We start from the raw sequence: 72,089 nt of genomic DNA, 5'->3' as shown, positions 1-72,089 counted from the left end.
AGGAAATTGAGAAAGTCTTCAGTCAAAGTCTTCAAACAGATATGAACAAGCACTCAACACATAAATAAGGAAATGGAAGGGTTGAGGAAATGGAACCAGGTAGCTTGGTGAAGACAATGATTTGGTAGACCAGTTCCAACTGCTGTGACAGTTGTACGTCTGGTTAGGACGGCTAGGTATTTAAACATGAGCACACACAGTCCCGGACACCCAGTCCTGAACACGCAGTTCAGAACACTCAGTCCTCACCATATTACCCTTGAGCTAAGGTCACACAGACCTCACCCAATCACTCGTGGTAAGTCTTCAGGTGACTTTCGAACCTTCACAAACTCAGTCACTTGGTGATCCACAATTCCTCTTGGATGCTCTAGACCATGATGCCTAACCGTCTGGAAGATGCATAGTCTTCAAAGGTAACAAGCGTCGGATCCACGTAGGATCAATCTCTTTAGTGATGCTCAATCACTTGGGGTTTGTAGGTGTTTGGGTTTGGGTTTTCCTCACTTGATGATTTTCACTCAAAGTCCTCAGAGGATGGGATGCTCTCAAATGATAAGTGTCAGTTTCTCTCGGAGCAGCCAACCAGCTAGTGGTTGTAGGGGGCGGCTATTTATAGCCTAGGGAGCAGCCCGACATGATAAGACATAAATGTCCTTCAATGATATGACCGTTAGGTGGGTAGATATTTTGGGACAGCTGGCGAATAGCACATCAACGGTCGGAAATTTGATTATCAAATTCCTCAGGGCTATCATGTTCCTCACTGTGTAGGCAATCCGCACTGGCGAATTCCTAACTCCTCAGTCAGAACAAATTCCTCAGAGACCAGAAGAACTTCGTCTCTGTCATTGAAGAATATGACTGAACTGTATGAGATTTCCAATGGCTTCACTCGAAGGGATTGGTAGGTGTAGGATTTTGAGTTGAGCATCACATGGAAATTTTTCCTTAGTATTTCCTTGACCCCCTTTAACAGTACAGTGTTTCCTATGACTCAAGAAAGAGAAAATGAAACTACGAAAACAAAAGTCTTCACGCTTCATGTTCCTCAAATGAATACCAAGTTTTCAAGATCACACCAATTTCTTCACTTTCAATGTCTTCAGAAAGTCTTCAGAAATCCAAAGTCTTCAGTCGAAGAACTTCATTTTTAGGGGTCGACTTTCTCTGTAAATATCAAACTCCTCATAGACTTATAGACGTGTGTACACTCACAAACGCATTAGTCCCTTAACCTATAAGTCTTCAATACACCAAAATCACTAAGGGGCACTAGATGCACTTACACCGAACCTTAACCTCGCCGAGCTCGTTCTCGGTCCGCTCCAGCCTCCGCTTCGGCTCGGAGACATCGGTAGCATGCGAGGTCACGGCCAACAGGGACGCCTGCTTATCGATACATATTCAGTCAGCCTCTTATAATTAAGTATTGATCCCTTGTCCGGTTCTCCTCGCCGAACACCGGACAGCGTCTCAGGGGCTACGAACTATACAGGGCTTTTCTCTTTCTTACCTCGAAACCTGTTAACAGGCTGCTGCAGGCTTCATTCAGTCCGCTCTTGGCGGACTGAACCTTCTCGATCACCGCATCCATAAGGATACGGTGCTCATCCACGACGGAGGCACTTCGTAGCGCCCCCATCAGGTCATCTGGCGCTCCTGGATGGACAGGAGCCACCAGTGGAGGCGACACACCCCCCTCCTTCAAAGGGGGCTGCTCGCCCGACTCCGGAGCCATATTGGTCTCCGGAATCGTATTCGGCTGAGGGCCGAACTTGATACGGCCCTCTCTGCCAGTCTCCATGGGGATTGACTCCCCCATGTGTCCGGCAGTGGAGGTTCTGCCTTGTGGCGCCTCGCGGACAACGTCCTAGGCTCCTCCCTTTGGTGCGGTCCTCTGGGATAACACCGTCCCTGGCCCCGAGGGAGTAAGCAGGTGGTGGAGACATGCTCTCCATCTCCGACGGAGCCAACGAACCTCCAGATGAGGATCGCTGGATAAGGTCACGGGCCGGACTGCAATAGTGTGGATTAACCATGTTAGAATAATAAAAAGAAAGGGCCGGATGTGCGCATAAATAAGTCATGTCACTTACGATGCGGCCTGGGGCCTAGTACGGGGGCGACATTCCGGGCTACTGTCAACGTCCCACGCTGTGTCGACCGCTAGGGCGCCCTTCCCCTTTTTGGGCGCTTTCGCCTCCAGATGTGCCGAGGCCACCCTCTTCTTCTTCTTCTCCGCGGGAGGAGGGTTGTTTTCCTCCTCCTCCTCCTCCTCCTCTTCCTCGTCGTTGTCCTCAGGGACAGAGGAATGGGCCTCATCGTCTTCGGACGTCGCGTCTGAAGTGCCCTTGCGACGGGGGCCACCCTTGGCCCCCTTGGCTTTCTTCTTGGCCTTCTTCTCCAGCACTGTATATGGCGCCGGTACCAGCATCTTCGCCAAGCGCGGGATGGCTGGTTCTTCGGGCAGCGGAGTCGGACACTGGATCCGCTTCACCCTCTCCACCCAGTCCTGAGAGAGCAATACTAAGATCTTAGACATCATCCTCGAAACATTCAAGATTGGGCATACGTCAAAAGCAACATACCTCATTGGCGGGGCGGTTACAATTGTGACCACGGTCTGAGTCCGTGGCCGGTGGCTTCTCGTTGCCCTTACAGAGCAACTTCCAGGCCCCTTCGTGAGAAGTATCGAAGAGCCTTTTCAGGGTCTGGTGCTTCTTCGAATTGAACTCCCATAAAGGGCGGCTTCGGCGCTGGCACGGAAGAATCTGGCGGATTAGCATCACCTGGATAACATCAACGAGCTTGACGTCCTTGGTCACCATGCTTTGAATGCGCGTCTGCAGCGCTATCAGCTCGCCAGGTGAACACCAGTCTAGACTCTTCTCGACCCAGGAGGCGAGTCGCATGGGAGCACTAGAGCGGAATTCGGCAGCTGCGGCCCAGGTGGTGCCGCGAGGTTTTGTAATGTAGAACCACTGCTTCTGCCATTCCTTTACTGTCTCCACAAAGGTGCCTTTGGGCCAGGAGACGTTGGATAGCTTGCTCACCATGGCCCTTCCGCACTCCGCGTGCTGGCCGTCCACCACCTTCGGCTTCACGTTGAAGACTTTGAGCCACAACCCGAAGTGGGGATGGATGTGGAGGAAGGCCTCGCACACGACGATAAACGCCGAGATGTTGAGGAAGGAATTCGGGGGCACATAATGGAAATCTATCCCGTAGTAGTACATCAGCCCGCGGACGAAATGGTGGAGTGGAAACCCTAGCCCGCAGAAGAAATGGGGGATGAATACTACCCTCTCTGTGGGCTCCGGCGTGGGGACGACTTGTCCCTCGGCTGGCAGACGATGGGCGATCTCCTTCGCCAAATATCCGGCCGCCCGGAGCTTAGTAATGTCCTCCTCCTTGACGGAGGAGATCATCCACTTGCCCTGACCACCAGATCCGGACATGGTTGCTTGAGTGGAAAGGAGATGAGAACTTGGGTGTTGGAGCTTGAGATCGAAAAGGTACAGACAGAGAGAGAGAGAGAGAGAGAGAGAGAGAGAGAGAGAGCATGAGGAGAGGAAGAGGGAATCCTTATCCCCTTATAAAGGCAGCAAATATTAAACGCCTCCTCACTCGCCTTAGGATTCGCCTGTTCCCTAGGGTTGTATAAACGGCACGGTTGAGTTACCCATGCCCGCATTGATGAGAATCCCGCAATAAGGGGGGCACGATCTCTGTTTCGACAAGACGTGCCAATAGAAACCGCGTCTTGAAGCATGGAATGGGAGAAGAAAAATGGTTAGAAATTATAACCAGAGAGACGTGATGTCGTGTTGGAAAAAAGCTGTCAACAGATTAGATTCGTGCAAATATTATATTCTCTCTGCGGTTGTGTATGGTGTGCGTAACAGGTCAGGATACTATCATTGCATCCGAAGACTATCTTGGAGTTCGAAGAAAGGGGAACCCGCCTTACAATGCCGAAGAAAATCAGCGCACCGGACTCCTCGTCATTGAAAGCCAGGTTCAGGGGCTACTGAGGGAGTCCTGGACTAAGGGGTCCTCAGGCGTTCGGCCTGTTATCCATGGGCCGGACTGATAGGCTGTGAAGACATGACGGCCAAAGACCGCACCGTGTCCGGATTGGACTCTACTTGGTGTGGAAGGCAAGCTTGGCGACCGAAGATTCCTTCTTATGTAACCGACTCCATGTAAACCCTACATCCCCTCGGTGTCTATATAAACCGAAGGGGATAGTCCGGAAAGGACACCACATATACTCATTACCATATTCATAGGCTAGACTTCTAGGGTTTAGCCATTACGATCTCGTGGTAGATCAACTCTTGTAATACTCATATTCATCAAGATCAATCAAGCAGAAAGTAGGGTATTACCTCCATAGAGAGGACCCGAACCTGGGTAAACATCGTGTCATCCGTCTCCTGTTACCATCGATCCTAGACGCACAGTTCGGGACCCCTTACCCGAGATCCGCCGGTTTTGACACCGACACATGCAACCTTATAAATTTGAGTTAGTGGTGGTGGTGCCGAGTTCACTCTCCCACTCCACCCCAATCTCCCTCAACCATTTAGAACCCATTTGACTCCTTCAGTTTGGAGAGATAAAAAAAATTATACTCCCTTCTTCCCAAAATAATATAAAGTTGTACTAAGTTTGAAACACTTATTTTGGGACGGAGGAAGTATCTTGCAATGGTGCTTCCATCCCTGCCACAGTTACGCATGTACAATGTTGGCTGCTTGATGAAACTTCTTCATTAGTTGTGGTTTTGAACTCAGATTGAACTAACTTAGTTCAAAACTCCGACACTTATTTTGGATTGGAGGGAGCGCTACTAGTCCGGTACATTATATACTTATATACTAATCCAATATAATTAAATCATTTTTTGTGCATCCGGGCAGGGGGCTATCCTCCTTTCCAAAAAAAAACGTGGATCCGTAGCAAAAGAGAGACCCTCTGCTATTCATAGAGATCGAAAGGAAATAGTCACAATATGAACAAAGAGAGCAAAAGTTCGTGAAAACAAAACCATCTTGGTGGCGATCGAGGGTCCTTGAGAGTTGAGACCTTGCTAACTGGCGACCAGAGCTTTATCTGAACTTTGTCTTGCCCAGTTTTTGGCCACGGCTGACCAGACTTTGTCCACCGATCGAACCCGACTCTTCCGGTTTGCATGCGGATCATCACCGGTTCACCGCTACTGCTACACCTGAACAGTGGGCCTCCTTCCAAGGCACGTGCTGCTCGGCCACTTGATGGACGTAGCGCTCGCCCTCGCCCCCGGCGGGCTCCTCCCGCACATCGGCGGCGCATGTGCCAGCGCCGGGCCGTGCAGCCTCGAGAGGTTGAAGTAGGTGTCCGGCGACGCTGGCGGCCTGGCGGGGCTCACCGGGGAGCAGTACCGCAGCTCTAGGGACGCGTTGCGCCGGAACCTCTCGATGAACTCCGCGGCGCGGCTGTCGGTGTCGGCAGCGCCCGGGCTGTCCGTCCTGGAGCGGACGGACGGCGGCGTCTCGGCTGGCGTGCTCGCCGCCGTGTGGAAGCTCGGAGACCCGCCGTCGTCGTCGTCGTCAGTGCAGTCCAGCAGGCTCGGTGGGAGATGGCGGCAGGGCGGTGACGGCGTCGGAGGAGATGGGCGGAGGTAAGCAATGGTTCTTGCTGCTCGTGCTGCCTTCTGCAGCACGCGCCGAAGAAGCGTACTGTTTTGCTCCATGGATGTGCAAGGTCTGTGAAGTGTGAAGGGATTGATCAAATGTACGTAGTGCTTCTACCTAGAATGAAGGGCCGTTGGAGAATCATACTCCAGGGTGACGACGAGTTGATTGATAGAGATTTTCTTTTCTTTAATAATGCACAAGTGGACGGGTTTGATCGGTGCCGTCTGCCACGGTGTGCGAGAATAGCGAGGGTCAACTTTGTAGTTCGTCTATTCTTAGTAAAGGTCGTTCTCGTATAATTGCAGTTACCCCAATAACAAAGATTTAAACCTTTGTTTCGTCTTTGACTTAACTCCAATTCATCTACGGGCCCATCTTCAAAACTTAATTATCAAAAATTCCACCATATTGGGAGGGCGGACTAACCAATCTCCAAAACTGTAGTTCCTCTGTTTTTAGAAAAAAATCGTTATCAATAACAGTTATATACATCCATCCTTACGAGTAGGGCATTTTGGAGACCGAGCTCCATGAAGCTCTTTATATTGAAAAATTCATAATTCATAAATTATGGTTTAAAAAAATTCTGAAAATAATTACACATGTATGCAAGGATGTAAAGTGTATGTGTGAAAAAATTCAAGATGAAATACCTTGAATTGCGAGCTGCAAAAAAACAAAATCATGGACTTTAAAGATGAACAATACATCTATACCAATATGAAAAGACCCAAAGGGGCAGATCCAGTTAATCTCAGCCATCAAATCATGTCAATCCAACGACTAGACTGCTTCAATGTCGAGCGCTCAACACGTTTAGCGTGTAATTAATTTCATGCTAAATATAGTGTTAATCACATAATAACATGTAAATAATATCCTACTTAATATCCGTATGCACTTAATATATTTCTAAATTAACGTGCATTGCACGTACACATTGACTAGTATGCTAAAAAGCTCCAGATTTATCTTTTTTGTGTAGCTCACATTTTATTGTATTTCCACCTAAAAATTTGCACACATGTATATTATGTATCTAGCTATGTGTATTTATTTTTAGAATTTTTGAAACTAAAAAGTTTGAATTTTGAAGTTTTCAAATAAAGGCATTCATGAAGCTCGGTCTTCGTTTGGCATTTTCTCATCCTTACAAGTCAAGTTCTTTCCTCCCTCACAAGAAAAGTCTTTCCTCCTCCGCCGGCGCCACCCCCGGTCCGCCTCATCTCCGATGGCCTTTCGGGCCATGGAGGTGCAGAGGACCTCGGCCCCACGCTGGTGGGAGGGACCCCGTTCTTATTCTTGTTAGGTTTATCGTCTTGGTTGGGGTTGTACGATGGCGGAGATGTCCCAAAGTAGGAATGATGTCTTCCACATTCTATCCTCGTCCCGATGGTGCGTCTAACTTCATTGGGGGGCATGTGGAGGGTGTCGCCGTCGGATCTCGCGGGATACGATCGGTGTTGGTCTTCGGTGGATCTGTTTGGATCCGGTTTTCGTTCGTCTTCGTTTGGGTGTTTATAGGCTTGATCCTTTCAATATATGACTTTCTTCATCGATGATGGTTGCTGCTCTGGTGCGCTGGTCCTATGGGGCCTTAGCATGACGACTTCCTGACTGTCTACTATAACAAGATTTGCCCGGCTTCGGCGAGGAAGGGGCGATGACGACGACGTGCCTTCAGCTCGCTCTAGTGCTAGTAGTCGTCGCTAGGTGGTCCACGGACCTGGTTGTAATTTTCATTATCTCCGATGTTTCTTGTACTGCCATGATTGTGAATGAATAGATTGGAAGTTTTCTCTCAAAAAAAGCAGTCATATAACTTTAAAACTTGTTTCATTTTTTACTTAGGGTAATTCTATGTCGGTCCGTGAAGACCAGGGTCTCACAAACTCGTCAAGCACGGGTCGTGGCAGTGTTGCTTGGCGGGGCAGTTCTAGCTGCTTCCCCGGCAACGCTCATTCATGCCCCTTCTAAGGAGGCATGCAGATCTTCATCAAGATCCAAGACAGAGAAAATTGCTGCGAGGGAAAGACTCTAAAAGTACGAGAGAGGGGTAGGAAAGACGCTCGATCTCGCTAGGTAAAGTGTGATACAGAGAGATTTTTGTAGGTTCAGGTCCCCCTTAGAAGAGTAACAAACCCTACGTCTTGTGCTCTAGGAGCTTTTCTTTCTCTTCGTATAGATGGGGGATTACAAAAAGTGTGAACCCTATCCAAGTGGAGGGGAACGCCTTCTATAGAGTACCTTAGGTCCCCCTACCTTCTATGTTATAAGGGATAATCACCCTCCGAACAATTGGGACATATTTTAATTAACATTGACTCGTCTTCGTTCCATCATCATCAGTTTTAATATTTGTAAATAAAGATTTAATAGATGATACACCACTGGTTTTAACATCTTCATCATTATTACTAGAAAACGCAATTCAGCTTCTCTTTCCACTTGTTCTCTTCTAGCTCTTAGCAAAGCAAAAAAAATTCTATTGTAATCAATGGAGACTTGGATGTCGTAAAGGTTCAGGAATTTCATCCTTATGAGGTGGAAAAAAAATTAATTTTAAGAATATTCACATCATGCACAAGCCTATCCGTGTTTCTAGACATATCATCAACTTTACTCAAATATTCCTCAACCATAACATTGAAACTTTTCGAGAACTAATAAAAATCTTTAATAGTGTTCTCAAGTTCAGTCGGTATCCTATTATTCTTATATGAATTACCATAATTGTTAGAGGGATTACCGGGATACGGTCTAGGATTACTGAAATTCCCTCTATAAGCGTTATTATTGAAATTGTTCCTTAAAATAAAATTCACATCAATAGCATCATTATTTTTCTCAAACAAATTAGAGAAAGGAACATCATTTGGATCTATGAAATCACTCTTAGTAGTAAGCATGGACATAATAACATTAACCTTTTCATTTAGAGAGGAAATCTCCTCGACATAAGTTACTTTCTTACCAGTTGGAGCGCGCTCGGTGTGCCACTGGGAATAATTTGCCGTCATATTATTGAGGAGCTTTGTAGCTTCTCCAAGTGTAATTCCCATGAAAGTTCCACTTGCAGCTGAGTTTAGAAGGTTTCTTGAAACAAAGTTTAGTCCGACATAAAAGTTTTGTACTATCACATCCATAAGTTCAATCCATGTGTGTGACAATTTTTGAGCATCAATTTCATTCTTTCCCAAGATTCTGCAACATGTTTTTTCTCATGTTGTTTAAAATTCATAATCTGATTCCTCAAAGATATTATTTTAGCAGGAGGAAAATATTTAGTAATGAAAGCATCTTTACACTTTGACCATGAATCAATACTATTTTTCGGTAAAGATGAAAACCATCGTTTAGCTCAATCTCTAAGAGAGAAAGGAAATAATTTCAATTTCACAATATCATTATCCATATCTTCCATTTTTTTGCATATATCATATTTCAACGAAAGTATTAAGATGGGTTGCAACATCTTCATTAGGAGTTTCAGAAATGTGTTCTTTCATAAAAAGATTTAGCAAGGCAACTTTAATATCATAAGATTCCGCACTAGTGGCGGGAGAAGAAATAGGATTACTGATGAAATCATTGTTACTAGTACTCGAGAAATCACAAAGTATGGTATTTTCAGCGGTAGACAGGATAGCGATTCAAGCAAATATAGTGACACAATCTTTTTTGGTATTTTTGATTTTTTGGTAAATAAAACAAGACGGCAAATAAAAAGGCAAAAGGCAATGAAGATAAAAACAAGAAACTTGATAAGTTTGTGCGAAGGCACATGGTTTGTTTGGTGAAATCTCCCCGACAATGGTGCCAGAAATTCTTCTGCAACTTGTGATGGAGTTGTTGGATTTCCCCAAGAGGAAGGGTGAAGCAATATAGTACTCCCTCCGTTCCTTGATATAAGGTGTATAGATTTTTGAGAAAAAATCCAAAATATAAGGTGTATTGCGTTGCACCACTTATTTGGATAATTTTTTTAGGGATTTGATTACATTTCTTTATATCAGACAAGCTCCTTTATTTTCTCATGTTAATTAGTCAAGTGAAATCTCGCCCAGTACTTGTGAAATTTTCCCTCCACGTGCGTTCTTTAATTCCGTGCCAAAAACTATACACCCTATATTTAGGAACAGAGGGAGTAGTAGATAGTATTTTCCTTAGTAAAGAACCAAGGTTATTGAGCAAGAAGAAGAAGACACACAAATAACGTGAATGGTACCTACACACACAAAAAGTAAATGCTTGCACCCAACAAAGGCAAGCGGGCCGTCAATCCCCTTGTTCTTGCTAGTTGCAAATATCAAATCTGGTAGTGATAGGCAAATAAATAAAATAAAATAACAAGATAATTGTATGAATTATTAGTAATAAGTGAGAATGGACGGGGGGATAGGTTCACTAGAGGCATATCTCTTATAAGCATAATATCGATGGGTAGACAAATATTGCTCGGCAATTAACAGAATTGTGCATAGCTATGATGATCATCCAAGGCATAATCAATATATAGGCACTACGTCTGTGACAAGTAAACCATTAATCCAACCACATCTACTACTATTACTCCACCCCAAAACCGCTATTCAGCATGCATCTCAAAGTATTAAGTTCATACAAACAAATAACGCGTTAAGCAAAATGATATAATGTAGACGAAGTAAGACCAATTAATATGGATGAACCCCTTTGTTTTATCCTTAATAGCAAGAATACAAATACGTGCCTTCGCCCCTCCTATCATAGGGTAAGACTAACGCAAGATTGAACCTACCACAAAGCACCTCTCCCGCTGAAGATAAATCAATCTACTTGGACAAAATAGACGGATAGATCGGAGAAGTACAAAGTTATAAAATTACGTAGCAAGTAAATCTCAAAAGACTCAAATAGTTCACTTGATAATTCTGATCAAAAACCCACAATTCATCAGATCCCAACAAACACACTGCAAGAATTACATCGGATTGATCTCATAAGAGATCATTGTATTGAAGATCAAGAGAGAGAGCCATCTAGCTACTACTCCCTCCGCTCCTTTATATGAGGTGTATTTGTTTTTTCATAAAGTTCCACAATATAAGGTGCATTTCTTCTAATTCATCGCAATACTGTTTTTAGCCCTCCAGTAAAAGGGAAGTATATCTCCCATGATTGCATGTATCTCTCCATTTAGAGAGAAAAATGGAAGGTATCTCTCTTCCGATTGCATGTATCTCTTCCTTTCTTAGCTTAAATGATTTACTTTCGCTAATCAACAAATTAGCTAAGGGTAATTTCTTCCTAAATTGTATATAATTATGTGCCTTGGTCACCGTGCCAAAAATAATACAATTTACATAAAGAAATGGAGGGAGTACTATGGACCCGCAGACCCTGAAGGAACAACTCACACATCATCATGGAGGCAACAAGGTTGATGAATATTGCCTTCCTAAGGGTTTCCCCCTCCGGCAGAGTATCAGAAAAGGCCTCTATATGGGATCGCGTCGGAACAAAGGCTTACGGCAGCGAAAAAATTGTCTCTCGTCTCTCTCCGAGGGTTTTGAAATATATGAAAATTTATAGGTCAGAAATTAGGGCAATCGGAGCATCAAGGGGCCACATGTAACGCCCTCGATGCGGCTATATCTCCCACATGTCGAAGCATGACTTAGAGGCATAACCGCATTGAAAGCAATGTCGCAAGTGAGGTAATCTTCACACAACCCATGTAATACATCAGGGAAAGAGATACATAGTTGGCTTACAATCGCCACTTCACATAATTACATGAATAAAGCATTACATCGTCTGGATACACTCAAGGTCCGACTACAGAACCAAAATAAAAGAAGACTACCCCAAACGCTACACAGATCCCCGATCGTCCTGACTGGGCTCCACTACTGATCAACTAGAAACGGAACAACATAACGAACACGATCTTCAACGAGCTCCTCCTTGAGCTTGGTTGCGTCACCTGCACGGTTTCATCGGCACCTGCAAACTAGTTTTGGAAGTATCTGTGAGTCACGAGGACTCGGCAATCTCACACCCACGCGGCCAAGACTATTTAAGCTTATAGGAAGGGTAAAATGTATGAGATGGAGCTGCAGCAAGCAACTAGCATATTTGGTGGCTAACATATACGCAAATGAGAGCGAGAAGAGAAGGAGCACGGCCGAACAACTATGATCAAGAAGTGATCCTAGAACAACCTACGTGAAGCATAACTCCAACATCGTGTTCACTTCCCGGACACCGCCGAGAAGAGACCATCACGGTTACACATGCGGTTGAGGTATTTTAATTAAGATCAACTTCAGGTTTTCTACAACCGGACATTAACAAATTTCCATCTGCCCATAACCGCGGGCATGGCTTTCGAAAGTTCATAACCCTGCAGGGGTGTCCCAACTTAGCCCATCACAAGCCCTCACGGTCAACAAAGGATATTCCTTCTCCCAAGACAAACCGATCATACTCGGAATCCTGGTTACAAGACATCCTCGACAATGGTAAAACAAGTCCAGCAAGACCACCCGTTGTGCCGACAAATCCTGATAGGAGCTGCACATATCTCGTTCTTAGGGCACACCGGATAAGCTAAGCGTACGGGAGCCAACGTAACCCAAGTTGCCAAGGGACGGCCCCGCACGGTGCTCTGGGTTGGACCAACACTTAGACGAGCACTCGCCCAGGGGGTTTAATAAAGATGACCCTTGGGTTGGCCAACCCAAGGGAAAGAAAAGGCTACCTGGCGAATGGTAAAACCAAGGTTGGGCCTCGCTGGAGGAGTTTTATTCAAGGCGAACTGTCAAGGGGTTCCCATTATAACCCAACCATGTAAGGAATGCAAAATCCGGGAACATAACACCGATATGACGGAAACTAGGGCGGCAAGAGTGGAACAAAACACCAGGCATAAGGCCGAGCCTTCCACCCTTTACCAAGTATATAGATGCATTAATTAAATAAGAGATATTGAGATATCCCAACAAATAACCATGTTCCAAACATGGAACAAGCTCCAATCTTCACCTGCAACTAACAACGCTATAAGAGGGGCTGAGCAAAGCGGTAACATAGCCAAACAACGGTTTGCTTGGACAAGGTGGGTTAGAGGCTTGGCTCAACAATATGGGAGGCATGATAAGCAAGTGGTAGGTATCGCAGCATAGGCATAGCAAAAGAGCGAGCAACTAGCAAGCAAAGATAGAAGTGATTTCGAGGGTATGGTCATCTTGCCTGAAATCCCGCAAGGAAGAAGAACGAGTCCATGAAGAAGACAAACAGACGTAGTTGAATGGGTCCTTACAAACGCGTCGTAATCGGAACCAACCCGAAGAAGCAACACCGGAAAGAAGCACACAACATAGTAAACAACCAACACATGAACGATTGTGTAATGCATGATTTGGAAATGAATGATTGAACCTGGCTTCAACTTGGAAAACCAAGAGTGCCACTGGAAAGATGAGGTGATTTCGGTTGAAATCGACATAAAGAACACCGGAATTGGATGCACGGTTTGGAAATGGCAAGCAAAACAAATATGGCACCGGTGTGCGATAATCAGCAAGTGACCAACTAAATGCATCAAGATAAATATGCTACAGCACTCAAACATGACAACAAAATACATGGCAGGGATCCACTCATGATGCTTGACAAAAGATGAACACTGAGCTACGGCTAATTCACTCAATAGCATGTTCAAATAAGCATGGCAAAAGTGCAAATGATAACAGGTTTCAGACTTAATGAATAAGCAACAAGGCAGGAATTTATCATCAGGAAGCAATGTTTAGAGCACGAAAACTACAAGCTACAGGAACATATCATGCCAAATAAAGGCATGGTATGAAGCTACTCTAAGCATATAACAAAAGTCCCTTAGTGACCTTGAGCCAAAAGGGATCAGAAAATACAATTACAAGCATGCGAACATGGCAAAAACATAAACAGATTCAGACTTAGTGAAAAACTGGAGCATGGCAAAACAGTTACCAAGTAGGCATGTTTACGAGCTCGATGCACTCACTAAAAGGCATGGCATGAAAAACTAAGCATACACCAATCAAGAAGACATGGCATAGAAGCTAGACATGGCAAGAACAACAACATAGCATGCACGGATCAACAACAACAAGCTCGGCAAAATCGCTAAACATGTTAACAACCTGCCAGGAACATTTTATAGCAAAAGTAGAGCTCGATTGACTCAAGCTAGGGTGCTCCAAAATTGCAAAAAAAGACATGGATGGATAGAGCACCAGAATATCTACAAAACATCCTTACTGATAATCCTCAAAAGAGGCATGGATCACTAGGAAACAACATGAACATATGGCATAAAAACAAAATCAGGACAAGGACTTAGTGAAATTCTAAGTCCCTGAAATCAGCATCATTGAGTAAGCTACTTTGCATGCTTGTTCTAGTCACCACAAAGATCACAAAAATACATGGCATACACCCCTGTAAAGATGGCATGGCATACATCAAAACATATGTAGAGTTCAGGATCATAGCATGCATACATTAATCATGGCAAAAATGACAAAAAGCCATTTGCTGAAACAGATCTGACAAACTCATCACATAGCCCTCTTCCAAAAGCATTTCGGACATCAATATGAGCTCGAATAAAAATGATGCAATGAGATGAAATGATATACTCGTCGAGGCGGATATTTTGATATGCTACACGCACGAATCGGAGCTACGGATGTAGAGTTATGGCATGATGAAGATTGCATAAAAATTAGGGTTAGGGACGAAGAAGTCAACCCTTTGACGATCCGATCCAGATCCGGATCTCATCGTTACTGTAGCAGCTGGCGCACGAGAACCGAGGGCGGCGGCGCGAGCTCGCCAGAACGGAGAAGAGGCGGCAGGTGGTGGCGTTCTCTGGGAACCCGAGGGCGGCGAGGGAGCTTGGAGGCGGCGGCAGTCGTCGGCGCACGACCACGGCGGCGCAGGTCGGAGCTCCGGGCGGTGACGGGCGGCTCCGGTGCGGGGGCAGCCGGCGGAGCTGCCTGGCGGCGAGGTTCTGGCGAATGGCGGCAGCTACCGGCGCGGCGAAGGAGAGGAAGGGCACGGGCGGCGCAGATATGGGCCCGGGAGGGCCTCCCGCGGGCCGGGCGGGCCGCGGCGGAGGGAGGAGAGAGAGAAGACCCGGCGAGGTGACGTGGCGCGCGCGGGTTGGCTAGAGGCGACGCGGCGGACGTGTCCGGCGGTGCGGGACGAAATGTCCGGCGGCGCGGGGAAGGTTAGGGTAGGGTTTTGTCCGCGAATTTCGGAGGGGGAGGTGTTTATATAGGTAGTGGGAGCTAGGAGAGTCCAAATGAGGTGCAGGTTTCGGCCACGCGATCGTGATCGAACGACCAAGATGATGGAGAGGTCTTAGGTGGGTTTTGGGCCACTTTGGAGGGGTGTTGGGCTGCAACACACACGAGGCCTTTTCGGTCCCTCGGTTAACCGTTGGAGTATCAAACGAAGTCCAAATGGCACGAAACTTGACAGGCGGTCTACCGGTAGTAAACCAAGGCCGCATGACAAGTCTCGGTCCAATCCGAAAACGTTTAACACCCGCACACAAAAAGAGGTAGAAAAGGACACCGGATGACATAAGAGCGCCAGATTGCAAAATGGACAACGGGGGAAATGCTCGGATGCATGAGACGAACATGTATGCAAATGCGATGCACATGAAGACATGATATGAGATGCATGACACGCAAGCAATGACAAGGCAACAACAGCGAATAACTGGAGGACACCTGGCACATCGGTCTCGGGGCGTTACAACACTCCACCACTATGAGAGGATCTCGTCCCGAGATTTAGAATGGCACTAGAGGGAAAATGGAAGAGAAAGAGAAGAGGTAAAGCTAAGTTGCTTCTTTGACAAACAAGTGAAACCAAAGAACCTTGAAAAAAGGTTAAGCCATTTCGAGAAAAGAAAACAATGGAGATGAACGAAGTTGAACACACTCCGTTAGAAAAGAGGAACAAGGAAGAACAACTTCGGGCGCACTCCGATTGAAAAGAATAGGAATTGAATAAGAACTTGGTAAGATGAGAAGATACTTGATGAAATCACAACACACTGCCTCCGGAACTATTGAATGAATGGAACAAGGGGTAAGAAAGATCTCCGACAGCACTCCGGTTGAAAAGAGATGCCAGGCTTGATAAGGCGAAAAGAACTTGAGCAAAATGGCACCCCACTCTGGTTAAATGGATAGGCATGAAAAGAACAAGGTCCTGGCAAGAACAAGAAGAAGGGTAGAAGAGAGCAACATCACAAAGCCTCCGGAAGAAAAGAGAGAATGGAATGGAATGAACAAAGTAGAAAACAGGATCTTGGCAGCGCACGCTTACAACCAAGGCTAGAACGGAGTTGTTGTATTATCACCAACGAAAAGATAAGCTTGATATGGTCTTATGGAATACTTCTCAAATTATGAGGTGACAACCTGCCACTCACGGGAAAAATAATTGGATTGGTATGACCAAGGCGGCGAGAAACTATCTCACCGGTAGGATAAAAGAAGAACTTGGGTCATTTATAAACACCATAGATGGCCACAATCCTTAGGGAAGGCTTTAGGTGAAATATAACTCCAATGAAGAGATTGATGGATTTAAAATACATCATTCTTAACAACATGTGAATCATGAAGCATGAACTCAAATTATCAAGAATGACGTAATACCACCTCCAATGATACGGAAGAAAAGAATTGCACTCCAGATTGCAAAATGAAGAATGCTTGAGCTCCTTAAAAGAATCTCGATGAAAACTTCGAGAAGGAATTAAATCCTTGATGAACCATCATGTAGAACCTTCATGAAGAACTCCCGTAAACAAAGGAATGAAAAGAAAGAGAAGTTGAAAACACAAGGTGAATCCTTGCAATGATTTAGATGGAGCTTCGCGATGAAATAAAGTGGAAACTTGGAACACCGGAAGAAAAGATAAGCATTTCGAACCGAGATTGTGATATGATGGACCACTTCGGAAAGAAGAATAAGATCACTTGGATGAAGCAAAAATAAGAATTATGTTATGCGTATCCTTCACCAATTTAATTGATGACGAGCAAATGGATTTTGCACACAACTTATTCTCGTAGCAAGGATTAAGAGAGATGTAGTGCAAACTTGAGAAGGTCTTCAACGAACCACCGGAAGGGTTGAAACAACGAATAAATTGATATGATAACCCAAGAATAGAGCTCTTGAACGAACCACTGTATGAATTGAAAAATGAATGAAGTAAAGGGATTAATCACCGGGTAAGAATTGTGAAATGAACGAAGACACTTGAGACAATCTAGATACATGAGAACGAAAAGATCACGAGCTGATAAGAGAATGTTTGAACGATGCACCAGTAAGATTTGGAGAACGAGAGCTGAAAGCTGAGAATGAATAACCCTGAATTGATGAACTCCGGATAACAAACTGAGAAGACTCTTGAATTGCTCCGGATAGGTGAAAAGAATTCCCACAATCGAAAATAATTATGAGAGGATGGCAACAAGCTAGAATCACGAATCTTGAAGAGAATGGAGCAAGATTAAAGAGAAACTCTTCTTGGGTCTTCAAATCTAAGAATGACGACGAAAAAAACACCAACAAATTGTTGAGATACTCCGGGATGAAAATTAGAAAGGTCGAACAACCGATGAAAAGAAAAGAAAGATCTTGGAGAAAAAGCATTTGACTGATGATGAATCATTCTTATGTCAAACTTGGAAGAGAATTTGAGAATAACTCCGGGAAAATAAGAAGAGTCAGGTAAGATCCTGGAAAAGACCTGTGGGTTAGGGCCCACTGAAAAGATACACCGTTGGAATGATTGCTTGAAAAGAGAGATTCCACCGGTTGAAATAAATGGCTTGAATGAGGGAACATCCTCGAAAGATCTTGAACGAATGCAGAGTGTGAACACGAATCTTCGAGATATCTTGAGCACTCCGAAATAATTGAATAGCGAGAAATGACTGAATATAAGGTGCACCGGCATGAGAAGGCATTTGAAATACGGAAAAGAATATGATCAACACCGAAAGCTTGAATTGGATTCACTGGAGAAGAAAAGGAATGAAGAATGATTAACTTGAGACTCCGTTAGCATCTTCATGAGAATCACCAGATAAGAATATTGACGGAAAAAGGATGGAGAGACTTCACAAGAATAAAAGGATACTTGATAAAGAAATCCGAGTCCTCGAAGAAAAAGGGGTGGGTGGGTGGGAAAAACAAAGGCAACTTTGAGACGGATGAAACAAACACCGTTGAGAAGAACTGATACTTGATCTTGCGGATGTTGAAATGTTCGGATCCACTTGAAGAGAAAACACGCCGGTTGAAAAGGATTGACAGCACAATCTCGATGACCGAGAAGGATTAGTATTCACATCGGAGTATGAGAACACCATGTAACACCCCGGATGTGATTTGCCCAATATGTAATTCAACTCTTGTCGTTTCCGGTCTTAAGTTATTTTATTTTCTTGGGTTCGGGTGTTTGTCATCGTGTGTTGTTCTTGTTGTCATGCATCTCATATCATGTCATCATGTGCATTGCATTTTCATACGTGTTCATCTCATGCATTCGAGCATTTTCCCCGTTGTCCATTTTGCATTCCGGCGCTTCGTCCTCCTCCGGTGGTCATTTCTACCTTTCTTTCGTGTGTGGGGATTAAACATTTCCGGATTGGACCGAGACTTGCCAAGCGGCCTTAGTTTACTACCGGTAGACCGCCTGTCAAGTTTCGTATCATTTGGACTTCGTTTGATACTCTAACGGTTAACCGAGGGACCGAAAAGGCCTTGTGTGTGTTGCAGCCCAACACCCCTCCATTTTGGCCCAAAACCCACCAAAAACCTCTCCATCATCTAGAGAGTTCGATCACGATCGCGTGGCCGCAAACCGCACCTCATTTGGACCCTCCTAGCTCCCTCTACCTATAAATCTAGACCTCCCCCCGAAATTTCGGGTCAAAACACCCCTAGCCCTAGCTATCTTCCTCCTCCCGCCGCCGGACGCGTCCGGATCAGACCGGACACATCCGCCCGCCGCCGCCCGACCTATCGCCGCCTGCCACATGGCTCCCCGCCATCCGCCGCCGCCGAAGCCCGCCGGGCCCGAGGCCGGCCCTCCCCGCGAGCCGCCAGGGCCAGAGGCGCCCTGCCCGCGCGCCTTCGTCCTCCTCCTCCGCGGTGCCCGAGCCGCCGCCTTCCTCCGCCTCGACGCCGGCGAGCCGCCGCATCCGGTCGCCGTCGACGCCCGCCGGTTGCCGCGCCGCCACCGGGCCGCCCCTCGCCGCGCCCGACCGCCGCCGTCTCCGCCCCGGCCTCCTCCTCCCTCCTCGGCGTACGCGCCGCCCCGGCAAGTCCGGCGCGGACCCGAGCCCTCCGGTGAACAGTGATCCTCCAACGAACCTCGTAAAGCATGTGGATCTGGATCTGAGAAATATCTCGGGTTGACTTTCTCCCGAAACCCTAGTTCATATGCCCTTGTTCATCGCATCGTAACTTTGCATCGGTAACTCCGTTTTGGGCATATAGCATATCAAAATGTTCATCTCAGAGAGTACATCATTTCATCTCATTGCATCATTTTCATTTGAGTTCATCTTAATGCCCGAAATGCTGTTAGAAAAGGGCTACTTGAGATAATTGTCAGATCTGCTGCTTCATTTAGATATTTGTCATTTTTGCCATGATTAATGTGTGCATGATATGCCCATGAGCTCTACATATGTTTTGTTAAGGGTTTTGCCATCTTTCCAGAGGTGCAACCCATGTATTTTTGTGATGTGTGTGGTGACTAGCACAAGCTTGCAAAGTGAGGCATTTGCTAATGCTGATTTCAGGGACTTAGCATTTCCACTAAGTCCTTGAGCTGTTTATCTCATATGGCCATATGTTCATGTTGTTTCCTAGTGAACTATGCCTCTTTTGAGGATGATCAGTAAGGATGTTTTGTTAATCTTGTAGTGCTCTATACATCCATGTCCTTGTTTGCAATTATGGAGCACCCTAGCTTGAGTCAATCGAGCTCTACTTTTGTCATTTCATGAATCTGGGCAGATTGTCTACTTGTTAGCGATTTTGCCGATGATGTTGTAGTTGATCCGTGCATGCTATGGTTTTGTTCTTGCCATGTCTAGCTTGTATTTTGTGTATTCTTGATGGGTGCATGCTTAGGTTGTCATGGCTTGCTCTGTAGTGAGTGCATCGAGCTTGTTAACATGCCTACTTGATATCTGTTTCAGCATGCTCCAGTTTTCACTAAGTCTGTGATCTGATTATGTTTTTGCCATGTTCACATGCTTGCAATTGTATTTTCTGATCCCTTTGGCTCAAGGTCACTAAGGGACTTTTGTTAATCTCTTTGAGTATCTCCACTCCATGCTTTACTTTGCCATGTTCAGGTCCTGTAGCATATTGTTTTCATGCTCCGAAGAGTGCTATTTGATCTGAAATTTTAGACAAGTGTTAATTTCACTGTCTGAAATCTGTTTGTCAAATGCATTTTTGCCATGCTTGTTTGAACCTGTTAATGGATGAATTAGCCATAGCTTAGTGCTAGACTTTCATTAAGCTTCATGAATGGATTCCTGCCATGTATTTTGATGCCATGTTTGGGTGCTGTAGCATGTTCATCTTGTTGCATTTAGATGGCTACTTGCTGTAAATCGCAGAACGTGGTCATATTTGAATTGCTTGCCATTTCCAAACCGTAACTCCGATTCCGGCGTTCTTTATATCTTTTTCAAGCGATTTCATCTCATCTTTCCAGTGGCACACTTAGTTTTCCAAGTTGAGGCCAGGTTCATGTTTTCCTTGTCACATCTTGCATATGCATCCTACATCGCATCCCGCATAGCATACCATCCTTGCATCATATTGTTTGAGCCTTGTGCGTGGTTGATTGTGTCCTTGTTGCTTGTTTGTCTTGTTTGGTTAGAGCCGGGAGACGAGTTCGCTAACGAGGAGCCCGTTGAGTTTGCTTTCGAGGATCCAGTCAACTCTGACAACTTTGCAGGCAAGATGATCATACCCTCGAAATCACTACTATCTTTGCTTTGCTAGATGCTCGCTCTTTTGCTATGCCTATGCTACGATGCCTACCACTTGCTTTCAAGCCTCCCAAATTGCCATGTCAAACCTCTAACCCACCATGTCCTAGCAAACCGTTGATTGGCTATGTTACCGCTTTGCTCAGCCCCTCTTATAGCGTTGCTAGTTGCAGGTGAAGATTGGAGACCGTTCCTTGTTGGAACATTATTTACTTGTTGGGATATCATTATATTGCCATGTTATCTTAATGCATCTATATAATTGGTAAAGGGTGGAAGGCTCGGCCTCTCGCCTAGTGTTTTGTTCCACTCTTGCCGCCCTAATTTCCGTCATATCGGTGGTATGTTCCCGGATTTTGCGTTCCTTACGCGGTTGGGTTATAATGGGAACCCCTTGATAGTTCACCTTGATTAAAGCTTTTCCAGCAATGCCCAACCTTGGTTTTACCATTTGCCACCTAGCCTCTTTTTCCCTTGGGTTTCCGGAGCCCGAGGGTCATCTTATTTAAACCCCCCTGGGCCAGTGCTCCTCTGAGTGTTGGTCCAAATAAAGCCACTTGCAGCGCCACCTCGGGGCAACTTGAGGGTTGGTTTTAGTTGTACGTAATGTTCATCTGAGTGTGCCCTGAGAACGAGATATGTGCAGCTCCTATCGGGATTTGTCGGCACATTCGGGCGGTGTTGCTGGATTTATTTTAACCTGTCGAAGTGTCTTGAAGAACCGAGGTACCGAGTCTGATCGAAATGTCTCGAGAGAAGGTCTATTCCTTCGTTGACCGTGAGAGCCTGTCATGGGCTAAGTTGGGACTCCCCTGCAGGGATTTGAACTTTCGAAAGCCGTGCCCGCGGTTATGAGCAGATGGGAATTTGTTAATGTCCGGTTGTAGATAACTTGAACCTTAACTTAATTAAAAATGAATCAACAGTGTGAGTTACCGTGATGGTCTCTTCTCGGCGGAGTCTGGGAAGTGAACATGGTGCTGGAGTAATGCTTGCGCAGGTTGTCCTCTAGTTTCTCGCTCGCGCTTTGCCTCCTCTTCTCGCTCTCTTTTGCGAACAGGATAGCCACCATATATGCTAGTCGCTTGCTGCAGCTCCACATATTTACCTTGCCTTACCTATAAGCTTAAATAGTCTTGATCGCGAGGGTGCGAGATTGCTGAGTCCCTGTGGCTCACAGATTACTTCCAAACCAGATGCAGGGCATGATGATTCCGCTCCAGGTGACGCGCTTGAGCTCAAGTGGGAGTTCGACGAGGACTCTCAACGATACTACGTGTCTTTCCCTGATGATCAGTAGTGGTGCCCAGTTGGGGGTGATCGGGACCGTGTCGCATGTTGGGTTATCTTTTATTTTGGCGCCGTAGTCGGGCCATGAGTGTTTGAATGTTGTAATGTTATTTATGTACTTTGATTGACGTGGCGAGTGTAAGCCAACTATGTATCTCCCCTTTATTATTTATATTACATGGGATGTTGTGATGATTGCCTAACTTGCGACATTGCTTTCAATGCGGTTATGTCTCTAAGTCGTGCCTCGACACGTGGGAGCTATAGCCGCATCGAGGGCGTTACAAGTTGGTAATCAGAGCCTTCCCCGACCTTAGGAGCCCCATTGCTTGATCGTTTTAGCAGCCGAGTTGTGTCTAGAAAAATGTTTTGAGTCATTTAGGAATTATATATCGGAGAGTTTAGGAATTCTTTTTACTTCCCAGTCTCCTCATCGCTCTGGTAAGGCATCCTGACGTAGAGTTTTGACTCTTCTCTTCTCAAATTTCACTAAAAAAATTTAGGATCACGCGGGTATCTTGGAATCGTTCCGATGGTTTTATGACGAGAACATTGTCTTGGTGCCTCCTGTCAGGGGTTTTGTGGAAGTGTCCCGGGGAGTTGAGCTCTGAGGTGTTGTCGTCATAATTTTATCGTTGCAGTTCTGGAATACCTGAGTTTAGTACGCCGACATCGAAAATCTCTTTTATGCAGTTCGTTGGTGAGATAACCTCGACGCCACCCAGTACTGGGGCGGGAGTTCGGGAGTATCGCCATAACTTGTATAACGGATGCTTTTCGAAGGTTGAGGTAGATGGTTTCCGAAGTTTTTCTCGGTTATGTGTTGAAGGATGGATACAGCTGGATGTAGGATTTGCTAGATTTGGGTGAGATATTATGCTTCCCCTGTATCCCCAACACCTGATTGCATAACCGGAAAGGTTCGGGAGTTTCATAGGTGGGAATTCTTGTAGCTCTAGTTCTTCTTCCACGGATATTTGGTTTGAGATTGGGATTTCTTACCGAGTATTCGTTCTTGATCCGTACCTTGTTGATTTATTTCTCTACCTAAATTCTAAGTGGCTTCTCAATTTATGGATATGTGACCATTTCAAGAGGAATGCATTCGTTCATTTTGTTCGGATGTGAAGACTTTATGTTGCAATTTTCATTCCGTTGGATTCAGCTTCATTTTATCTGTCAATGTGCTAACGGTGGTCAACCTCTTCAGGATGGCTCCCGCTAAGAGCACCAATCAGAATCAGAATCAGGATCCGCCACCACCTCCACCTCCTCCGGAGGCATGGCAAGCTGTGATGGCCGCAACCAATGCAAACACACAGTTGATCATGCAAATTCTTCAAGAGCGCAATCAAGGCAACCAAGGGAACCAAGGCAACAATCAGAATCACTTTGCTACACTCAACCAGTTCCTTGCTAACGGGCCAAAGACTTTCAGCAATTGTGTTGAGGCAACTGATGCTGACGATTGGCTCGTGGATCTGTGCAAGCATTTCGAGTGCAGTAACGTCAGGCCTGAGGACTTCGTCAAGTTCGCTTCCTTCCAACTCAAAGATCAAGCTGCAGAATGGTTCCAGCAGTACAAGGATTCCAGAGGTGGACGTGTGATCACTTGGGATGAATCCCATCAAGACTTCAAAGCTCATCATATTCCTCAGAGCGTGGTTGAAAGCAAGCGTGAGGAATTCCGCAACCTGAAGCAAGGCTCTTTGTCTGTCTATGACTACAACAAGTTGTTTCAGAAGCTCGCCCGCTTTGCCAAGCAGGACGTCCCTGATGAGAAGAGCATGATATACCAGTTCAGGGGTGGTCTCAGAGAAGAAATCCAGCTAGCTCTTGTTCTCTTTGAGCCCTTGAGGTACGATGAGTTCTACAACATGGCATTGAAGCAAGAGGCCGCTCAACTGAGGTGTGATGCTTCCAAGAAGCGAGTCAGAGATGCTACTCCTTCTTCCTCTACTCAAGTGGCCAAGCAGCAGAAGTATTGGCTTCCTCCTCCTCCGTTCCGTCAGCCGTATCAGCAGAAGAGCAAAGGTGGCAGTGGATCTTCCCACCCACCCAACCCTGGCTTTCAGAACAAGACTTCGTCTCAAGCTCCAAGATCGAGTGCTCCGTATCACCGTCCGCTTTCAGAGGTCACGTGCAACAAGTGCCAACAGAAGGGTCACTATGCCAACAAGTGTTTCAACCAGAGGCGTCTTCCTCCTCCTCCTCCTGTGAGATCGGCAAGTACAGCTGTGGTCAAGCATAACCCCAAGCACGCCAAGGTCAACTTGATGAATGCAGCTCAGGCAGAGGACTCGTCAGATGTCATCATGGGTAACCTTCCTGTTAACGATGTTCCTGCAAAAGTTCTTTTTGACACTGGTGCATCGCTTTCTTTTATTTCAACACCATTTGTTGCCAAGCATGATTTTGTGACCGAAAGGATTCTTGTTCCGTTGAAGATTGTGTCTCCGGGCAAGCAAATGACTTCTAACAATTGCGTCCCGGATGTCTCTATCACGTTGGGCAATTACAAGTTTCTCTCTTCTCCGGTGGTTCTTGGTAACTCGGATATTGATCTTATTCTCGGAATGGATTGGCTTTCTAAGCACAAGTCACATCTTGATTGTGCAGCCAGGCAGATTCAATTGACTCATTCGTCTGAGGATGTAATTGTCTTTGCCACTCGTGATGATACCATCCGTCTGTTTTCTCCCAATGAGAAGGGTGAACTGGATGCTATCTCGCAAATTCCAGTCGTTTGCGAATATCAAGACGTCTTTCCAGAAGAGCTTCCAGGAATGCCTCCGCACCGGCCAGTTGAATTCGTCATCGATCTTGAGCCTGGCACGGAACCAGTGTGCAAGCGTCCTTACAAGCTCGGACCTAAAGAGTTGAAGGAGCTGAAGAAGCAACTCGATATTCAAGAGAGAATGGGTCTCATCCAGCCTAGTTCTTCTCCGTGGGGTTGTGGTGTTCTTTTTGTGAAGAAGAAGGATGGAACGGACCGACTTTGTGTTGATTACCGTCCATTGAACAAGAAGACCATCAAGAACAAATACCCACTTCCCAACATCAACGAGCTGTTCGAACAACTCAAAGGTGCCCAAGTATTCTCCAAGCTTGATCTCCGTATGGGTTATCATCAGATTCGAATCCGTGAGCAAGATATTCCCAAGACGGCTTTCAGGACAAGCTATGGTTCATATGAATACACTGTCATGTCTTTTGGCCTCGTCAACGCTCCTCCGACTTTCTCTCGCATGATGAACTTCATCTTCAACGCCTACACCAATGACTTCGTTTTGGTCTATCTCGACGACATTCTGGTTTTCTCGAAGAACAAGGAAGATCATGCCAAGCACTTGCGTTTGGTACTCGATAAGCTGAGGGAACACCAGTTCTACGCCAAGTTCTCCAAGTGCGAATTTTGGCTCGATGAGGTTCTTTATCTTGGTCATATCATCTCTGCCAAGGGCATTGCGGTGAATCCTGAGAAGGTGTCTGCAATTGTGAATTGGGAACCTCCTCAGAACGTGAAGCAACTCCGTAGCTTCCTCGGTCTCGCAAGCTACTGCCGAAGATTCGTTGAAAACTTTTCTAAGATCGCGAAGCCTCTCTCAAATCTTCTCCAGAAGCACGTCAAGTACGTTTGGTCTCCGGAGTGTGACATTGCTTTCAACACTTTGAAAGAGAAATTGATCACTGCTCCAGTTCTGACTCCGCCTGATGAATCCAAGCCGTACGAGGTCTTTTGTGATGCCTCTCTCCAAGGTCTTGGCGCAGTGTTGATGCAAGAGAAGAAAGTTGTTGCTTATACCTCTCGCCAGTTGAAGCCCAATGAGAAGAACTACCCCACTCATGATCTCGAGTTGGCGGCAGTTGTGCATGCTCTTTTGACTTGGAGACATCTCTTATTGGGAAGAAAAGTGGACATTTTCACTGATCACAAGAGTCTCAAGTACATCTTCACTCAGCCTAATCTCAACCTCAGGCAAACTCGATGGGTCGAAATGATTCAAGAGTATAATCCGAGTATCGAGTATACTCCAGGCAAGGCCAATGTGATTGCTGACGCATTGAGCAGGAAGGCTTATTGCAACAGTCTGATTCTCAAGCCTTATCAACCCGAGCTTTGTGAAGCTTTCCGCAAACTTAATCTGCAAGTTGTTCCTCAAGGTTTCCTCGCCAACCTTCAAGTCTCTCCTACCTTGGAAGACCAGATTCGCCAAGCCCAGCTTCTTGATGCTATGGTGAAAAAGGTGAAGATTGGGATTGCCAAGAGTCAACCCAAGTACAAGTGCTACCGCCTTGATGACAAGGATACTCTCTTCTTCGAGGATCGTATTGTTGTGCCCAAAGGTGACCTTCGTAAAGTGATCATGAACGAGGCTCACAATTCTCTCCTCTCCATCCACCCTGGGAGCACGAAGATGTATCAGGACCTCAAGCAGGCTTATTGGTGGACTCGAATGAAGCGCGAGATTGCTCAATTCGTGAATGAATGTGATGTCTGCAGAAGAGTGAAGGCAGAACACCAAAGGCCAGCTGGTCTCCTCCAACCTCTTGCCATTCCAGAATGGAAGTTTGACCACATTGAAATGGACTTCGTGACTGGGTTTCCAAAGTCCAAGCGTGGCAATGATGCTATATTCGTTGTTATCGACAAACTCACCAAAGTGGCTCACTTTCTGCCTATCAAAGAGTCAATCACTGCAGCTCAATTGGCGGAACTCTATACCTCTCGGATTGTCTCTCTGCACGGTATTCCACAAGTGATCTCTTCAGACCGTGGCAGCATCTTTACCTCCAAGTTTTGGGATTCTTTTCAGAAGGCCATGGGCACCAACATCCGCTTCAGTACAGCTTTCCATCTTCAAACTAGCGGTCAAGTCGAGCGTGTCAATTAGATTCTTGAAGATATGCTCAGGGCTTGCGTGATCTCCTTCGGCATGAAGTGGGAGGATTGTCTTCCTTATGCTGAATTCTCCTACAACAACAGTTTTCAAGCAAGTTCGGGCAAGGCCCCATTTGAAATTCTGTATGGCAGGAAGTGTCGTACCCCTCTCAACTGGTCTGAAACCGGTGAACGTCAGCTTCTCGGAAATGACTTAATCACAGAGGCAGAGGAAATGTGCAAAGTCATTCGAGATAACCTCAAAGCAGCCCAATCCCGCCAGAAGAGCTACTATGATAGTAAGCACCGTGATTTGGCTTTCGAGATCGGAGATCATGTTTACCTCCGCGTCTCTCCAATGAAAGGTACTCGCCGCTTCGGTATCAAAGGGAAGCTTGCCCCTAGATACGTGGGACCTTTCAAGATTGTCAGCAAGAGAGGCGATCTCGCCTATCAACTCGAGCTTCCTTCAAACTTTGCAAATGTTCATGACGTGTTCCATGTCTCTCAGCTTCGAAAGTGCTTCAAGACTCCTGACCGCACCGTCAACTTCGAGGACATTGAGCTCCAAGAAGATCTCTCTTATCGTGAGCACCCAGTTGCTATTCTTGAAGAGACTGAACGCAAGACTCGCAACAAGTCAATCAAATTCCTCAAAGTCAAGTGGTCACACCATTCCGACCGTGAAGCTACCTGGGAACGCGAGGATCACCTCCGTTCTGAGTACCCGGCGTTCTTTCAGTCCTAGATCTCGGGACGAGATCCTTTCGTAGTGGTGGAGTGTTGTAACACCCAGGATGTGATTTACCCAATATGTAATTCAACTCTTGCCATTTCTGGCCTTAAGTTATTTTATTTTCTCGGGTTCGGGTTTTTGTCTCCGTGTGTTGTTCTCGTTGTCATGCATCTCATATCATGTCATCATGTGCATTGCATTTGCATACGTGTTCATCTCATGCATTCGAGCATTTTCCCCGTTGTCCGTTTTGCATTCCGGCGCTTCGTCCTCCTCCGGTGGTCATTTCTACCTTTCTTTCATGTGTGGGGATTAAACATTTCCGAATTGGACCGAGACTTGCCAAGCGGCCTTGGTTTACTACCGGTAGACCGCCTGTCAAGTTTCATATCATTTGGACTTCGTTTGATACTCTAACGGTTAACCGAGGGACCGAAAAGGCCTCGTGTGTGTTGCAGCCCAACACCCCTCCATTTTGGCCCAAAACCCACCAAAAACCTCTCCATCATCTAGAGCGTTCGATCATGATAGCGTGGCCGCAAACTGCACCTCATTTGGACCCTCCTAGCTCCCTCTACCTATAAAACTAGACCTCCCCCTGAAATTTCGGGTCAAAACACCCCTAACCCTAGCTTTCTTCCTCCTCCCGCCGTCGGACGCATCCGGATCAGACCGGACACGTCCGCCCGCCGCCGCCCGACCTATCGCCGCCTGCCACGTGGCTCCCCGCCATCCGCCACCGCCGAAGCCCGCCGGGCCCGAGGCTGGCCCTCCCCGCGAGCCGCCCGGGCCAGAGGCGCCCTGCCCGCGCGCCTTCGTCCTCCTCCTCTGCGGCGCCCGAGCCGCCGCCTTCCTCCGCCTCGACGCCGGCGAGCCGCCGCATCCGATCGCCGTCGACGCCCGCCGGTCGCCGCGCCGCCACCGGGCCGCCCCTCGCCGCGCCCGACCGCCGCCGTCTCCGCCCCGGCCTCCTCCTCCCTCCTCGGCGTACGCGCCGCCCCGGCAAGTCCGGCGCCGACCCGAGCCCTACGGCGAACAGTGATCCTTCCGCGAACCTCGTAAAGCGTGTGGATCTGGATCTGAGAAATATCTCAGGTTGACTTTCTCCCGAAACCCTAGTTCATATGCCCTTGTGCATCGCATCGTAACTTTGCATCGGTAACTCCGTTTTGGGCATATAGCGTATCAAAATGTTCATCTCAGAGAGTACATCATTTCATCTCATTGCATCATTTTCATTTGAGTTCATCTTAATGCCCGAAATGCTGTTAGAATAGGGCTACTTGAGATAATTGTCAGATCTGCTGCTTCATTTAGATATTTGTCATTTTTGCCATGATTAATGTGTGCATGATATGCCCATGAGCTCTACATATGTTTTGTTAAGGGTTTTGCCATCTTTCCAGAGGTGCAACCCATGTATTTTTGTGATGTGTGTGGTGACTAGCACAAGCTTGCAAAGTGAGGCATTTGCTAATGCTGATTTCAGGGACTTAGCATTTCCACCAAGTCCTTGAGCTGTTTATCTCATATGGCCATATGTTCATGTTGTTTCCTAGTGATCCGTGCCTCTTTTGAGGATGATCAGTAAGGATGTTGTTAATCTTGTAGTGCTCTATACATCCATGTCCTTGTTTGCAATTATGGAGCACCCTAGCTTGAGTCAATCGAGCTCTACTTTTGTCATTTCGTGAATCTGGGCAGATTGTCTACTTGTTAGCGATTTTGCCGATGATGTTGTAGTTGATCCGTGCATGCTATGGTTTTGTTCTTGCCATGTCTAGCTTGTATTTTGTGTATTCTTGATGGGTGCATGCTTAGGTTGTCATGACTTGCTCTGTAGTGAGTGCATCGAGCTCGTTAACATGCCTACTTGATATCTGTTTCAGCATGCTCCAGTTTTCACTAAGTCTGTGATCTGATTATGTTTTTGCCATGTTCACATGCTTGCAATTGTATTTTCTGATCCCTTTTGGCTCAAGGTCACTAAGGGACTTTTATTAATCTCTTTGAGTAGCTCCATGCCATGCTTTACTTTGCCATGTTCAGGTCCTGTAGCATATTGTTTTCATGCTCCGAAGAGTGCTATCTGATCTGAAATTCCAGACAAGTGTTAATTTCACTGTCTGAAATCTGTTTGTCAAATGCATTTTTGCCATGCTTGTTTCAACCTGTTAATGGATGAATTGGCCATAGCTCAGTGCTAGACTTTTGTTAAGCTTCATGAATGGATTCCCTGCCATGTATTTTGATGCCATGTTTGGGTGCTGTAGCATGTTCATCTTGTTGCATTTAGATGGCTACTTGCTGTAAATCGCAGAACGTGGTCATATTTGAATTGCTTGCCATTTCCAAACCGTAACTCCGATTCCGGCGTTCTTTATATCGTTTTCAAGCGATTTCATCTCATCTTTCCAGTGGCACACTTGGATTTCCAAGTTGAGGCCAGGTTCATGCATTCCTTGTCAAATCTTGCATATGCATCCGCATCGCATCCCGCATAGCATACCATCCTTGCATCATATTGTTTGAGCTTTGCACGTGGTTGATTGTGTCCTTGTTGCTTGTTTGTCTTGTTTGGGTAGAGCCGGGAGACGAGTTCGCTAACGAGGAGCCCGTTGAGTTTGCTTTCGAGGATCCAGTCAACTCTGACAACTTTGCAGGCAAGATGATCATACCCTCGAAATCACTACTATCTTTGCTTTGCTAGATGCTCGCTCTTTTGCTATGCCTATGCTACGATGCCTACCACTTGCTTTCAAGCCTCCCAAATTGCCATGTCAAACCTCTAACCCACCATGTCCTAGCAAACCGTTGATTGGCTATGTTACCGCTTTGCTCAGCCCCTCTTATAGCGTTGCTAGTTGCAGGTGAAGATTGGAGACCGTTCCTTGTTGGAACATTATTTACTTGTTGGGATATCATTATATTGCCATGTTATCTTAATGCATCTATATACTTGGTAAAGGGTGGAAGGCTCGGCCTCTCGCCTAGTGTTTTGTTCCACTCTTGCCGCCCTAGTTTCCGTCATATCGGTGTTATGTTCCCGGATTTTGCGTTCCTTACGCAGTTGGGTTATAATGGGAACCCCTTGATAGTTCGCCTTGATTAAAGCTTTTCCAGCAATGCCCAACCTTGGTTTTACCATTTGCCACCTAGCCTCTTTTTCCCTTGGGTTTCCGGAGCCCGAGGGTCATCTTATTTAAACCCCCCCCCCCGGGCCAGTGCTCCTCTGAGTGTTGGTCCAAATAGAGCCACTTGCAGCGCCACCTCGGGGCAACTCGAGGGTTGGTTTTAGTTGTACGTAGTGTTCATCTGAGTGTGCCCTGAGAACGAGATATGTGCAGCTCCTATCGGGATTTGTCGGCACATTCGGGCGGTGTTGCTGGATTTGTTTTAACCTGTCGAAGTGTCTTGAAGAACCGAGGTACCGAGTCTGATCGGAACGTCTCGGGAGGAGGTCTATTCCTTCGTTGACCGTGAGAGCTTGTCATGGGCTAAGTTGGGACTCCCCTGCAGGGATTTGAACTTTCGAAAGCCGTGCTCGTGGTTATGGGCAGATGGGAATTTGTTAATGTCCGGTTATAGATAACTTGAACCTTAACTTAATTAAAAATGAATCAATAGTGTGAGTTACCATGATGGTCTCTTCTCGGCGGAGTCCGGGAAGTGAACACGGTGTTGGAGTAATGCTTGCGCAGGTTGTCCTCTAGTTTCTCGCTCGCGCTTTGCCTCCTCTTCTCGCTCTCTTTTGCGAACAGGATAGCCACCATATATGTTAGTCGCTTGCTGCAGCTCCACATATTTTACCTTGCCTTACCTATAAGCTTAAATAGTCTTGATCGCGAGGGTGCGAGATTGTTGAGTCCCTATGGCTCACAGATTACTTCCAAACCAGATGCAGGGCCTGATGATTCCGCTCCAGGTGACGCGCTTGAGCTCAAGTGGGAGTTCGACGAGGACTCTCAACGATACTACGTGTCTTTCCCTGATGATCAGTAGTGGTGCCCAGTTGGGGGTGATCGGGACCGTGTCGCATGTTGGGTTATCTTTTATTTTGGCACCGTAGTCGGGCCATGAGTGTTTGAATGTTGTAATGTTATTTATGCACTTTGATTGACGTGGTGAGTGTAAGCCAACTATGTATCTCTCCTTTATTATTTAAATTACATGGGATGTTGTGATGATTGCCTAACTTGCGATATTGCTTTCAATGCGGTTATGTCTCTAAGTCATGCCTCGACACGTGGGAGCTATAGCCGCATCGAGGGCGTTACACACCATTTGGGGAAGGTATGGAATCAACACTTGACATTGAAGCAACTCGAATACCACAACTCAAACAAAACAAAGGATTGGCTTGCGAAATAAGCCGGAACAAACATATGATAGAGATTTCGTCTGAAGTTTTCGTGGTGGGACCTACACGGGCTCGATCGTACAGCACCATCATGTACAAGGCAGTGCACATGACATACGAAGCGTCCCCGAGTCGGCATAACCAAGGACTCTTTAAGACACAACGAGACCACTGTAAAACCAACCGTGAATAGTTCGACGTCTAGACGTCGAACCCCAATTTCATATCATACATCTGTCGAAAAGATATCCTAAGAGCTACTTGAATTCCCACTTATAAACTCCCGAAATTTTCCGGTTATGCAATCAGGTGTTGGGGATACATGGGAAGCATAATATCTCACCCAAAGCTAGCAAATCCTACATCCAGTACATCCAGCTGTATCCATCCTTCAACACATAATTAAGAAACCTTCGGAAATCGTTTACCTCAACCTTCGAAAAGCATCCGTTATACGAGTTATGGCAATACTCCCGAACTCCCGCCCCAGTACTGTGTGGCGTCGAGGTTATCTCACCAACAACTGCATAAAAGAGATTTTCGATGTCGGCGAACTCAGGTATTCTAGAACTGCAATGATAAAATTGTGACGACAACACCTCGGAGCTCAACTCCCCGGGACACTGCCACAACCCCTAAATGTCAGGAGGCACCAAGAACAATATTCTCGTCACAAAACCATCAGAACGATTCCAAGATACCCGCGTGATCCTAAAAAAATTAGTGCAATTTCAGAAGAGAAGAGTCAAAACTCTACATCAGGATGCCTCACCAGAGCGGCGAAGGGAATGAGGAGTAAAAAGAATTCCTAACTCTCTGATATATATAATCCTAAATGACTCAAAATATTTTTTCTAGACTCAACAACGCCAGCGATTCGATCAAGCAGGGGGCTCCTAAGGTCGGGGAAGGCTCTGATTACCAACTTGTAACGCCCTCGATGCGGCTATATCTCCCACGTGTCGAAGCACGATTTAGAGGCATAACCGCATTGAAAGCAATGTCGCAAGTGAGGTAATCTTCACACAATCCATGTAATACATAAGGGAAAGAGATACATAGTTGGCTTACAATCGCCACTTCACACAATTACATGAATAAAGCATTACATCATCTAGATACACTCAAGGTCCGACTACAGAACCAAAATAAAAGAAGACTACCCCAAACGCTACACAGATCCCCGATCGTCCCGACTGGGCTCCACTACTGATCAACTGGAAACGGAACAACATAACGAACACGATCTTCAACGAGCTCCTCCTTGAGCTTGGTTGCGTCACCTGCACGGTTTCATCGGCACCTGCAAACTGGTTTTGGAAGTATCTGTGAGTCACGGGGACTCAGCAATCTCACACCCTCGCGATCAAGACTATTTAAGCTTATAGGAAGGGTAAAAGGTATGAGGTGGAGCTGCAGCAAGCGACTAGCATATTTGGTGGCTAACACATATGCAAATGAGAGCGAGAAGAGAAGGAAAAATGCATGGACGAACAACTATGATCAAGAAGTGATCCTAGAACAACCTACGTCAAGCATAACTCCAACACCGTGTTCACTTCCCGGACACCGCCGAGAAGAGACCATCACGGTTACACACGCGGTTGAGGTATTTTAATTAAGATCAACTTCAGGTTTTCTACAACCGGACATTAACAAATTCCCATCTTCCCATAACCGCGGGCATGGCTTTCGAAAGTTCATAACCCTGCAGGGGTGTCCCAACTTAGCCCATCACAAGCTCTCACGGTCAACGAAGGATATTTCTTCTCCCAAGACAAACCGATCATACTCGGAATCCTGGTTACAAGACATCCTCGACAATGGTAAAACAAGTCAGCAAGACCACCCAATGTGCCGACAAATCCCGATAGGAGCTACACATATCTCGTTCTCAGGGCACACCGGATAAGCTAAGCGTACGGGAGCCAATGTAATCCAAGTTGCCAAGGGACGGCCCCGCACGGTGCTCTGGGTTGGACCAACACTTAGACAAGCACTCGCTGGGGGGGGGGGGTTTAATAAAGATGACCCTTGGGCTGGCCGACCCAAGGGAAAGAAAGGCTAGGTGGCGAATGGTAAAACCAAGGTTGGGCCTTGCTGGAGGAGTTTTATTCAAGGCAAACTGTCAAGGGGTTCCCATTATAACCCAACCGTGTAAGGAACGCAAAATCCGGGAACATAACACCAATATGACGGAAACTAGGGCGGCAAGAGTGGAACAAAACACCAGGCATAAGGCTGAGCCTTCCACCCTTTACCAAGTATATAGATGCATTAATTAAATAAGAGATATTGAGATATCCCAACAAATAACCATGTTCCAAACATGGAACAAGCTCCAATCTTCACCTGCAACTAACAACGCTATAAGAGGGGCTGAGCAAAGCGGTAACATAGCCAAACAACGGTTTGCTAGGACAAGGTGGGTTAGAGGCTTGGCTCAACAATATGGGAGGCATGATAAGCAAGTGGTAGGTATCGCAGCATAGGCATAGCAAAAGAGCGAGCAACTAGCAAGCAAAGATAGAAGTGATTTTGAGGGTATGGTCATCTTGCATGAAATCCCGCAAGGAAGAAGAACGAGTCCATGAAGAAGACAAACAGGCGTAGTCGAATGGGTCCTCACAAATGTGTCGTAATCGGAACCAGCCCGAAGAAGCAACACCGGAAGGAAGCACACAACATAGTAAACAACCAACACATGAACATGGTATGATATGCGGGATGCGCTATGTGAAGCATATGCATGATTTGAAAAGGAATGATTGAACCTGGCCTCAACTTGGAAAACCAAGAGTGCCACTGCAAAGATGAGGTGATTTCGGTTGAAATCGACATAAAGAACACCGGAATCGGATGCACGGTTTGGAAATGGCAAGCAAAACAAATATGGCACCGGTCTGCGATAATTAGCAAGTGACCAACTAAATGCATTAAGATAAATATGCTACAGCACTCAAACCTGACAACAAAATAAATGGCAGGGATCCACTCATGATGCTTGACAAAATATGAACACTGAGCTACGGCTAATTCACTCAATAGCAGGTTCAAACAAGCATGGCAAAAGTGCAAATGATAACAGGTTTCAGACTTAGTGAAATAAGCTACATTGCAGGAATTTATCATCAGGAAGCAATGTTTAGAGCACGAAAACTACAAGCTACAGGAACATATCATGGCAAAGCAAGGCATGGTATGAAGCTACTCTAAGCATATAACAAAAGTCCCTTAGTGACCTTGAGCCAAAAAGGATCAGAAAATACAATTACAAGCATGCGAACATGGCAAAAACATAAACAGATTCAGACTTAGTGAAAAACTGGAGCATGGCAAAACAGTTAACAAGTAGGCATGTTTACGAGCTCGATGCACTCACTAAAAGGCATGGCATGACAAACTAAGCATACACCAATCAAGAAGACATGGCATAGAAGCTAGACATGGCAAGAACAACAACATAGCATGCACGGATCAACAACAACAAGCTCGGCAAAATCGCTAAACATGTTAACAACCTGCCGGGAACATTTTATAGCAAAAGTAGAGCTCGATTGACTCAAGCTAGGGTGCTCCAAAATTGCAAACAAAGACATGGATGGATAGAACACCAGAATATCTACAAAACATCCTTACTGATCATCCTCAAAAGAGGCACGGATCACTAGGAAACAACATGAACATATAGCATAAAAACAAAATCAGGACAAGGACTTAGTGAAATTCTAAGTCCCTGAAATCAGCATCATTGAGTAAGCTACTTTGCATGCTTGTACTAGTCACCACAAAGATCACAAAAATACATGGCATACACCTCTGTAAAGATGGCATGGCATACATCAAAACACATGTAGAGCTCAGGATCATAGCATGCATACATTAATCATGGCAAAAATGACAAAAGGCCATTTACTGAAACAGATCTGACAAATTCATCACATAGCCCTCTTCCGACAGCATTTCGGGAATCAAGATGAGCTCAAATGAAAATGATGCAATGAGATGAAATGATGTACTCATCGAGGCGAACATTTTGATATGCTACACGCACGAATCAGAGCTACAGATGCAGAGTTATGGCATGATGAAGATTGCATAAAAATTAGGGTTAGGGATGAAGAAGTCAACCCTTAGACGATCCGATCCAGATCTAGATCTCGCCGTTACTGTAGCAGCCGGTGCATGAGAACCGAGGGCGGCAGCGCGAGCTCGCCGGAACGGAGAAGAGGCGGCAGGTGGTGGCGTTTTCCGGGAACCCGAGGGCGGCGAGGGAGCTTGGAGGCGGCGGCGGTCGCCGGCGCACGACCACGGCGGCGCAGGTCGGAGCTCCGGGCGGTGATGGGCGGCTCCAGCGCGGGGGCGGTCGGCGGAGCTGCCTGGCGGCGAGGTTCCGGCGAATGGCGGCGGCTGCCAGCGCGGCGAAGGAGAGGAAGGGCGTGGGCGGCGCAGATCTGGGCCCGGGAGGGCCTCCCGCGCGCCGGGCAGGCCGCGGCGGAGGGAGGAGAGAGAGAAGACCCGACGAGGTGACGTGGCGCGCGCGGGACGAAATGTCCGGCGGCGCGGGGAAGGTTAGGGTAGGGTTTCATCCGCGAATTTTGGAGGGGGTGTTTATATAGGTAGAGGGAGCTAGGAGAGTCCAAATGAGGTGCGGTTTTCGGCCACGCGATCGTGATCGAACGACCGAGATGATGGAGAGGTCTTAGGTGGGTTTTGGGCCACATTGGAGGGGTGTTGGGCTGCAACACACACGAGGCCTTTTCGGTCCCTCGGTTAACCGTTGGAGTATCAAACGAAGTCCAAATGGCACGAAACTTGACAGGCGGTCTACCGGTAGTAAACTAAGGCCGCATGACAAGTCTCGGTCCAATCCGAAAACGTTTAACACCCGCACACGAAAAGAGGTAGAAAAGGACACCGGATGACATAGGAGCGCCAGATTGCAAAACGGACAACGGGGAAATGCTCGGATGCATGAGACGAACATGTATGCAAATGCGATGCACATGAAGACATGATATGAGATGCATGACACGCAAGCAATGACAAGGCAACAACAGTGAATAACTGGAGGACACCTGGCACATCGGTCTCGGGGCGTTACACCACAAGCTTGCACCCCCCCTGGCGCGCCACCTGGGCTTGTGCCCCCCCCCCCTCTTTTTTGTGTCTTCTGGTCTCTCCCCGAAGCTTCTAGGGCCTCTTATGTTTAAGAAAAAAATCACCGTAAAATTTCATTGTCTTTGGACTTCGGTAGGTATGATCTTTCTGCAAAACAAAAGACATGCAAAAAATAGGAACTGACACTAGGCAATGTGTTAATAGGTTTAGTCCTTTATAATATAAAATGGCATGTCTCTACTCCTGTAAAAGACTTAGTTGATGATAATGGTGTGTTTGTCATCCGTTATTTCTGACCATTAGATTTGCATCTAACAACCGTGATGTAAGTTGTGACCTTTTTGCAATAATATCCCACTTCTCTGCTCCAATTTACAGAAAACCCCTTAGTATCTTGAAACCAACCACATTCCTCCCTTATCTTATCAAAACGGTCAAAGGAATATATTTTGAGTGAAGCATAATACATTTTCAGTGATATATGTATATCAAAACTAGATTGTTTTCTTTCAAATTTGTGAATATGTATTATTCTACTTTGGATTCGTTGCAACGCACAGACATGTTGCTAGTAAAGCATACAAAAGTGATAATATAATAGAATGGAACAATAAAAAATTATAGATGTGTTAGAGACGTATCACCCTCCGTCACAGATCAGGAGGAGCAGCTCTAGCCCCACGGCCACAGCCACCGCCGAGATGCCGGACGGCTGCCATGGTTCAGATCGTAGCCGTGGGCGCCGCGACTGGGGGGGCATCACGCCCCCAGTGCGCTGTTTAGCGTCGGTGCGCCCCCAGGGGGCGATTTTCTGCCCTTCCTGGGGGGCCAACGGCTGGAGATGCCGAAGCAAGGACCAGATGGATGGATACGGCAGCCTTATCTCCATTTCTGCAGCCTGAACTCCACTTGTAATTCGAATTGGCGAGACAAATTCCCCGGTAGATCGAAGTAGTTCGCAAGACATGATCGAGATATTCTTTATGACGGAACCAGCAGCGCTCCGGATGACCGGTAGATATTCTTTTTGATGAAAAACAGTGCTAGCGCTCTGGGTGATTGAATTGCTGATTACAAGATGCTCCGGAGCGCTCTGGGGTATCATAACTGCTCTTTTTTTTTCCTTTTCTTTTAGGAGTTACGAAAAAAACCTACTGTGTGTTGAACAGAACTGTCCAAAAAGCAGTAGATGACTGGATTCCACGATTCTTCCCTTGAACGGCTGGTGACATTTTCATCGATTTATATCAATATATATCATGGCAAGGATGATTCAGCCCCAACTCAAAAGGAAAAAATGACTCAGCCTCTGCTGCCCTCCTCCCCACTTGCAGAAACAGGAATGTGGAGCATGCGCGACAATGGCCGTCAGTCAGTTCCACCCATCAACAGGTTCCACCCATCCCATCTCTTCTTTTGCCTCCGACCTCACACAGCACCACCGACGGCTACAATTAACCATCCACGGCATGCATCATTTCTCAAGTGTGCAAGCTCCAGCACACAAGCACCCCAGCTGAGCTCGAAGAGCAATGGCGGAAGCAGGGGAATGGCTGCCGTGCGTCTCCACGCTGGCGTCCTGCCTCCTCGGCTTCGCGCTCTACTTCTACGCGCCCTACTGGGGAGTCCGCGGCGTGCCGGGCCCTCCGGCGCTGCCGGTCGTCGGCCACCTGCCGCTGCTCGCCCTCCACGGCCCCGACGTCTTCGGCGCCCTCGCCAGGAAATACGGCCCCGTCTTCAGGTTCCATCTGGGGAGGCAGCCTCTGGTGATCGTGGCCGACCCGGAGCTGTGCAAGGAGGTCGGGGTCCGGCAGTTCAAGAGCATCCCCAACCGGAGCCTGCCGTCGCCGATCGCCGGCTCCGCTCTGCACCAGAAGGGCCTCTTCTTCACGAGGGACGAGAGGTGGTCCGCCATGCGCAACACCATCATCTCGCTCTACCAGCCGTCGCACCTCGCCGGACTCGTCCCCACCATGCAACGCTGCATCGAGCGCGCCGCCGACACCATACAGTTGAACGGCAACGTCGACGTTGACATCGACTTCTCCGACCTCGCCCTCAAGCTAGCCACCGACGTCATCGGCCAGGCGGCCTTCGGCGTGGACTTCGCGCTCTCGGCGCCGCGCGAGCACGGCGGACGCGAGGCCGCGGAGTTCATCGCCGAGCACGTCCACTCCACCACCTCGCTCAAGATGGACCTGTCGGCGTCCCTCTCCATCGTGCTGGGCCTCGTCGCGCCGGCGCTGCAGGGGCCGGCACGAGGGCTTCTCCGGCGGCTCCCCGGGACGGCGGACCGGAGGATCGCGCGGACCAACGAGCGGCTGCGGGCGAGGGTGGAGGAGATCGTGGCGAGCAGGGAGCGCGACCGCGACAAGAGGAGAGGGCAGCGGGACTTCCTGTCGGCGCTGCTCAACGCCCGGGACGGCGGCGGCGACAAGATGAGGGAGGTGCTGACGCCGGAGTACGTGGGCGCGCTCACCTACGAGCACCTCCTCGCCGGGTCGGCCACCACGTCCTTCACGCTGGCCTCCGCCGTGTACCTCGTCGCCGGCCACCCGGAGGTCGAGGCCAAGCTGCTCGCCGAGGTCGACCGGTCCGGCGCCACGCCGCCGACGGCCGACGATCTCCAGCGCAACTTCCCCTACCTCGACCAGGTGATAAAGGAGGCGATGCGGTTCTACACGGTGTCGCCGCTGGTCGCGAGGGAGACGTCGCGGCGGGTGGAGGTCGGGGGGCACGCGCTCCCGAAGGGCACGTGGCTGTGGCTGGCGCCGGGGGTGCTGGCGAGGGACGCGGCGCAGTTCCCGGAGCCCGGCGCGTTCCGGCCGGAGCGGTTCGAGGTCGGGTGCGAGGAGGAGCGGCGGCGGCACCCGTACGCGCACGTGCCGTTCGGGCTGGGCCCGCGGGCGTGCGTCGGGCAGCGGTTCGCGCTGCAGGAGGTGAAGCTGGCCATGGTGCACCTCTACCGCCGCTACGTCTTCCGCCGGTCGCCGCGGATGGAGTCGCCGCCGGAGTTCCAGTTCGGGATCGTGCTCGGCTTCAAGCACGGCGTCAAGCTCAGGGCCATCGAGAGGCTTGGCCATGGATGATGATCTTCCGAGGAGTTCTGCTGCTCGGAAGCCATGTGGCATAAAATCAGCGTATATCATGGACAGCGTTGCCCCAGCTTTGCCGCTCGAATATGTACAAGAAAAGCTATTCCTGGAACAACCGAGGACAGTGTGGAATCAAACTGTCACAAGTTAGAAATTCAATCACGTTGCAACTTGACTGTTTGAGAGATTATAACAGGTAGAGCTAAAAAGGAAACGCACTTCAAGAATAATAACACTAGTAGTGCTTCAATATCTATGTTATCACACACAAAGAATCCCTTGAGACAACATGTCACCATGGCGACAACATAGGTCGTGTATATTCCACCACGTGACATGTGGTAACCAATCCAAACTATTTGAAAACATTGGGTATATTACCAGTAAACAGCCAAGAGGCCTGATTTGGGGCTTCAACAATCAATGGTATATTAGGCAAAAAATCATGATACTGAATTGTGCATACATCGTGAATGAGCCGACAAATAAGCAATAAAACAAACTCAATGCCCAAATTGCAAGGTCACTTGGGAAAAAATAATCAATAGTTAGATAAACACTGTTTGAAGAACCAAAAACTGTGCAAAAGAGAAACATAAACCTATCCATTTTAACCTTTGTTTAGGTGTTTCATGTAGTGTACGGCTGCTATTCAATGTATCCAATTAACTTGAGGGTCTGAGGCGAGATGCTGGACTAGGAAAAAGGACAGTTCCAGCATATTCTGCACCTTGCAGGATTCCGATACGTCATGCCTCCACCAAAATAATGATTGTTACGATGGCCAGAAAATGCCCAGCCATCTTATTCTTGTCCACCAAACCAACAGATATCTGTATCATCTCCAGTTCTTTGATCACCATCACCTGAGAGACTCCTATCACTTTTCACTGTAAGTACCACCTCTTTGCTGGCCAAGCAGAAGGTTGTATCCATAAGGTGTGCAATGGATCATAAACATAAAACAGCACTCCATCTCAATCACAGCCTAGGCAAGAGGGGACCAATGAAAACTCGAGAGCACTGCTAGAGGCAGCAACAACTGGACACACCCACTGGTAAATTTCTCACCTGATGTTTGGCAGGAAGGGCTCCGTCCAGTTAATCAGGCCAAATACGCCCAAGCCCAACATCAAGACGAACCAGTTAGTGCAGCCCTCTTACAATGTTTTCCCCGTAGATTTCTGCTGGCTTAGCTTGTAAACATAATACTCATTCTACGCCATGTTGATCACTGCATCCCTGATGATACTGAACTTTGAAGAATGGCAGTAGGTACAAGTGGCAAATCTTGGTTTTCAAAACAGAGTTATGTCTCCAATGTTTCTCATGTGATGTCATCAGAAGCAAGTGAATGCAAATCATCCTGCCATACTTCAAAGTATGTCTTCTCTTCTGCGAACGTTACCAACATCAACAGTGTTTCAGCATAGACCACAAAGAAAACTATCACCTCATGAAGGTAATCGCAGAGGTGCTTGGAGCACAATTTGACCTGACTACTGTGTGACAGAACCTGGTGACTGACATGAAGGCATCAGATTGTATGGACTCACAATATTCAGCAGGTCAATACCTGGAAGAATACGATGTTGTCTTCACCCCATTATCCACTATTCGACTATGAGTAAGAAATCCCACTGCTAAAAACGACAGATGGCACGAGATAAAAGAGGTGCAACATCTACTGCTCTTAGGTTTATGCAAAACTTCTGCAGCAACATGAGGAAAATATCATGTGTTGCGCTTCATGAATCTCTGGCATCTGTTGTTTGGGCAAAATGACGGTGAGTTCTTCATGGCCACACGAAACCTGAATTAGCAACCAAACAGTTATGCCAGTATCATAGATTCCTTGGCTAAATAGGACCTGTACTGTTAGTGGTTTTAAATAAGAGAACAATGAGGAGACTCGAATCAGATAACAGCTTAGAATGTGCCAGATTCTCAGTGGCTGTAAAATCACTGATGTGTTTTCCACCAAGATGGAATATTGCAAACTAAGTGATCAACCGAAAAAGGCTAGCGCCCCGCTTCATATATAAAGCAACGACCAATATACAATCCAACCCAGACAACACGACACCACACCACACACACTCAAGGCAAGATACAAGGGTGTTTAAGAACAGCTAGACTACCTCCATCCACTTCAAGCAAACTACAGGTAGGATCACTGTTGAAAAAAGCGTTATTAGGCGCTCGCCTAGGCGTGCTTAAGCGCTGGGCGTTGGCATAGCGCCTTGCTTTGGCCCTAGGCGCTCAAAAAAGCGGCCGGGAAGGTCCTCCGGCGAGAAATCAGCCTCTCCGGCGAGGAATCATGTTTCTCAGGCGAGAAATCTGTCTCCCCGGCGAGGATTCGACCTCCCCTGTGAGGATTCATCCTCGCCGATGAGGGATTCAACTGTCCCGACGACAAATCGAGCTTCTCCAGCGAGGGATTGAGATTCTCCGGCGAGGGATCGAGCTTCTCCAGCGAGGGACAGAGGAAGAGGGAGAGAGGCAGCCTCTTGCAGCAAGACAGAGGACGAGGGGGGGAGGCAGCGTGAGGAGGAAACCTAAATTTCCTATCAACTGCACCAGACGAGAGCTTTAGTAGGAGGATATGAAGATGGGCCTGTGGTTTAATGGGCTAGGCCAGCCCATCTAACTTATTTCTTCATGTTACAGTACTAACGCCTAATTGCGCCTAATTTAGCCTAATCACGCCTAAGCTAGAAAAGCGCAAGTAGGTGCCCAAACACATAATTAACGCCTAGCCCTTTTTTGAACTTTGGGTAGGATCAAGAGGGCACCGCTTGAAGCCTTTAGAGGCTTCGACCATGAGCAAGTCACCACGAAGAGACGAAGTTATGCACGACAAACCGAGTACTCCAAGGCGGCACCTTCAGGAAGGCACGACATTGGAGCACTACCACCGCTCGATCGAGGGATCAAGGTTTCCCCCGGAGCAACATGGAGGATAAAGAGGAACCATGGCCACGCCGTTGTGGCCTGGAGGAGCCACTGGAGGAGCCAGAACGGATTTTCACCCGGCAAGCCCTCTTTGTCTTCGAGACGTAGAAGAACAAGCGATGAGAATGCCTGCCGCACCATTGCCTCTAACCGTCGCACACTAACCACCAAGCCGCCCACACCCGAGCCACGAGCACCGCGGCTCCCACCTTTAGGGCCGCCGTGGCAACCAAGGCTCTGACTCCATCCCCACCCAGGCTTGCAGCCATGACGGCCAAAGAGACGGGTGGGAATGCACCTTCTTTCCCGCCCCTGGACTGCCCCAGGTCCACGCACCCCTAGGCCGGCCAGATCTGGCCTCCATCGCTCTGCCTTGCCTCGGCCGGGCAAAGAACGAGAGAGCTCCCCGATGGCGCACCGCCACCAGACGGGAGGCAATGATGATTCCATGGCCCTCCCAATGACGGAAACATCCCTCAACAGTGGACATCCGCTGGGAGAGGTCCAACCCTTCGGTGCATCCCACCCAAGCGCAGGGAGGGAATGGACGTTGGACGCACAACACCACCACAGCGCCGCCGCCACCAACAACAACAACCAGCCACGCCAACAGTAGCCAATCGCGGCCCAAGCCGCAGCCGGCGACGCCGGAGAGAAGAGCAGACCGCCCCCGCCACTTGCAGCCCCCAGCCACACCCGGCCCATTGCCACCACCCAGCCCGTCGTACCACATACACGCCAGCGCACCACCGTGCCGTGGGCCAGCGCCACAACCCGATCCAGAGCGCCGGCCCGTGCCAGATCCACCGGGAGGGGAGACAAGGAAGTCCCTCAGCCGCCGACGCAAAGAACGAGGGAAGAAAAGGGGGAGGTAGGCGGCCGGGCAAAGAACGAGCTCCCCGATGGCGCACCGCCACCAGACGGGGGGCAAGGATGATTCCATGGCCCTCCCGGCGACGAAAACATCCCTCAACGGTGGACATCCGCTGGGAGAGGTCCAGCCCTTCGGTGCAGCCCAAGCGCAGCGAGGGAATGGACACCGGACGCACAAAACCACCACTAGTAACCAGCGACGGGAATGGTAGCCGGTCGCGGTACAAGCCGTCCGCAACCCGCGACACCGGAGAGAAGAGAAGGGCGCCCCCGCCGCTTGCAGCCCGCAGCCACAACCAGCCTGCCGCACCACCACCCAGCCTGTCGTACCACGAACACGCCACCATCAGCGCCACAACCCGATCTAGATCGCCGGCCCACGCCAGATCCACCGGGAGGGGAGACAAGGAAGCCCCGCGGCCGCCGACGCCGGCCAGGCTTCGCCCGGCCACGCCCTCTGGCGGTAGCGGGGGAGGAGGGGAGAAGAGGGGGAGGTAGGCGGCAGCGCGCTTGGGTTCCACCCTATGCCTCACAGGATTGACGTAGAAGGAGGGGATAAGGCTCCGTCTAGGAGTATTATACAAGACCTGCAAACTAAGCAGAGGTAGAGACAAGGCTAGGGCAAATGGGGCTATAGCCCTAGGTCCAGTGACAATAGTCTTGGTAAATGCTTACAAAATACAAAAAATCACTAATGTGCATCACTCAAGCTAGCTTAGCCCTAGGCATAGCCCCATGCTAGCTCCGCCCCTGAAACTAAGTGATGGTAATAAGTTTGCACTGTCCTGTTACTCACACGTACTAATCTCTAGAAGGATTAGTCACAAAGGTAAAAATATGATTGCTCAATGTAAGGATGTGGATTATAAGAAACATGCAAGGAAAAAACAGTCGTAAGAGTGGCATTTGCTTGCTTGTTCCATTACTAGAACAACTAGGAAAGTCAGATCAAAACAAAAAAGAAAACTCGGAAAGATACGTGTGTGTTCTAATGCCAGTAAGAACCAACTGATTCATAGTGAACATACCAAACTATTCCAGTACTAACTACGTAGGAACTAATGACCAATAACTTGTGAATAATTAAACTCAATCAAGAGGAAATGCATGCAAAAACTTACTTGGTTTATCCGCTCATGGATCTGTTATTGGCATCAATATTGGTGGAAGCATGGCAGATGGTATCTGTAACACGAATACAAATCTTATCAAATACAGTCTAGCATATATTGGTAGAAACAAGACTATCATTCTTTCTAAATGGAGAGGCCAAGGAAAAATACACAACAAAGTAATGTGTTTGCACATAATATACTGGAAAGTAAGAAATGCGTTGAGACCTTACCTATGGAACATTTCGAAATTTGGGAGTTCCTTCTCACTCTCCCAACTTAATAGAGAAACAGAGTCATTTTTCTGTCTGTTGGGGCCTGTTTCCAGATAATTGGATTTTTCGCATGTCTTCTCAAATTTGGCATCAAATGTAGTTTCTTGACTAGTTTGAACCCAGTCAGAAAACCAGGAGAGGTGTTTTAATTTAGTGGCTTTTGCTGCTATGCTGTATGGAAAGTAACAAGTTAGTAACATCTTATAGTAAAGTTCCAGAAGTGATGGTGTTTATTTATTTATTTATTTTACTCCTACCTGCTCACAAGCAGATGCTCAAGTTTAACCATCAGAACCAGGAGCAGTATCACCATTTGTAAAAGAGGGTAGCACACTTTCCATTTCATTCTGAAGACTAGCTGCCTCCTCAATATTCCCCAATTTCATGTATTTGCTTATCAGACAGTTGTAAATTACCGTATCAGGAGTAATACCATTTCCAATCATTTCTGAAAGAACTTCTCTAGCTTCTTGCATCATATTTAAATTACAAAATCCCCATAGAAAACAAGTGTACCCATAGAGATCTAGCTGCAAACCACTATTGATCATCTCGGCCTTGAGTGCAAAGGCATCCTGAAGATTTCCCTGCTTCAGGTACCCATCCATAAGAGATGTATACACAACTTTGTCCAAAGACAAACCCTTGTCAACCATTTCATCCAACAACCCCACAGCCTTGGTTAAGCACCCACTCTTGCACAAACCATCAATTAAAGCGGTGTAAGTATGTACATTAGGCTCTAACCCTAGGTCTCTCATTTTGTTAAAATGTGAGACTGCCTCATCAACTGATCCTGATTTGCACAAACCATCAACCAATGCAGAATATGTCACAACATTAGGCTGGAACCCGGAATCCTGCATCTTGTGGAACAGGGCAATGGCCTCTGACTCTTTTCCTTCTTTAAAGCAGGCATCCATTATATTCGTATAGATGATATTATTGGGTTTCAGACCACATTCATCCATTTTATTTAACAAACTCTTAGCCTCATCCACCTTCTGAAGATTACAGAGTCCCCAAATGAGGGCACCATAAAGCGAAACATCAAGCTCCATCCCTTTATCCTTCATCTCACTCAACAAATCCAGCGCTCTCTCACTATTTTTATTCACAAAATGCCCATGAATTAGTGTGGTGTACAACAACTCGTTGGCTCTGACGCCAGCTTTCTCCATCAGCCTAAAAACATCCTCCGCTTCTGCAACCTTCCCCTCTTTACAAAGTCCATCAACTTGCACAGTATATGTGACCACATTCAATGGCACACCTTGCTGCACCATTTCATCAATCAAAACAAAGGCATCATCAAGCTTACCTGCCTTAAAGGTCCCATCAACCAAACATGTATATGTCACCTCATTCGGTGCCATCCCCCTGATCCTCATTTGCGCAAACAGCTTCATAGCCTCCCTTACCATCCCCTCCTTGCAGAACGCATCTACAAAGGTGCTATAAGTCCTTACATTTGCTATCACTCCTTCCCTCTTCATCTCAGCAAAGTAGCTGTATGCCCTTTCCATCCTCCAAAACTTGCAAAAGCAGTTGACTAATGCATTGTATGTCACAACATCTGGTGTGCATCCACACCCCCTCATCTCCCCGACGAGCTGCTCCACCTCTTCCAACTCCCCGCATTTGCCACACCCATCAATGAGCGAATTGTATGTGACAACATCTGGTGGGCAACCTATTGCCTTCATCCTCGAGAACAATGCTCTCGCCTCAGCGAGCTCCCCTTCCTTGCACAGGAAATCGATCACGATGTTGAACGTGAACACGTTGGGGGCAGGCACCTGCTCAAATAGCCGCCGGACGAGCGCACCGCGGCGCTCACGGGCTAGGCGGAGGAGGATGTGGTTGCAGGTGCGGGTGTTAGGGGGCACCCGCAGCTCCCGCACACGGCCAAGGGCGAGAACGGCGCCGTCGAGGAAGCCGCGGTCGGCGAGGAGGGAGAGGAGGGTGTCGACGACGGAGGGCAGGGCGCTGCGGCGAGGCCCCAGTGCGAGAGCCGCGCGATGGAGGAGGTCGACGAGGGAGGCGGCGAGGTGGGGCCGGTGACCGGGGGCGAGAAGGCGGGAGAGGAGGCTGCGGGAATGGGGGAAGAGGCGGGCGCGGGCGAGGAGGTGGGCCGCGATGCAGAGGTGGGCGGAGGAGGGGAGGGGATGAGAGAGGAGGAGGTTGGCGGGGACGGCTTGGAGCGACTGGAGGAGGCGGAGGCGGTCGGAGATTGGAGTGGCGGCGGCGGCGGAGGAGGAGGAGGAGGAGGAGTCGGTTGGGAGGGTGGAGATGGCGGTGGCGCGGATAGAGAAGGGGATGAAGCTAGGGTTCCGGCGAGAGTAGAAGGAGAGGAAGTGGCGGCGCAGGGGGAGGGGTAGCATCGTTTGACCGCCTCCGGCGGCGGTGAGGCAGAAAGAATCAGGCCATGGAGGAGAGGGGGGCCGAGGAGGTATCGTAGTAGGGTTTAGTGAGGTTTTGAGTTGCGCTTCATTTGGGGCCTTTCGCTTATACTTTGTGGACTGTTGTGCGCTGGATTTCGCCAGTTCGGATCCAATTCAAACAAGAACCGGAGCCAACTAGGGAAACATGGATACAAATACCAGTTCCACATATGTTGAAATGGAAAGCATCTGGATCTTCAAACAATTGTAAAAAAAACAAAATGGGACATTTTAAACAGACAAAACGCAATCTTTTTTCAGTACTTTTAGAATTGTGAATTATGACTACGTCGTGACTCTATTTTTTAGGGAGAAACTTCATTCATCTTGAATCTTGGCAGTACAAAGAACACTAGAAGTAATACAAATTACAACCGGGTCCATGGACCACCTAACGACGACTACAAGCACTGGAGCGAACCGAAGGCGCGCCACCATCATCGCTGCTCCCTCACCGGAGCTAGGCAAACCTTGTTGTAGTAGACAGTCGGGAAGTCGTCGTGCTAAGTCCTCATAGGACCAACACACCAGAGCAACAACCATCGTTGATGAATAAAGACGCAGATCAGAAGGATCAAACCTGTAAACACCCAAACGAAGACCGGATCCAAACAGATCTACCAAAGACCAGCACTGGTCAAATCCTGCAGGATCCGATGTAGACACACCTTCACGAGCCCTCCGATGAGGCTAGACGCACCATTGGGGCGGGGATGGAATGTAGGAGACATTAAATCACCGCCGCCACATAGCCCCAACAAAGACGCCTAATCTAACAAGAACGGGAATGGGGTCCATCCCGCCGAGGGGGGGGCGAGATCCTCCGCACCTCCATGGCCAAAGGCCATCGGAGATGGGGCGGACCAGCGCGGCGCCGACGGGAGGCAAAGAAAAGGCTAAGGTCTTTTCTTGTGGAGGAGGAAAGGTGCTTAGACGTCTGACTTTGATTGTTGTAGGAGGTACTCTTGGTGTTCTCCAGGGGCGTGATGTTTGGGTGTTCGTGGTTTGAACATTTAACGGACTGAAATGTGAACTGACTTGGATTTTCTATTTCACTTGTGTGTTTTTATACGAAATTATAATTTTCACAATTTTTCATCAAAACATGTGACTAAGGGACTTGCTTGCTTTGTTACGTGTGTATGGTATAGGAGTATGTTATATTATATACTTACTAAATAGTTATCTCCCACTATCTATTATTCTTGCCATCGGTGGAGTGGGAGAAGAAAAACTCCACACCCCTCGCTCCACTCAAATAATATTTATGAATAATCTGATCATAAACCCACAATTCATCGGATCCCAACAAACACACCGCAAAAAAGATTACATCAAATAGATCTCCAAAAACATCGAGAAAACATTGTATTGAAGATCAAAGAGAGAGAAGAAGCCATCTAGCTACTAGCTATGGACCCGTAGGTGTGTAATAAACTACTTACACATCATCGGAAGGGAAGCAAGGTTGATGTAAAAGCCCTACATGATCTATTCCCCTTTAGATAGGGTGCCGAAAAAGGCCTCCAGATGAGATCTCGAAGAACGGGAACTTGCGGAGGCACAAAAAAGTATTTTGGGTGGCTCTTTGTTGGTTTTTTTTATTTTAGAGAATTTATAGAGGCAGAATTAGGTCAAACGGATCCAGGGGACCACAAGGTACTAGGGCACGCCTCCCCCCCCCGGCGTGCCCTAGTGCCTTGTGGCCTTCTCTTTGCACATCTGGTTTCCTCCCGAAGCTTCTAGGGTCTCTTTTGTCCAGAAAAAAAATCATCAAAAAGTTTCATGGCATTTGGACTTCGTTTGGTACTGATTTCCTGGAAAACCAAAATAGGCAAAAAACAGCAACCGACACTTGGCACTAAGTTAATAGGTTACTCTCAAAAAATAATATAATAATGCATATAATTGCATATAAAACATCCAAGATTGATACTATAATAGCATGGAACAATCGAAATTTATAGATACGTTGGAGACATATCATGCACGCCTCTAACTAGGGATGGCAGTTTTGCCCATGGGTATGGGTACCTGTGGGTACCCTACCCAAAAACAGTGGGCACTGGTGAGACTTTCTACCAGTTCATACCCATGGGTAATGGGTATCCATACCCGCAAAATGCATGGGTAGGGTATTGATATGTATCCGTCGTTTCTATAATTTTTTATTGTTTCATGCCAATATTATACAACTTTCACATACTTTTGGCAACATTTTGTATGATTTATTGGACTAACCTATTGATCCAGTGTCCAGTGCCAGTTCCTATTTTTTGCATGTTTTTTGTTTTGCAGAAAATCCATATCAAACGAAGTCCAAACGCGATAAAAATTTACAAAGAATTATTTTGGAATATATGTGATTTTTGGGACTTGGAATCAACGCAAACGGGGGCACACAGCCCCCACAAGACACCAGGGCACGCCCAGGGGCCAGGCGTGCCCTGGTGGGTTGTGCCCTCATCGGATGTCGGTTGGGGCCCTACTTCGGGCGCAGGGAAGCTTATATCTGGAAAAAAATCATGTTAAAAATCTCAGCGCAATCGGAGTTACGGATCTCCCAAAATATGAGAAACGGGTTTGGGCCAGATCTGGGGAGCGCAAAACAGAACAGAGGGGGAGATCCAATCTCGGAGGGGCTCCCGCCCCTCCACCACCATGGAGGCCATGGACCAGAGGGGGAACTCTCCTCCCATCTAGGGGGGAGGCCAAGGAAGAAGAAGAAGAGGGGGGCTCTCCCCCCCCCCTCTCTCTCCCGATGGCGCCAGAGTGCTGCTGGGGCAAGGATCATGACGGCGATCTACATCAACAATCTTGCTACCGTCAACACCAACTACCTCCCCCTCTATGCAGCGGTGTAACATCCCTTCTCCCCGCTGTAATCTCTACTTAAAAATGGCGCTCAACTCCATATATTATTTCTCAATGATCTATGGTTATTCTATGATGTTTGAGTAGATCTATTTTGTCCTATGGGTTAATCATGATCTTGGTTGGTATGATTGTATATTTTATTTATGGTGTTGTCCTACAGTGCCCTCCAGTTCGTGCAAACGGAGGGATCCTCGCTGTAGGGTGTTGCAATATGTTCATGGTTCGCTTATGGTGGGTTGCGAGAGTGACAGAAGTTTAAACCCCGAGTAAGTGGGTTATGGCGTATGGGAGTAAAGAGGACTTTATACTTAATGCTATGGTTGGGTTTCACGACCTTAATGATCTTTAATAGTTGCGGATGCTTGCTAGGGGTCCAATCATAAGTGCATATGATCCAAGTAGAGAAAGTATGCTAGCTCATGTCTCTCCCTCATATAAAATTACAAGAATGATTACTGGTACTTGTTATCGATTTTCTAGGGACAAAATGACTTTCCTGTTGACAAAAGCTATCCACTTTTATTACCTTGCAATTTATTCGTAGTTTTATTCTCGCAAAGTACTCGTAGTTTTATTCTTGCAAAATATTTTGATACTTGTTTTAGGTAAAGCAAACGTCAAGTGTGCGTAGAGTTGTATCAGTAGTCGATAGAACTTGAGGGAATATTTGCTCTGCCTTTAGCTCCTCGTTGGGTTCGACACTCTTATTTATCGAACAAGGCTACAAACGATCCCTCATACTTGTGGGTTATTGATACGTCTCCAATGTATCTACTTTTCCTAACGCTTTTCCTCTTGTTTTGGACTCTAATTTGCATGATTTTAATGAAACTAACCCCGGACTAACGATGTTTTCAGCAGAACTACCATGGTGTTGTTTTTGTGTAGAAATAAAAGTTCTCGGAATGGAACGAAACTTTGCAAGGATTTTTTATATTAATAAAGAGAATTTCTGGAGCCAAGAGCCACCTGAGGGGGGGCACCTGGGTGGGCACTAAAGGAAATATGCCCTGGAGGCAATAATAAAATTATTATTTGTTTCCTTATATCATGATAAATGTTTATTATTCATGCTAGAATTGTATTAACTGGAAACTTAGTACATGTGTGAATACATAGACAAACTGAGTGTCACTAGTATGTCTCTACTTGACTAGCTCGTTACTCAAAGATGGTTAAGTTTCCTAGCCATGGACAAGAGTTGTCATTTGATGAACGGGGTCACATCATTAGAGAATGATGTGATTGACTTGACCCATCTGTTAGCTTAGCACTTTGATCGTTTAGTTTACTACTATTGCTTTCTCCATAACTTATACATGTTCCTATGACTATAAGAATATGCAACTCCTGAATACCGGAGGAACACTTAGTGTGCTATCAAACGTCACAACGTAACTGAGTGACTATAAAGATGCTCTAAAGGTGTCTCCAATGGTGTTTATTGAGTTGGCATAGATCGAGATTAGGATTTGACACTTCGTGTATCGGAGAGGTATCTCTGGGCCCTCTCGGTAATGCACATCACTATAAGCCTTGCAAGCAATGTGAGTAATGAGTTAGTTGTGGGATGTTGCATTATGGAACGAGTAAAGAGACTTGCCGGTAATGAGATTGAACTAGGTATTAAGATACCGACGATCGAATCTCGGGCAAGTAACATACCGATGACAAAGGGAACAACGTATGTTGTTATGTGGTTTGACCGATAAAGATCTTCATAGAATATGTAGGAGCCAATATGAGCATCCAGGTTCTGCTATTGGTTATTGACCGGAGATGTGTCTCGGTCATGTCTACATAGTTCTCAAACCCGTAGAGCCCGCACGCTTAACATTTGATGACGATTTGTATTATGATTTATGTGATTTGATGTACCGAAGGTTTTTCGGAGTCCCGGATGAGATAGCGGACATGACGAGGAGTCTCGGAATGGTCGAGACATAAAGATCAATATATTGGAAGCCTATGTTTGGACATCGGAATGGTTCCAGGTGAGTTCGGGCATATACTGGAGTACCGGGAGGTTACTGGAACCCCCCGGGAAGTATATGGGCCTTATTGGGCCATGGTGGGAGAGAGGAGAAGGGAGCCTAGGAGGGGGCGCGCCCCCCAAGCCCAATCCGAATCGGGTGGGGGCCGGCCCCCCCTTTCCTCCTCCCTCTCTCCCCCTTCTTTCCTCTCCTAATCCAACTAGGGAAGGGGGGAATCCTACTCCCGGTGGGAATAGGACTCCTCTTGGGCGCGCCATAGAGGGGCCGGCCCTTCCCCTCCTCCACTCCTTTATACACGGGGAGGGGGGGACCCCAAAGACACACAAGTTGATCTCTTAGTCGTGTGCGGTGCCCCCCTCCATAGATTTCCACCTCAGTCATATCGTTGTAGTGCTTAGGCGAAGCCCTGCATTAGTAACTTCATCATCACCGTCATCATGATGTCATGCTGACGAAGCTCTCCCTCGACCTCAGCTGGATCTAGAGTTCATGGGACGTCACCGAGCTGAACGTGTGCAGATCTCGGAGGTGCCGTACCTTCGGTGCTAGGATCGGTCGGATCATGAAGACGTACGACTACATCAAACATGTTGTCATAACGCTTCCGGTTACGGTCTACGAGGGTACATGGACAACACTCTATCCCCACTCTTTTCTATGCATCACCTAGATGGATCTTGCATGTGCGTAGGATTTTTTTTGAAATTACTGCATTCCCCAATAGTGGCATCCGAGCCAGGTCTATGTGTAGATGCTATATGCACGAGTAGAACACAGAGGAGTTGTGGGCGTGGGTATATACATATTGCTTGTCGTCACTAGTTGATTCTTTATTCAGCGGCATTGTTGGATGAAGCGGCTCAGACCGACATTACGCGTACGCTTACGCGAGACTGGTTCGACCGACGTGGTTCGCACACAGGTGGCTAGTGGGTGTCAGTTTCTCCAACTATAGTTGAATCGGATTCAATGAACAAGGTTCTTTCTGAAGATCAAAAAGCAATCACTATACCGCGTTGTGGTTTTTGATGCGTAGGTAAGAACGGTACTAGCTAAGCCCGTATCAGCCACGTAAAACTTGCAACAACAAAGTAGAGGACGTCTAACTTGTTTTTGCAGGGCATGTTGTGATGTGATATGGTCGAGACATGATGAGATATAAATTGTTGTATGCGATGATCATGTTTTGTTGAAGTTATCGGCAACTGACAAGAGCCTTATGGTTGTCTCATTATTGCATAATATGCAAGCGCCATGTAATTGCTTTACTTTATCGCTATACGATAGCAATAGTTGCAAAAGCAATAGTTGGCGAGACGACCATGTGACGACACATTGATAAAAGATCAAGATGATGGAGATCATGGTGTCATGCCGGAGACGATGGAGATCATGACGGTACTTTGGAGATGGAGATCAAAGGCACAAAATGATGATGGCCATATCATGTCACATGTTTTGATTACATGTGATGTTTATCTTTTATGCTTCTTATTTTGCTTAGTACGGCGGTAGCATTATAAGATGATCTCTCACTAAATTTCAAGGTAGAAGTGTTCTTCCTAAGTATGCACCATTGCGACAATTCGTCATGCCGAGATACCATGTGATGATCGGGTGTGATAAGCTCTACGTTCACATACAACGGGTGCAAGCCAGTTTTGCACACACAGAATACTCGGGTTAAACTTGACGAGCCTAGCATATGCAGATATGGCCTCAGAACACTGAGATCGAAAGGTCGAGCGTGGATCATATAGTAGATATGATCAACATAGTGATGTTCACCATTGAAAGCTACTCCATCTACGTGATGATCGGACATGGTTTAGTTGATATGGATCACGTGATCACTTAGATGATTAGAGGGGTGTCTATCTAAGTGGGAGTTCTCAAGTAATATGATTAATTGAACTTTAATTTATCATGAACTTAGTCCTGATAGTATTTGCATATCTATGTTGTAGATCAATTGCTCGCATATAGCTTCCCCGTTTTATTTATGATATATTCCTAGAGAAAACTATGTTGAAAGATGTTAGCAGCAATGATGCGGACTAGCTCCATGATTTGAGGATTATCCTCATTGCTGCACAGAAGAATTATGTCCTTGATGCACTGCTAGGTGATGGACCTATTGCAGGAGCAGATGCAGACATTATGAACGTTTGGCAAAGCTCGGTATGATGACTACTTGATAGTTTAGTGCATCATGCTTTACGGCTTAGAACCTGGACTTCAAAAACATTTTGAAACGCAATGGAGCATATAAGATGTTCCAAGAACTGAAATTTGTATTTCAGACTCATGCCCGAGTCGAGAGGTATGAGACCTCTGACAAGTATTTTGCCTACAAGATGGAGGAGAATAGCTCAACCTGTGAGCATGTGCTCAGAATGTCTGAGTACTACAATCGCTTGAACCAAGTGGGAGTTAATCTTCTAGATATGATAGTGATTGACAAAGTTCTATAGTCACTGTCACCAAGTTACTAGAACTTCGTGATGAACTATAATATGCAAGAGATGACGAAAACGATTCCCCGAGCTCTTTGCGATGCTGAAATCGGCGAAGGTAGTAATCAAGAAAAGCATCAAGTGTTGATGGTTGACAAGACCACTAGTTTCAAGTAAAAGGGCAAGGGAAAGAAAGGGAACTTCAAGAAGAATGGCAAGCAAGTTGCCACTCCCATGAAGAAGCCCAAATACCCAAGCCTGAAATTGAGTGCTTCTACTGCAAAGGAAATGGTCACTGGAAGTGGAACTGCCCTAGATACTTGGCGGATAAGAAGGATGGCAAAGTGAACAAAGGTATATTTGATATACATGTTATTGATGTGTACTTTACTAGTGTTTATAGCAACCCCTCGGTATTTAATACTGGTTCAATTGCTAAGAGTAGTAAATCGAAACGGGAATTGCAAAATAAAAGAGACTAGTTAAGGGCGAGGTGATGATGTGAGTTGGAAGTGATTCCAAGGTTGATAATATCACCATCGCACACTCCCTTACCTTCAGGATTAGTGTTGAACCTAAAATAAATGTTATTTGGTGTTTGCGTTGAGCATAAATATGATTGGATCATGTTTATTGCAATACAGTTATTCATTTAAATCAAAGAATAATTGTTGTTCTATTTACATGAATAAAACCTTCTATGGTCATACACTCAATATAAATGGTTTATTGAATCTCGATCGTAGTGATACACATATTCATAATATTGAAGCCAAAAGATGCAAAGTTAATAATGATAGTGCAACTTATATGTGGCACTGCCATTTAGGTCATATTGGTGTAAAGCGCGTCAAGAAACTCCATGTTGATGGACTTTTGGAATCACTTGATTATGAATCACTTGATGCTTGCGAACCATGCCTCATGGGCAAGATGACTAAGACTCAATTCTTTGGAACAATGGAGCGAGCAACAGACTTGTTGGAAATAATACATACTGATGTGAGCAGTCCAATGAGTGTTGAGGCTCGCGACGGGTATCATTATTTTCTGACCTTCACAGATGATTTGAGCAGATATGGGTATATCTACTTGATAAAACATAAGTCTGAAACATTTGAAAAATTCAAAGAATTTCAGAGTGAAATGGAAAATTATCGTAACAAGAAAATAAAGTTTCTACGATCTGATCGCGGAAACAAATATTTGAGTTACGAGTTTGGTCTTCATTTGAAACAATGTGGAATAGTTTCGCAACTCACGCCACCTGGAACACCACAATGTAATGGTGTGCCCGAGCGTCATAACCGTACTTTATTAGATATGGTGCAATCTATGATGTCTCTTACCGAATTACCACTATTGTTTTGGGGTTATACATTAGAGACAACTGCATTCACGTTAAATAGGGCACCGTCTAAAAATCCGCTGAGACGACACCATATGAACTGTGGTTTAGCAAGAAACCTAAACTGTCGTTTCTTAAAGTTTGGGGTTGCGATGCTTATGTGAAAAAGTTTCAACCTCATAAGCTCAAACCCAAATCGGAGAAGTGTGTCTTCATAGGATACCCAAAAGAAACTGTTGGGTACACCTTCTATCACAAATCCAAAGGCAAGATCTTTGTTGCTAAGAGTGGATCCTTTCTAGAGAAGGACTTCCTCTCGAAAGAAGTGAGTGGGAGGAAAGTAGAACTTGATGAGGTAATTGTACCTTCTCCCAAATTGGAAAGTAGTTCATCACTGAAATCAGTTCTAGTGATTCCTACACCAATTAGTGAGGAAGTTAATGATGATGATCATGAAACTTCAGATCAAGTTACTACTGAACCTCGTAGGTCAACCAGAGTATGGTCTGCACCAGAGTGGTACGATAATCCTTTCTGGAAGTCATGTTACTAGACCATGACGAACCTACGAACTATGAGGAAGCGATTATGAGCCCAGATTCCGCGAAATGGCTTAAGGCCATGAAATCTGAGATGGGATCCATGTATAAAGAACAAAGTATGGACTTCAATTGACTTGCCCGATGATCGGCGAGCCATTGAGAATAAATGGATCTTCAAGAGGAAGATGGACGCTGATAGTAGTGTTACTATCTACAAAGCTCGAATTGTCGCAAAAAGGTTTTTGACAAGTTCAAAGTGTTGACTACAATGAGATTTTCTCACTCGTATCGATGCTTAAAAGTCTGTTTGAATCATGTTAGAAGTTGCCGCATTTTATGAAATCTAGCAAATGTATATCAAAATTGTGTTCCTTAATGGATTTATTAAAGAAGAGTTGTATATGATGCAACTAGATGGTTTTGTCAATCCTAAAGGTACTAACAACGTGTGCACGCTCCAACGATCCATTTATGGACTGGTGCAGGCCTCTCGGAGTTGGAATATGCGCTTTGATAGTGTGATCAAAGCATATAGTTTTATACAAACTTGCGGTGAAACTTGTATTTACAATAAAGTGAGTGGGAGCACTACAACTTTTTCGATAAGTATATGTGAGTGACATATTTGTCGGATCACGGGTTCCGGTAAAACCCTCAAGGTCCGAACACTGGGATGCACGCGAAGATCTCCCCCCTACCTATCCACGTCCTAGCTCAGCTAAGATCTTACGAACTAACTCGACGAACTCACAACACAAAGGACACAAGGTTTATACTGGTTCTGGCCACCGTTGTGGTGTAATACCCTACTCCAGTGTGGTGTGGTCGATTGCCTCTTGGGCTGAGGGTGAATAGTACAAGGGGAAGAACAACCTCCTGGGGAGAGGTGTTCTTGCGCTCGGTGAACTTGTGGTTGTTCTGGTCTGTAACACCCCGGATATAACTTTCCCAATTTGTACTCCAACTCTTGCCGTTTCCGACGTTAAGTTAATTTATTTTTCGGGTTCGGGTTTTTGTCTCCGTGTGTTGTTATCGTTGTCATGCATCTCATATCATTTCATCATGTGCATTGCATTTGCATACGTGTTCGTCTCATGCATTCGAGCTTTTTCCCCGTTGTCCGTTTTGCATTCCGGCGCTTCGTTCTCCTCCGGTGGTTAATTCTATCTTTCTTTCGTGTGTGGGGATTAAACATTTCCGGATTGGACCGAGACTTGCCATGCAGCCTTGGTTTACTACCGGTAGACCGCCTGTCAAGTTTCGTATCATTTGGACTTCGTTTGATACTCCAACGGTTAACCGAGGGACCGAAAAGGCCTCATGTGTGTTGCAGCCCAACACCCCTCCAATTTGGCCCAAAACCCACCTAACTCTGCTCCATCATCTAGACCGTTCGATCACGATCGCGTGGCGGAAAACCGCACCTCATTTGGACTCTCCTAACTCCCTCTATGCCTATATATAGGTCCTCCTGGAATTTCGCGGATCCCCTCTCTTCGAAACCCTAGAAAAAGCCACCGTGCCGCGCCGGACATTGTCCGATCCGGCCGGACATCGCCGCCGTCCAACCAGGGGCTGCCACGTGGACGTGCGCCCACATCCCCGCCGCCTCGCCCGCGCCGGCCCGCCTGGCCCGCGCGCGGCCCTCCGCGCCGCCGAGCCGGGCCCCGTGCGCCCCGCCGCCTGCCTCCTCTCTCCAGGGCGCCGCGCCGCCCCGCTCCGCCGCGCGCCGCCGAGCCGCCATCCGCCGCCTCCCCGCAGGCGCACCGCCGCCCCGCCGCTGCCGCATCGCCGCCGCGCCGCCCGCGCAGCTCGCCCGCCGCCCGGTCGCCGTCCACGCCGGCGACCTCGCCGCCGTCCGCGCCTCGCTCCGGCCGGCCCCAACTCCGGCCATCTCCTTCTCCCACTCCGGCCGCCGCCTCCGGTGAACAGTGCAGATCCGGCCGCGCCTCGGTTTCCGTGCAAACCCTAGATCTTGGGGTGATTTTTTTGTCTAAGTCCTCGGAATTTTCAGTCCAAGTGCTCATGTTCGTAGCCCCGTAACTTTGTATCCGTAGCTCCGATTCATGCATATAGCATATCAAAATGTTCACCTCAGAGAGTACATCATTTCATTTCATTGCATCATTTTCATTTGAGCTCATCTTGATTCCCGAAATGCTGTTAGAAGAGGGCTACTTGAGTTAATTGTCAGATCTGCTACTCCGTTTAGGTTTTTGTCATTTTTGCCATGATTAATGTGTGCATGCTATGCCCATGAGTTCTACATGTGTTTTGTTAAGGGTTTTGTCATATTTCCAGAGGTGCAACCCATGTATTTTTGTGATGTGTGTGGTGACTAGTGCAAGCTTGCAAAGTGGTGCACTTGGTAAATCTGTTTTCAGGGACTTAGCAATTCCACTAAGTCCTTGATCTGTTTATCTCATGATGCCATATGTTCATGTTGTTTCCTAGTGATCCGTGCCTCTTTTGAGGATGATCAGTAAGGATGTTTTGTTAATCTTGTAGTGCTCTATCCATCCATGTCTTTGTTTGCAATTATGGAGCACCCTATCTTGAGTCAATCGAGCTCTACTTTTGCTACTTTGCGAATCTGGGCAGCTTGTCAACTTGTTTGCAATTTTGCCGGTGATGTTGTAGTTGATCCGTGCATGCTATGCTATTGTTCTTGCCATGTCTAGCTTGCATTTTGTGCCTTCTCTATGGGTGTATGCTTGTCTTGCCATGACTTGCACCGTAGTGAGTGCATCAAGCTCGTAAACATGCCTACTTGAGTTATATTTCAGCATGTGTCAGTTCTCACTATGTTCACATGCTTGCAACTAATTATGTTTTTGCTATGTTCACATGCTTGCAATTGTATTTTCTGATCCTTTTTGGCTCAAGGTCACTGAGGGACTTTTGTTAAGCTATTTGAGTAGCTCCATGCCATGCTTTACTTTGCCATGTTTAAATCCTGTAGCATGTAGTTTTGTTGCTCCGAAGTGGGCTACCTGGTCTGAAATTCCAGACAAGTGTTGATTTCACCAAGTTTGAGATCTGTTTTCCATATGCATTTTTTCCATGCTTGTTTGAACCTGTTAGTGGATGAATTGGCCGTAGATCAGTGCTAGACTTTTGTTAAGCATCTTGAATGCATCCCTGGCATATATTTTGTTGTCATGTTTGGGTGCTGTAGCATGTTCATATCATTGCATTTAGATGCCTACTTGCTGTAAATCGCAGACCGGTGTCATTTTTGAATCGCTTGCCATTTCCAAACCATAACTCCGATTCCGGTGTTCTTTATATCATTTTCAAGCGATTTCATCTCATCTTTCTAGTGGCACACTTGGATTTCCAAGTTGAGGCCAGGTTCATGCATTTCCTATCATATCTTGCATTTTGCATCCCGCATCGCATCCCGCATAGCATATCTTCATTGCATCATATTGCTTGATCCTTGCACGTGGTTGATTGTATCCTTGTTGCTTGTTTGTCTTGTTTGGGTAGAGCTAGGAGATGAGTTCGCTAACGAGGAGCCTGTTGAGTTTGCTTTCGAGGATCCAGTCAACTCTGACAACTGTGCAGGCAAGATGATCATACCCTCGAAATCACTACTATCTTTGCTATGCTAGTTTGCTCGCTCTTTTGCTATGACATTGCTACGATGCCTACCACTTGCTTGCAAGCCTCCCAAATTGCCATGTCAAACCTCTAACCCACCTTGTCCTAGCAAACCGTTGATTGGCTATGTTACCGCTTTGCTCAGCCCCTCTTATAGCATTGCTAGTTGCAGGTGAAGATTGGAGGCCGTTCCTTGTTGGAACATTTATTTACTTGTTGGGACATCATTATATTATCTTGTTATCTTAATGCATCTATACACTTGGTAAAGGGTGGAAGGCTCGGCCTCTCGCCTAGTGTTTTGTTCCACTCTTGCCGCCCTAGTTTCCGTCATATCGGTGTTATGTTCCCGGATTTTTGCGTTCCTTACGCGGTTGGGTTATAATGGGAACCCCTTGATAGTTCGCCTTGATTAAAGCTTTTCCAGCAATGCCCAACCTTGGTCTTACCATTTGCCACCTAGCCTCTTTTCCCTTGGGTTTCCGGAGCCCGAGGTTCATCTTATTTTAAACCCCCCCGGGCCAGTGCTCCTCTGAGTGTTGGTCCAAACTAGAGTCCTGTGCAGCGCCCCCTCGGGGAAACTCGAGGTTTGATTTTAGTTGTATGGAGAGCTCATCTGAGTGTGCCCTGAGAATGAGATATGTGCAGCTCCTATCGGGATTTGTCGGCACATTCGGGCGGTGTTGCTGGTCTTGTTTTAACCTGTCGAAGTGTCTTGAATTACCGAGATACCGAGTCTGATCGGAACGTCTTGGGAGGAGGTCTATTCCTTCGTTGACCGTGAGAGCTTATCATGGGCTAAGTTGGGACTCCCCTGCAGGGATTGAACTTTCGAAAGCCGTGCCCGCGGTTATGGGCAGATGGGAATTTGTTAATGTCCGGTTGTAGATAACTTGAATCTTAACTTAATTAAAATGAATCAACTGAGTGTGTTACCGTGATGGCCTCTTCTCGGCGGAGTCCGGGAAGTGGACACGGTGTTGGAGTAATGTTTGCGCAGGTTGCTCTCTAGTTTCTCGCTCGTGCTTTGCCTCCTCTTCTCGCTCTCTTTTGCGAATAAGTTAGCCACCATATATGCTAGTCGCTTGCTACAGCTCCACATATATTTACCTTGCCTTACCTATAAGCTTAAATAGTCTTGATCGCGAGGGTGCGAGATTGCTGAGTCCCTGTGGCTCACAGATTACTATTACACCAGATGCAGGGCCTGATGATTCTGCTCCAGGAAACGCGCTTGAGCTCAAGTGGGAGTTCGACGAGGACTCTCAACATTACTATGTTTCCTTTCCCGATGATCAGTAGTGGTGCCCAGTTGGGGGTGATTGGGACCGTGTCGCATGTTGGATTCTCTTTTATTTTGGCGCCGTAGTCGGGCCATGAGTGTTTGGATGATGTAATGTTATTTATGTACTTGATTGACGTGGCGAGTGTAAGCCAACTATGTTATCTCCCCTTTATTATTTATATTATATGGGATGTTGTAAAGATTGCCTAACTTGCGACATATGCCTTCAATGTGATTATGCCTCTAAGTCGTGCCTCGACACGTGGGAGATATAGTCGCATCGAGGGTGTTACATGGTCTCTCTCGATCTCTCCTCCCCTAGCTACGGTGGTGGCTACTCTTATTTATAGAGGCCCTGGTCCTCTCCCCAAATATTGAGCGGGAAGGGAGCCAACAACGGCCAATTCGAAAGGGGACAACTAGTACAACTTATCATGACAAAAGCAGTCTTCGCCTGCCAAAGGCTCTGGTGGTGATGCTATCTTGGGCTCCACGGTGACCTCCGTCTTGCCGTCCTTCTGGTCTCGGTCTTGTTGCACTGATATGGAAACCCTTTGCTTGACACCTCGGTACTCCGCGCCTGCGCCTGCTTCCTTAGAACCAAAGAGGAAACAAGGACATTGTGCGCGCTGGCGCCCGCCTCACGCTCGCCTGGCCTTGGTCTTCATGGATCACGTCACTAGAACCTCGCGAGGTTTGCCTGGCCTTGATCTCTTCGCCCCTCGTGAGCCATCCTGGTGAGGCCGCTCCCGAGGAGGTCTTGTGTCGTCCGCCTCGCGAGGCTTGGCCCCTCGCAAGGGTCTTGAGTCCTTGTTGGTGAAGATGGGCTGTACGGGCCCGCTCGTAGAGCCACGCCGTGGGCCGCAGGCAGGCAAGTCTGGGGACCCCCGTTCCCAGAACACCGACAGTAGCCCCCAGGCCCAAGGCGCGCTCGGGCTTGGCTTCGAGGCAAAGCCAAGGGGGCAAGTGCAGAGCGCCGCGGGCCCCAATAGCCTGCGGCCTTGGTCGATGCGTGGCGGTTGATGGGGCGTGGGCGTCTCCGCTTCCCCACGCTACCTTGGCAACTGCCCGACTGTCAAAAAGGTTGGCGTAGACAGCGCTTGCCTTCACTGCTTCCTTTCGCCTTGCTCAGATCCCCTTTCTTGCCCCTGCCTCCGAAATCTCCAGATCTACATCCTTCCCGCATCGGCGACCAATGGCGCCCCAGAGGGTCAAGCCCGCCTCGTCGCCAGCTTGGTAAGAGCCGGCTCTCGATGCGCCTAATGTTACGGAGAAGAAGCTCGCCGCCACGCGCTTGCTGACGGCGGGGGAAAGCAACGAGAAGGGGAAGACTAGACTCCGGGCCGGCTCCGACATGCCTGAGCCCGAGGGAAGCACCTTCTACCCCTTCTTCATGAGCAGCGTCGCCGCCAGGCTGGTTCCCCCTTTCTCAGACTTCTTTTTCGAGGTCCTTGATCACTTTGGGCTGCAGGCGCTGCATCTTCATCCCAACTCTATTCTTATCTTGTCGATCTTCGCCTACTACTGTGAGGCGTACCTTGGCATGATGCCGTCTGTGGCCCTTCTGCGCCACTTCTTCTTCCTCGGCGCTAAGGAGGGTCACGCCTCCGGGTGTGTCAATTTCATCACGGCCGGCAAGGCCGACTCGATCTCGAAGACGTGGAAGAAAGCGGACGACTTTCGGAGCAAGTGGGCCATGATGGATGCTAAATGCATCCACCCATGCTTGACGCTGCCGACGGAGAGGCCCAGTCCAACAAGGGGTGGTCCTGTGCGAAGCTCACCCACGAGCGAGCGGCGTTGGTGCTGGAGCAGATGAAGTCCGACCTGAAGCCTGGCAACGCAAAGTCGGCGAAGATTACAAGGGCCATGATCCTGAGGGAATTCCTGGCATTGCGCATGGCCCCGCTTCAAGCCCGCACGCACCACTTGTGGGAACTTGGGGATGAAGAGGACAAGGTTTGCTTGAGCTCAGAGGCCTTGTCCGACGAGGAGCTGACCGCAGCTCTCCGCCTCCTGGTTGGGGACAATCAGGAGTATTCGTCGAATGTCTTCACTCCCTTGTTCCGCCACAAGGACGGGGCGCTGATCGTGGCCTCCAGGCCAACCTTTGACGAGCGTGGACTGGTGCCGCCGGTGCTCACCGGGGCCCCTGCGGCACCGACGCCGGTGGAGCTGTCTTCTGGTGAGTCCCGCGGGGAGGAAGAAGAGGAGGAGGAAGATTCGAAGGTGACCCCTGAAGGGACGGGGGAGACCTCCCCCTTGAGTAAAGCTGACATCCTTCGTGCCTTTCCTGATGACGATGAGGCCGGCGATAGCCTGGAGAGGGGGGAGCCACCCGTTATCCCGACGAGGGACCTGTCAACGTTGATCTCCCAGGACGCTGCTTTTGTTCCGACACTGCCTGGAGCTGCTTCCGGCCCAACCGCCGCTCCTACTTTTGCTTCCGGAGCTGGCGCGCCCGCGCCTCAGGTTGTGAAGCTCTTCGGCTTCAAGATCACCAAGCGGAGGGTGGACTACGTTGCTGTAGAACAGTAAGTGTTTGAGCTTCATCTTGTTCTTGCTTATACTGCTGCCTTTTGACGTTTCGCCCTTGTCTTTGCTGTTGGTGCTTGTTTCTGACTCTTTTTCCTTGTTGTGCAACTAGGCCGACGCCTGTGGTGAAGAGGAGGAGGGAGAGCGAGGTGGTGCTTCTTGAGTCCGGGTTGCCTCCTGCGACCGCGCCCCTCTCCATGAGCAAAGGTGGGGACGATGCTCATGCTTCTCCAGCACAACCATCCTCGTGAGGCCAGGTGCTCCTCGGGAGGAGTCAGCCCCCGAAGCACTGCTGGCTCAGGAGGTGCCAGTGTCCGGCTTGGGTGCTGAGGTCCAAGAGGCTCAGGAGTCTCCTGCCTCTCAGGCCATGGTGACGACGCCTCTTCCCCCTTCTGCGCCATTACTCCCAGGTTCTTCTGCCTCCTCTGCTGTCTTGGAGCGTGCCCTTTCAGAGATGACTCAGACGCGGGAAGATCTCCTGAGCGCGAATGCGCGCCTGGTAGCTGGCCTCTGGCTGGCTTCAGTCTAATGCAGCAGTCCGAGCGGCGCTAAGGCAGGCCGCGACGACCTCCGAGAAGGAGAAGCGGGCCATCGCCCAAGCTGCGGCCGATTGCGAGGCGGCGATGAAGGACGCCGAAGCCGCCCATGACCGCTGCTGGGTGCTGGAAGGCGAGCTGAAGAGTCTGCGTGATGAGTGCGCAGAGGAAGCTCACGGTCGTTAGGCGAAGGAGGAGGAGATGAAGGCCCGGGAGGACGCCATCAAGGACCGCGACGCCGAGCTGGGGAGTTGGCGAAGGCGCATGCCACTGAACGTAGCCGGCTGGAGGAGCTGGAGCGGAAGGTGGAGGCGAAGGGGGTCGGTCTTGACGCCAAGGAGAAGGTTCTGGCCGAGGACCGTGCGGACATCGCACTCCTGGAGAAGAGGTCTTGCGAGGCCCTGAAGTCACTCTATGAGAAGGGCTTGGAGAAGCCATTGTCCACCGATGAGGATGGCCCCGCCCAGCTGCTTCCCTACTTGGTCGATGCGCTTGAGGAAGTCGTGCGTGGCATCGACCCCATGGCGAAGGCAGAGGCTCGCGTCCTTTCTTCACTTGCGCTGACACGCGTCTTTAGCCACCTCCATCTTCACGACCCTACCGCCCGTCTTAACAAGCTGCTGGAGCCTGTGGACGAGGAGCATTGCGCGGCTGCCGCCGCAGCCGTGAAGGGTCGGGTGGAAGCCCTGCTGGAGAAGTTCAAAGCCTTCGCCCCTGCGCCTTCGACTGGTGGTGCAGGTGAAGACAACGCCACCCAGGAGGGGGCACGACCTCTTGTAGGTGCCGGCAGTATCGAGGGATGACTGGCTTACAGCTTCTTTCCTGTTTTAAACTCCTGCAGCATGTAGCGTGCCTCATGGAGGCGTTTAAACTTGCGTTTGGTATTCGGAGAACAATATGTCTTGTAATATTTGCTTTGAGATTTTGCGATTTTCTTCCTATTTGCTTTATGTTATACGTCGGCAGAGCCTGGCCCCGCGCATACCTCAACCGCCGTTGGACCGACCGGAGACCAGGACGGACCCAAGGAGTGAGGGGCTACGTGACTAGTTAGGCTCCTGAGTCGCGATGCTAAGGAGTCCCCCTTGACGTGCAAACAGCTTGTGGAAAGGAGATGCAATGGTTAGTCTTGTGTTCTACGTGGGCAGGGCCTGACCCCGCGCATACCTCAACTGCCGTTGGGCCGACCGGAGACCAGGATGGACCAAGGAGTGAGGGGCTACGTGGTCAGTTAGGCTCCTGAGTCACGATGCTCAGGAGTCCCCCTTGACGTTCAAACGACCTTCATACCTTAGCTCCACTTGGGAGGGCACGCGACGACCAGGTCCGAGGGACCTAGCAGGGTGGCGTACGCTTGGGCATGACCCGAGCGCAGCCCCTGTGCCCAGCCCCCTCGCGCGGCTCTCCCGAGGGGAGGCATTGTGTTGAGGCCAGACACTAAGCCCGGAGGCTCCCTAAGGTTGATAAGGCCGTGAAGTCGCCCTCAGTTGTTTATCACCAGGACGGACCATGGCGCTTCCACACTTGCACGGGCATAGCCACTCCTCGGCAGTGTCGACTGCCAGCGCGGAGCATGGTGCTTCCACTGGTACGTGGGAGGGGACTCCCTACTGCGGAGAGCCCCCGGGGCGTGTACAGCCCCGCCCTAACACGTGGCTTGCACGGCAGGGCTAGACGAGGTGTGTCTGGGCACTCGTGAGCCATCACGGGACTCACGAGGCCCTACCTCAATGCGGGTTGCGCCTGGTCTTGATTCTTGTTCGCTTTCTTGGTCATGCGAGGTGGTTAGACAACCTGCGCCGAACGAATCTCCTGAGGTTATCGCGTGAGAAAGCCAAGCACCAACTGCCCCAAGAGGTGATGTGAACGGGGCCGGCCCGCCAGACAGAGCTCGGCCATTGGATTTATCAACGCTGCAGGGACGGGCGCGAGCACAGATGCCGTGCCTAATCCTCTCACGCGAAGGGTCCTGAAGAAAGATGCCCGACGCGTGGCTCCTGCGATGGGCGACAATCGAGCAGGTGATAGTCATAGATAGATTAAGCATGAAAGGCAAACTAGCTCCGGTAAATGCATAACGATACGCGCCACTGGGTCTGGCCCGAGCGGCTTGGGGATGATGCAGCCCGAGGGGCGCCCCCGGCAAGGTAAGCTAAAGACATAAACAAGGAAAGATACATGCCACAGGGATGGACCCACGTGGACTGGGAATAATGCAACCCCCTGGGCGCTCCCAGCTAAATGAACTTTGGAAAGTGTCACCTGGTTCCGTTGATGAAGGGGTGTTGAGGTAGCTGAAGGTACGTGGCAAAGGGATTTCCCTTCACGAGCCACCAGGGCCCTGAGCCTCGGGAGGCTCTGGGGGTCCCGGCGGTTCCTTGAGGACCGCCTCCATCTCCGCGAGGACTGCGTGGTGCCTGGCCTCCTGACCCGCCATGACGCTCAGCAGGTTGCACTGGAAGGCAGCGGCCATGCTCAGCAGGCCGAACGGCATGCGAACATGGCTGTGAGGTGGACCTTCGTAGCGCCCGACATGCGGAGGCCAGAAGCGCTCCTGAGATGCGGCTCGGTTGAGCCCTGGTATGCCGATGCAGACGCGCAACTCACCACCCTCGCCTGGGTGAGAAGTAGTGCCAGGTGGGCGGCGGTCGCCGCGTATTGCTCTTGCTTCCTGAAGCTCCTGAGATACCTTGGTGATGAACTCTTGAGCACCGGGTGCTCCTTTCCCAGTGTCCTCCTGAAGGAGACGTGCCGTGAAACACGCCTCCAAGTGGTGCCCGAGCGCCTCCCTCGTGACGTTGGCGAGGTCAGAGGCCCTCCAGAAGAGAGCCCCCGAGCCCTGCCCGAGGAGGGAGCCGGGCGCGCCTTCCTATGCGATAGAGGGAGGCGCCCCAGGTGCGGGCGTTGGTCCTGACGAGGTGCCACCCACGGTGCTGCCCTCCTGAGGTCTAGTACAGAGTTGCTGCTTCTTCTTCTTGGGGGCGACCTCAGGAGGGTACCGAGCTGCGTTGCTGTCGGGGTCTTCGATTGACGCTGCTTGGAAGGCGCGCTCGAGGGAGCACACTGCATCTCTTTCTTCGCAGGTGTAACACCCACGATGCGGCTATATCTCCCACGTGTCAGAGCACGACTTAGAGGCATAACCGCATTGTAGGCAATGTCGCAAGAGGGGTAATCTTTACACATCCCATGTACTGAATAAGAAAGAGATACAGGGTTGGCTTACAATCGCCACTTCACACAAAACATGAATAAAGCATTACATCATCCAAATACAAACAACGTCCGACTACGGAACCAAAATAAAAGAAGACTACCCCTAATGCAAAGATCCCCGATCGCCCCAACTGGGCTCCACTACTGATCAACTGGAAATGGAACAACACAAAGAACGAGATCTTCATCGAGCTCCTCCCTGAGCTTGGTTGCGTCACCTGCACGGTATCATCGAGCACCTGCAAACTGGTTTTGGAAGTAATCTGTGAGTCACGGGGACTCAGCAATCTCACACCCTCGCGATCAAGACTATTTAAGCTTATAGGTAGGGAAAAGGTATGAGGTGGAGCTGCAGCTAGCACTAGCATATATGGTGGCTAACTTACACAAAAGAGAGCGAGAAGAGAAGGCAAAGGCACGGTCGATAAACTATGATCAAGAAGTGATCCTAAAACAACCTACGTTCAAGCATAACTCCAACACCGCGTTCACTTCCCGAACTCCGCCGGAAAGAAACCATCACGGCTACACACGCGGTTGATGCATTTTAATTAAGATAAGTTTTAGGTTTTCTACAACCGGACATTAACAAATTTCCATCTGCCCATAACCGCGGGCACGGCTTTCGAAAGTTCAAATCCCTGCAGGGGTGTCCCAACTTAGCCCATCACAAGCTCTCACGGTCAACGAAGGATATTCCTTCTCCCAGGACGACCTGATCAGGCTTGGAATCCCGGTTACAAGACATTTCGACAATGGTAAAACAAGACCAGCAAAGCCACCCAGATGTGCCGACAAATCCCGATAGGAGCTGCACATATCTCGTTCTCAGGGCACACCGGATGAGCCAGACGTCGGGTTGGCATAGACCCTGGTTGCCCAGCGGGCGCCGGACATCGCTCAGGTTGACCCAACACTTAGAGAAGCACTGGCCCGGGGGGTTAAAATAAAGATGACCCTTGGGTTGGCCGACCCAAGGGAAAGAAAAAGGCTAGGTGGCAAATGGTAAAACCAAGGTTGGGCCTTGCTGGAGGAGTTTTATTCAAGGCGAATTGTCAAGGGGTTCCCATTACAACCCAACCGTGTAAGGAACGCAAAATCAAGGAACATAACACCGGTATGACGGAAACTAGGGCGGCAAGAGTCGAACGAAACACCAGGCATAAGGTCGAGCCTTCCACCCTTTACCAAAAATATAGATGCATTAATTAAAATAAGAGATATTGTGATATCCCAACAACAATCCATGTTCCAACAAGGAACAAACTCCAATCTTCACCTGCAACTAACAATGCTATAAGAGGGGCTGAGCAAAGCGGTAACATAGCCAAACAACGGTTTGCTAGGACAAGGTGGGTTAGAGGTTTGACATGGCAATATGGGAGGCATGATAAGCAAGTGGTAGGTATCGCAGCATAGGCATATCAATAGAGCGAGCAACTAGCAAGCAAAGATAGAAGTGATTTCGAGGGTATGGTCATCTTGCCTGAGATCCCACAAGGAAGAAGAACGAGTCCATGAAGAAGACAAACGGACGTAGTTGAACGGATCCTCACAAACGCGATGTTACCGGAACTAACCCGAAGAAGCAACACCGGAAAGGAGCAAACAACATAGTAAACAACCATCACATAACATGGCATGATGCACAACCAAGTATGATGCATGTCCGGTTTAATGAAGCATGGCATGGCAAAGTGCACAAACAATCCTACAAATTAAGTGGAACTCAATATGCAACTCCGTTGCATATTGATGAAACACCACATGACTTATTTAGTTCGATCTCGTTTATGTACTCAACAATATTAAATGTTGTTATCAAGGGAAGAGGTGAAGCATAGTGAAACTATCTATCTAGGCAAGTTTAAATGAGGCCGAAACAACAAAACAACAAGTCCGGAAACTCCTCATGTGCATGTTTTAAGGTTTGGTACTGTTCTGCCCTAAACACAATTTTAGAGTTTTTAAACATGCAAAGTAAAACCACCATGTTAAACTAGGCATTTTTCTACCCCAAGTACATATAAAGTTTGTGACAAATCGAGTTACGGTTAAATAGTTATGAATTAAATCATTTTAGCAACTTATCTAAGCAAATTTAAAAAAACATCATTTTAAACATTTTAGATATGGATGAAAAAGACATATAATGAAACTACACAAAATTCTAAGCAACTTTCATATTAAGTTTGTTTTAATCCGATGCACGGTTGTGGAGATATTAAATGCATGAAGTATGAGGGTTGTTCTGTAAAACAGCAAACTCCTGGATAATTAGGAAAACCTCCAGAACTGAAAAAAAACGTAACGGACCGAATCTAAGGCATGTTGGGCCAGTAGTGCGCAGGGCGCTGAAGGGGTCTGCTCACCTAGTGGCCTTGGGCCGAGTTGAAGAGGAAGCAGGCCGGGGCGCTTGCTGGGCCGGATCTAGAGGCGCTGGAGGGGTGGCAGCCCAGGCGCGCGCTTGCGCGAGGCGCGGTCAATGGGGCGAGCGGCTGCGCTCGTCTTCGATTCAGAGGAAGCAGGGCGTGGCGCTGGTATTCTCGTTCGAAGCTGAGGAAGCGAGCGGCAAGAACTGCAGCGGCAGGCTTGGCGCGAGAGGAACCCAGGCGGACGTGTCGTCCTCGCAGAAGAAGTGGCTCGTGGCGACGCAATGAAAGAGGCAGCGAAGACGGGACTTGGCGCTGGGATCGTCCCACGCGGGAAGCAGAGGAAGGCGCGGTCAACTCGCGCTGAAACGGCAGGGCCTCAGACGAAGCAAGGCATGGCAGCGGCAGGGGAGGCAGATGAGCGGGACTCGGTGGCTACAGCGCTTTGGGCGAACTCTGGTGGTGCTGTTCGTTCCCTGACAGAGAAGAAAAGAACGAGAAAGAGATCGAGATGTGAGAGGAGGAGAAAAGCAATACGGAGGAAGGGAGGGAGAGAAAGACGACGAGGGGTCCTGATGGCTGCTGTTGCACGCCGGCAACGGTTGGCGCCTGGCGGTGGTTGGACGTGGCGGCAGGGCGGCCATGGGAGGAGCTTCGCGGCGCACGGCTTCGCGGCTGCGAGCTCCTGGACATGGGAGGAGGTGGCCATCAGGAACGGGGAGAAGGAGGCTGCGGCGCGGGGCTGGTCCTGCTGGTGGTGCTCGCTGGTTGGTGGATCGAGGGGATCCACAGGAGAGCACTGATTGGGGGGGGGGTTGGATGGATCAGATCTGGGGGAATCCCGAGAGAGTGGCGGCGGCGCTAGGTAGGATCCCTAGAAATTAGGGATTTGGTCTCGGTTTAGACTAGTATATATAGCGGGTAGGTTAGGCTAGGGGCTATCTCGTCCCTCCGATCATAATCGGAGGGGGGGGGGATTGGATGGATCAGATCTGGGGGAATCCCGAGAGAGTGGCGGCGGCGCTAGGTAGGATCCCTAGAAATTAGGGATTTGGTCTCGGTTTAGACTAGTATATATAGCGGGTAGGTTAGGCTAGGGGCTATCTCGTCCCTCCGATCATAATCGGACGGACGGAAAAAATATGTTAGGAAGTCCAATTAACAAAACGGGGACGTTTTATAGATGTTTGGGGTTGATCCGGATCCAACGGTGACGACTGTCTAGGTCGGGTTCGGGACAACTTTCGGACGCGCGCGAGGGGGGTCGATGCACTGTGCAGAGAGGGTTAGACGGACAAGGTCAAGGTGTGGTTGGACTTAGAAGAGAGAGGAGGAAAGCAACCCGGCAACCGTTTCGGGAGACCGAAAACGTCCGACGATAGACCGGCTACTATTTGCCGCTA

The 72,089-nt window shown here is 48.2% G+C and overlaps 2 protein-coding genes across 3 annotated transcripts; one reads left to right on the top strand and one right to left on the bottom strand.

The window, feature by feature from the left end:
- Positions 1-38,555: 38,555 nt before the first annotated feature.
- Positions 38,556-40,431, top strand: LOC123148020 (cytochrome P450 711A1). Its single transcript, XM_044567373.1, has one exon. The coding sequence runs from the start codon at positions 38,698-38,700 to the stop codon at positions 40,252-40,254; it is 1,557 nt and encodes a 518-aa protein (XP_044423308.1). The 5' UTR covers positions 38,556-38,697; the 3' UTR covers positions 40,255-40,431.
- A 356-nt stretch (positions 40,432-40,787) lies between these two features.
- LOC123148019 (putative pentatricopeptide repeat-containing protein At2g02150) lies at positions 40,788-47,966 on the bottom strand. 2 transcript variants are annotated; one of them, XM_044567372.1, is made up of 5 exons: positions 45,733-47,966; positions 45,434-45,646; positions 45,210-45,273; positions 41,837-42,073; positions 40,788-41,655 (listed from the first exon to the last, which is right to left on the bottom strand). In XM_044567372.1, the coding sequence occupies exon 1, from the start codon at positions 47,857-47,859 to the stop codon at positions 45,757-45,759; it is 2,103 nt and encodes a 700-aa protein (XP_044423307.1). In that variant the 5' UTR covers positions 47,860-47,966; the 3' UTR covers positions 40,788-41,655; positions 41,837-42,073; positions 45,210-45,273; positions 45,434-45,646; positions 45,733-45,756. The 2 variants fall into 2 exon arrangements, with proteins under 2 accessions (XP_044423307.1, XP_044423306.1); XM_044567371.1 differs by having other exon boundaries at positions 40,788-42,073.
- Positions 47,967-72,089: the final 24,123 nt, after the last annotated feature.

The sequence above is a fragment of the Triticum aestivum genome, chromosome 7A (assembly GCF_018294505.1).
Source record: "Triticum aestivum cultivar Chinese Spring chromosome 7A, IWGSC CS RefSeq v2.1, whole genome shotgun sequence".
In the NCBI taxonomy this organism is placed as follows: Eukaryota; Viridiplantae; Streptophyta; class Magnoliopsida; order Poales; family Poaceae; genus Triticum; species Triticum aestivum.
The sequence above is the reverse complement of the archived record's forward strand: the minus strand, read 5'-3'. Positions and strand labels throughout refer to the sequence as shown.

Bases quoted from the DNA above. Each gene is read 5' to 3' on its own strand.
- LOC123148020 (XM_044567373.1), top strand. From the start codon at position 38,698: ATGGCGGAAGCAGGGGAATGGCTGCCGTGCGTCTCCACGCTGGCGTCC.
- LOC123148019 (XM_044567371.1), bottom strand. From the start codon at position 47,859: ATGCTACCCCTCCCCCTGCGCCGCCACTTCCTCTCCTTCTACTCTCGC.